Raw genomic sequence first — 54597 nt, 5'->3', positions numbered from 1 at the left:
TTATCATAGCCAAAAAAAAAAAAAAGGATGTTTTAAAATATTGCTTTACCTCTCAGACCACATTGAAACCTTCCTATAAACAGCTTATTGTAAAAAATAAACAAGAGAATGGTGCTATTAAAGTGTAAATTCACTCATGCACTCTGCCATAGGCCCTAAGACTTGCTCTCTCCTTGCTAGGGTTAAGGGTCACAAAAGACAGCCTAGCACCAAACTACAACTTTCTCCTCGATGTAATGGAAAGTATTAGAAGAGATTTGCAAGGGAAACAGCTTTCTCTTTTCACGTGGCATATCCTGGGGCCTCTTTACATGCATCACACTGCAAAGTTGGCCTGAGAGAGGTGGGTGCCAGGCGTGTGTTCAGTGAGAAGCTACAGAGGCAAGAAGGGGCCCCGAGTGCCAACAGTTAACACACTTAGGTGTGACCCTGTGTTTCTGCAGACCACCAGGTAGGTGCCTACAAGCACTGCTCATCTTTCTAACTGCCTCTCTCCTACCCCTCTGCCCCTCAATCACATCACATGCCTCCAAGCATGACCCGTCTGCCATGCTGCTCCTCCTATAAGTTGTGCAGATTCCAGCCTCCCAGCCTCCACCTCAAGCCCCGGCTGGCCTCCCCTGGCTCTTCCAGTGTGGGACAGAGAGGGCTTTCCTTGTATGGGTGACCCACATACCAGACAGGGATTCATGCACAAAACAAGAGAACAGCCAGACACTGTGCTAGGCCCAGGGATGTGTAACCTCAGGAATTCCCTGATGGTCCAGTGGTTAGGACTCCGAGTTTCCACTGCAGGGGGGTTGGGTTCCATCCCAGGTCGGGGGAACTAAGATCCTGCATGCCGCCCAACCACAATAAATAAATAAATAGTCTTCCCTACTGGCGCAGTGGTTAAGAACCCGCCTGCCAATGCAGGGGGACACAGGATCGAGCCCTGGTCCGGGAAGATCCCACATGCCGCGGAGCAACTAAGCCTGTGCATCACAACTACTGAGCCCGTGTGCTGCAACTACTGAAGCCTGCACGCCTAGAGCCCGTGCTCCAGAAGAGAAGCCACCACAATGAGAAGCCTGTACACCACAATGAAGAGTAGCCCCTGCTCTCCACAACTAGAGAAAGCCTGTGCACAGCAACGAAGACCCAACGCAGCCAAAAATTTAATTAAAAAATAAATAAAAAGACTTGAGAATGCTTAAAGAAGGATTGGAAGGCTCTAGTTGAGAGCTAATGCTTAGATATCCAGAATAGAAAATGAATCATTGAAAGTATGAGGTTTATATGAATGAGAGGAGGAGATAAGGATTGGTTTGGATATGAGAGACACCAGCCACTCCTAAGGCAACTGGAAGAAGATTGGCTCAAATATAGGTAGGTTTAAAAAAACAAACAAAAAAAGAATATGTAACCTTGGGTAAGGGACACCATGGCTCTGAGCTTCAGTTTGCCCATCTGTGAATGGGATTCATAAGGGAACCCCAGAACCCACCTTTCAGGGCTGCTCTGAGTATTAAATGTGGCCCAAAGCAAAGAACCCTTAAGTGTAAAAAGCTCAGGAAGTAGGTGCTTAATATCAGGACAACATTCTGCTTCTTTTCCTGAGTCCTCCTGAAGGGGAGGCACAAAGCTCAGCACTGGGGCCCATGCAGACCCGAGATCAACTCTGACTCTACTTCCTGGAGTTGTGGGTCCTTAGACAAAGGCTTCCCTGCTCTAGGCCTCAGTCTTTTCATCTGTAAAAGGGAGGTAATAGCCATTCCTCCCGCTGAGGATGGTAGGGAGAGTTGGAGGGAAGATGCCTGTTGAGGTTCAAAACTGGGCCCCAGGACTTCCCCTGGCAGTCCAGAGGTTAAGACTCTGTATTTCCAATGCAGGCGGCGAGGGTTCAATTAAGATCCCACATGCCACGCAGTGTGGCCAAAAAAGAACTGGGTCCCTTTCAGGGTGACCCTCAGTCAGTATGGACATTACTTATTAGTGAGTGTAAAGGGCCCGGCGTGGTATCTGACCCACGGGAGATGCACAGGAAGTGGAAACTACTCTTCTTATGTGTATTTATTTTAAATCATTTAACACATAGCCCTGCTACCTGCTCTTCACTTGAAAACTCAGACTTTGCTTCTAGTCCTGTGTTTCACAACAGATCCTTCAAACCAGCCGGGAGCATTTGTTGCTGCTGTTACCTCTGTGTGGTCCCCGACTCCCCTCGGTCCCAGGGCCCTCACTTTGAGGCCACAGAAACGTGACCAACGAGCCCGTTTTGTCCATCAAGGGCTCCTTTTATTCACTGGGGGCAGGGGGTGGGGGTGGGTTTTTGAAACTCGGTGCAACTTTACAAAGTCAAGGGTGCCGGGAATGTGAGCCTGCCAGGTGCAGAAAAGTGCAAGAAGCTTGTGGAACCTCCCAGCCCGATGGGTGCCCGCGACCCGCTCCCGGCCACGGCTGCTGGCCCAGGAGGGGCCAGGTAGACCTCAGAATGAGATCAGGGTGCCCGCTCCATCTGAAGCTCAGGACCACATCCGCCTGTCCTCCTCGTGTACAAGAGTGTGCAAATCTGAGAAGAGCTTCACACGGGAATCACAGAATCGGCTCTGCTTTGGCTTCTTTTGGCCTAAGAAGTGTTCCAGCCGTGCAGGAAGGGTCTAGCAGTGTCTGTCCTTCCAAACGCCAGGGCACCGCCAGCTGCCTCTGGCCCTGCCAGCCAGGCCTTCACACAGGCGTCTCCTCTGCCACCTTCTTCAGGAGTCCAGCCGCCAGCGGGGAGTGCTGGGTGCCCTCGGGGCCATCATTGGCCCGGATCTTCAGGCGCACTTTCTGGTTGGTCCTTCTCCACTCGGAGTACAGCTGGCAATGGTAGCGGAATGAGACCTGCAGGGCAGGGTGGAGATGAGCGGGAGCGCAGGCCTCTGGCCAGCCAGCCTCCAACCCCAAGAGAGGAAAACCGGGCCCCTGAAGCATCTGCCTTGACCCAAAACAGGACCAGGCTCTCGCTTCCAGAAGCAGAAGCAGCATCCCGGCATTTCTCACACACAGACAGCACACACACACCCATTCACTCGCCTGGGGAACCTCCCCACCAGCACTGAGGGCCCTGCAAAGGTGAGAGAGGGTCTGTGTGTGTGTGTGTGTGCGCGCGCGCACGCGCGTGTGTCAGTAGGTGGGTGGGTGGGGTCCCTTTCTGTCTCTCAGAGGGTGGTGGTGAAATGATATAGCCTCTTGGCAGGGACCAAATGTCAAGAGATCACATAACTGCCAAAACATGGAAACAACTAAGATGTCCTTCAGTGAGTGAGTGGATAAATAAACTGTGGGACATCCAGACAATGGAATGCTATTTGGCACCAAAAAGAAATGAGCTCTCAAGTCACGAAAAGACATGGAGACACCTTAAATGCATATGACTAAGTGAAAGAAGCAGATCTGAAAAGGCTACAGGGAATTCCCTGGCAGTCCAGTGGTTAGGACTCGGCGCTTTCACTGAAAAGGCCACAGACTGCATGACTCCAACTACAGGACCTTCTGGAAAAGGCAAAACTATGGAGACTGTAAAAGGATCAGTGGTTACCAGGGGCTGGGGGAGGGAGAGATGAACAGGCAGCTTACAGAGGGGTTTTACGGCAGTGAAAATACTCTGTATGACACTCTAATGGTGAATGCGTGTCATTATACACTTGTCTAAACACACAAATGGTTCAACACCAAGAGTGAACCCCGAACGTAAACTATGGGCTTGGGGTGATGCTGTGTCAGTGTTGGTGCATTGACTGCAATAAACACATGCCTCTGGTGCCATGTTGATCATGAGGGAGGCTGTGCACATGTGGGGGGAGGATTTTGAAGAACTCTGTACTTTCTGCTGCATTTTGCTGTTAAACCTCAAACTGCGCTAATGAATCAAATCTATTTAAAGAAACAATTTTTTTTTCCAATAAACGTCAATGGTTCATACTCTTAGACCAAGCAAGTTCCAAGAAACATGTGCACGGGTGGCACCCAGAGCACAGTTTGTAAAGGCAAAAAAAAAAGAAAGGGAAAAAAAAAAAACAAACACCAAACACTGGAAATGATCCCAGTGTCCATCAAAAGGGATTAGTTACAAAAATACAGCACACCCAGACAATGAAGGATTGTTGGGTGGTTGCCTTTTTTTTTTTTTTTTTTTAAAGACATTAGCAAAGTGAAAACAAGCAGACTCAAAGCAGGACCTATGATTTCATCCTACTTGTATTAAAAAACCTGCATGGTGGAGGCACTGAGAAATAATAATTCCTGAGGAGGGTGCGCCCCCATCGCTGGAGGACAGTGGTTCTATCTGAGGGGCCAGACTTTGGGGACCTGTCCTCTCTCAGCGAAGGTTCTCGTGCCCAGAGACAACACCCCCAGCGTACTCACGCTCTCTCAACCCCAGGCGATTTTTCTCTCAGTCTCTCCCCCATCTCCCGCCCCCCTCCAGTGGCAGGCAGCTATCTTAGTTCTCCGACCAGGGATCAAACCCATGCTCCTTGCAGTGCAAGCATGGAGTCTTAACCACTGGACCACCAGAGAAGTCCCTTCTCTCACTCTTCATGGTCCTCTCTCTCTTTCTCTCTCATTCTCCTGCTCTTCCTCCCCAAGCCTTTTGGTGTCTCTCTGCCTCTCCCCGCCAACACCCGCCCCCCCACCACACCCTCGCCAGTCCAGTCTTGGTGGGGCTCCTGGCTCAGCAGAGGTGATCACGTGCCCTTGTATCCTTGGGGCAGAAGGCGCACGCCTGGCTCCCTGCACCCTGGACCCTGGACGGGCTTGGAATCTGGAGTTCCATGAGATGCTGGGAACCGCTTCCGCCCCAGGGCCAGCCACAGGCCGAGGCAGGCAGGGCACCCCACCTCCAAGCCACTGACCAAACCCCGGGGCTGACTGCTCCCAGACGCCTGCCCTCCGGCTGGCAGCCACTCACCAGCGTCCAGAGGACGTAGATGGTAAAGAGGGCGATGGTGAGGGCGATGAGCCCCACCGCCTCCAGCCGGCTGTGGAGCCGGAGGTGGTCCTGGGCCCCGCGCAGGCACAGCCAGCCCGAGATGGCGGCCAGCGGCGTGATGAACAGGAAGCACACCATGTCGCAGCACAATGTCCTCTTCTCTGTCCGAGGCCCTGGGTCCTTCAGCCACTGCAGGGAAGAAGGGAGGGGGAGCCGCTGAGAGGGACCACCTGCATCACCCTTATGCGAGCCTCCGCGAGGGGTGGGGTGGGGTGGTTAGGGGGATGGGGTGTAGAACCGCCAGGCCCTGCACGCCTTCTGCGGACACCCGTCTTCATCGTCCCTGGGTCTATAGGAGCAGCCTCCTGCCTGGTGCCTCCCTCCATCCTTTCCTTCTTTCAAATACTTATGGGCACAATGACAGGCCAGGCCTGGATAGATGCAGGGCATTTCTGCCCCTGTTTTATTTTTTGGCCACGCAGGGGATCGAACCCTTGCCCCCTGCAGTGGAAGCGTGGAGTCTTAACCACTGGACCGCCAGGGAAGTCCCATGCCTCTGTTTTACAGATGGGGAAAACTGAGGGCACAGAGACCCCGACGCATATGTGCAAACTCACATGGCTAGCTGTCCACAAAACCAGGACTGGAGCCCAGGAAGTCTTGCCCCAGGGCCTGTGTGTCCTTGGCCGCTATGCTACACTGCCTGCCACAGATGATGGCAGGAAAATGTCCCTGCCCATACAGAGCTCCCATGCTAGTTGGGGGAGGCATGAAATGATCAGGGTGAGTGATCAGGGCAGGGAAGTCTATGCTGAGGAGGTGACACCACAGAGGACCGAATGAGCAGAAGGGGCCTGCTCATGGGGGAGACAGTGCTGTAGGCTGCAGAAGCAGCATGTGCAAAGGCACTGGGGTGGGAGCATGTGGTCCAGACAAAGTACAGTCAAGAGGAGGCTGCAGTATGAGGGGGAAAGGAGCAGGGGGCAGGTGCAGGCAGGCTGGCTCTCCCTCCCACTGTTCTCCTAAGAACACAGGTCCCAGATGGGCCAGGGGCCGTTCCAGGAGCCCACATCTCAGCCCAGTGTCATCCCCTGCAGCTCTCAGCTGCCCCATGCCAAGCCAAGCTGGGCAGGGAGGAGCCTAGAGGACACCGAGGCAACCAGCAATGCTCTGGGAAGCCATGTGGTTCCTGCCACACCTGGGAATATCCTGTCTCAACCCCAACCCATCACACTCAGGCTACCATCTAAGCACCCAGGCTTGGCCCATAAAGGCCCCCGGTAAGGCCACTACCCCTCCTTCTGGGCCACTCGCCTGCTCCTTTAATTCGCTCCACTCCAGCCATGTGGGCTTTGTCAAGAGCACCAAGCTCCTCCTGGCCTCAGGGCCTTTGCACTTGCTGTGCTCTCTGCTAGGACTGCCCTTCCCCAGGTTGGGGCTCCTTCTCATTCCTCAGGTCTCAGCTTTAGGGTTGCCTGAAGTGACCAAAACAGGGAGGGGGCAACAAGGTCTGTCAGGTCTGGAACCTCAGGCCCGGTTCCCCATTCCCATCAGCAGAACTGACCCCAGGGAGAGGAGAGAGGTTCCTCCCTATAGAGAAGCGGCTCCCCCAGCCTACCAGGATCCTCCAGGGCAGTTCCCTCCTCCATCCCCAGGCCTGCTTTCTTCTCCTCTGCCCACTCCAACCTCAGGCTCCCAAGTGTACCTCTGTGAGGGGCCGGGGTCGCTTCTCCACTGCAAACTCCGTATGGCACAGCTCGCAGTAGCTGGTGTTGGATGAGGAAAGCCACCTCTCCAGACAGCTCTTGTGCACGGCGCCCAGCGTGCCTGTGCAACCACATGGAGACAGCAAGCTCTCCCCATTCGCTCCCTCATGGCAGATCCGGCAGAAGGGACCATCGCTAGACACAGAGATGGAACACATGAGTAATGACAGAGCTTCCTGCCTATGCCTGCTTCACTATGCACCGGATCACATGCTCAGTATTGCCCCATATGCTGCTACTTGGCAAACTCCTACTCATCCTTCAACACCCAGCCCCAAATATCCACTCCCTTGGGAAGTCTTCCTAGACTCCCACAGGTGGAGTAATGTGCTCCCTCCCCAGGGTTCCTATGGCACCTTTTTAGGCCCAGGGTGAGCATCACTTGTACCTGCCTGCCCAGCGTCCAATCCTCCTTCTCCTACAATACCACCCTGGTTGTGCTGGAGCAACCACCCCACTCTCAACTCTTGGCCCTCGAGACGACACCCCTAATGACCTCAGCCCTGACTAATCAAAACACCACACATGCCTGGTCACAGGAGCCAGCTCAGGGAAGGGCATATGTGATGCAATCAGAACCGCTGGGAATTGATTCCTGAAATTCTTTTTTTATTCTTTTTCCCCTAAACTCCAGAACTACAGGCAGCATGGCTGATGTAACTCTGGAGCTGCTGGCAGCAGCCTGGTCTCCACGTGGAGTCTGCGAAGGATGCCAAAACAGAGGAAAGTGGAGCCAAGAGATAAGGAGAGGCAGATTCTCAAGGACATCATCAGAAGCCCTGGATCCAGCCACATCTGAAGGCCATGCTACCTGAGTAACCTGTGTGTCCCGGAAGAAGAGCTCCCCGGCTCCTCTGCTCTAGTGATACTTGGAAAACAGACATAAAAAGCATCTACAGAAAGCCACTTTAGGGAAGTCTCGGCCCCAGACCGGTCTCTGGGGATGCTGGGTCCTTCCTGGGGCAGCTCAGGAGGCCAGGGGCCTGGCCTTGGTGGGCCCAGCGGCTGTCCAGCACATGAGTCATTGTTTTCCAGACATTTCTGCCCAGAGAGAGGAGTGCGGGAACACACAGAGGAGGCAGAGCAGGAGAGCTGTTTTCCACATAAATGCCAGTTTCCCCTCGGAAACTTTCTATCCTTTTCTCAATGTCTCTTGCTGTGGGGCGGGGCCTGACTGCTTTGAAACCCAAGAGCTGAGCTGACCCCTCACATCTGTTTTCTGGTCCTCAGTTCTGTGAGTGGGCTGCTACTTCCTCCTCCAAGGTCAAAAGCACATGCCAGGCTCCCCTCTGCTTGCACACCCTGGTCCCACGCTCTCCACACACATCAAGTGGACAGGAAAGGGATCCCGGAAACCAAGCCGGGAAGTGGAAGTGACGAGGACCTTGAGGGAGAGCCAAGTCGGTTTTGGGGGTTTGTCCCTGCGGAACCCTACTTCGGAGGTACATGTTCAGAGAAAACAAAACACGCATTGATTTATGACTGAGAGCTGATGAGGTCCCTTGCACCATTCGGAGGGCAACATCTGGGTTACTTTGTCTCGTTCTCACAGGGAGCCTGGGAGAAAGGTGCTCTTTTACGCCCCGTTTTGCAGATGGGGTAGCTGAAACAACGAGGGGTTCACTTGCTAGTGCAAAATCACACAGCCAGTCGTTGGGCACAGCTGGGATTGGAACCCAGGAAGTCGCTCCAGGGCCTGTGCACCCTGAGCTACTAGGCTACCTGCCACTGGTAGTAGGACGAGAGAAATGGGCTTCACTCTTGAAATTCTGGCAGGAAAACCATGTAAATGATACAGGTGAGGAAGAAATGGGAGGGGGGAGTGGGGGAGACATCCACAGACCCCAGTGGGGCTGCCCAGAGCACGCTCTGAGGGCAGAAGAGAGATGGTGAATGAGGAAGGAAACAGCCACGGGGAATCGGGCACGGAGAAGAGGTCAGGTGGAAGGGCTGGGCGTGCGGAAATGCTCAGGGCAGCTTCCGGGAGGGCCTGGCCAGCTGCCAGACTGGAGGGTGGAGAGAACAGAAGCCACACAGAGGCCAAAGGGGCCCCGGATGCTGGCCTCCAAGCCTGAGCCTTTGTGGATTGTGCTGAGCCCTGGGGATGCCTCCCGGGCCTTCCTCTTTGGCCTCTGAAGGTTTCAGGGTCCAAAACGTTCTGCCCCACTTGGAGTGCCACGTGCCCCCAGGAATCGGGGTCTCCTCTGAAGAGAAATGGAGGGCTTGCTTTTATGGTCATGGAACCAGCCAGGCGCTGGGGACGCTATCTTTGAGCCCCACCCCTGCTGCTCCCAGATGGCAGAGTCTGGCTGGGAGGAGGAGTTACGGGGTGAGGGAGGGGAAGGTGGGGGACAGTGACCTGCTTGTGTGGCCCCTGCCAATCCCAGCACCTCCAGCAGTGGCGGTGGAGGATCCTCACATCTTTCTGGGGGGACTGGCCAGGAGGCTGGAAGGAGGGCCCCGTCCCTGGATGATGACAACCCTTTGGGAAAACAGTGGCCTGCTCTCTGGGAAGGGATGTTCTGCCCTGGCCTTCAGCCTGGGCAAGTTGGGACTGACTGCATCAAAAGGCAGAGGGGGGACTTCCCTGGCGGTCCAGTGGTTAAGACGCCGGACTTCCAATGCAGGGGGCGTGGGTTCAATCCCTGGTCAGGGAACTAAGATCCCACGTGCTGCGCGGTGCGGCCAAAAAAACAAAACAAAAAGGCAGAGGAGATAGCCATCAAAAAGAATGATATTTTACCATCTGCAGCAACATGGATGGACTGGGAGGGTGTTGTGCTAAGTGAAATAAGCCAGACAGAGAAAGACAATTACTGTATCATCTCACTTATGTGTGGAATCTAAAAAATACAACAAACTAGTGAATATAGAAAAAAAAGAAAGAAGCAGACTCACAGATACAGAGAACAAACTAGTGGTTATCAGCAGGGAGAGAGGGGGAAGGGCAATGTAGGGGTCAGGGAGCAGGAGGTACAAACTATTGGGTGTAAGATAGGCTACAGGGATGTATCGTACAACACCAGGAATAGAGCCAATATTTTGTAATAACTGTAAAAGGAGTGTAACCTTTACAAATTATATAAAACATTTAAGAATTTAAAAAAAATAGCACTACCATACAATCCAGCAAAAAAAAAAAAAAAAAAAAAAAGGCACAGGGGCAGATCAGGAAGCCCCTGCAGTCAGTTTCAGTGGGCGGAGCTGTCCTGAACACCAGCTGCCCGCAGAGGGGCTGCTCTTCTGCTGCTACTGCTTGCCCGGGTCTCTGAGGCTGCAGGGGAGGCTGATGGGACCGAACAAACTTCTCCCATAGCCCCCCACACCCAAGGGGGAGCCCTAGGTTCAAGCCTCAGCTATGCTCAGTGACACTGGCAGGTGCCCAGCTTCCCCTGGGCCTTGGTCTCCCTAGGTGTAGAAAGGGAGGGTGGGACAAGGTGATGTCAATTCACTCAGTGCTCCTCAGGAGCCCCCCTCCCCAGCAGCTCTGGCTAGGAGGCCAAGGATCTCCTTGCTCCCAGCCCGGCTCAAGAAGCACAGACCCTGTCGTGACTTCAAGGGGTCTGATGGAGATGCAAGACATAAAAACCAAGACCCTGGAGGAAGCCCAGAGGGAGAACTCCAATCTCATCTGGGCTTAGGCAAGGCTTCCTGGAGGAAGTGATGCCGGGCAAAGACTTAGAGGGTGACCCAGCAGTGGGCTCCCTCCAAAGCACTGCGAGGCTTCCATTTGCTTCTTTTTATGTTTGAATGAAAAGCTTACGAATTAATTCTGACACCTGCTACAACATGGATGAACCTTGAGGACGTGATGCTCAGTGAAAGAAGCCGTCACAAAAGGATAAATACTGTCTGATGTCAGTTCTAGGAGGTCCCTAGAGGAGTCAGATCCACAGAGACAGAAAGTAGGAGGATGGGGGCCAGGGGCTGGGGGAGGGGGAGGGGGAGTCAGTGTTTAATGAGGACAGAGTTTCAGTTCTGCAAGATCAATAGAGTTATGGGGTTGCATGGTGGTGATGGCTGCAGAGCACTGTGAATGTACTTAAAGCCCCTGAACTGTATACTTTAAAATGGCCACAAAGCTAAATTGTATGTTATATCTTAACAATAAAAAAAAAATTGGAAGGAAGAGCTTACGAATTTTATCATCTCAAGTAAACATCAAGATAATACATTAAACTTGAAAACCTGGTGGCCAGTTTAAATCTTAATGAGCCAAAGTGGCTTTAAATTTGTGTAGGGCTTCCTTAAATCTCTTTTCCTTGGGATTGATGACAAGTGGATGAAACAGGCGATTCAGCTCATGCGTGGGTCTGGAAGGCTGGCACCAAGGTTTAAATATATTTGTCAAATGCTTATGAGATGGCAAAGCACCTTGTCGGCACTTTATGGGGACCACAGCCACGTACCCTCGGAACAATCCAGCAAGGAAGGTGTCCCGAGTTTAGAGATACGGGGGGTGAAGCAACTTTTCCCAGGTTGTACAGGGAGAGAGGCTCCCACTCAGGACCTGAGCCCAGGCACCCTGAGCCCACAGCCTGCACCTCCAGTCACTTCCTTATGCAGCCTCCCCAAGACATGAGCAACTCACCGACATCAGATCTTAGATTTCACATAGTAATCTGGAGTTTCTGTTTTCCCTGAAGAATCAGACCTGGCTAGCCAGTTTCCACGTGGTGATTACTCATTGGGCCACTTTCTCTGGTTCATTTGCCCACCTGGCCCCTCTATGTGGTTGGATTTCTTTTCTTTACTTTTTTTTTGGCTGCGGCTTCTGGGATCTTAGTTCCCCCACCAGGGATCAAACAGTGGGCCCGGGCGGTGAAAGCTCTGAGTGCTAACAATTGGACCGCCAGGGAGTTCCCACAGTTGGATTTTTGACCCCAGGCTGGGCTGGGAGGAAATCCCTTGGGCTGGAGAGCAAAGTGAGCGAAGGCAAAGATCCCTGCTCGGTCACCACTCACCTCGGCGTGTCCAAGGCCCGGACGACGGTCGAGAGGAGCCGGCCGTCCCTTGAAGTCACCTGTGCCACATACTGGGGTGGCCCGAGGCCCGTGGCCTCCACGACCTTGGAGAAGGCGGGGCTGTCAGAGCAGTCGCACAGGGAGCCAGGGAGGTGACAGCAGTCACCCGTCGTCATGGCCACAGGGAGCCCCGCGTCCTCAGGGCCCAAGGCCCATGGTCCCAGGAGCCTGGGGAGAGGCCGGCAGGAAGATTAAGGGCAAGGTTAGCAAGACACACACAGACCAAATCCAGCTCTCTGAGCCTCGGCTGCCCGATCTGTACAATAGGGCTTTGGAGGGGGCTTGAGGATTCAATAAGGTCACACATGCAGCTCAGCCCAGGGGCTCAGTTATATTATCTCTGACTCTCCTAAGAAAGGCTAGCCCAGCCCAGACCGCAAAACATACAGGTCACCCCCCGACATCACCTTTCCAGACATGATAACAGCACCTAACAGTGAGTGAACACCTTCTGTGTGGCAGGCCCTGTGCTTGGCACTTTCCAGGACCAGAGTCATGCCCGCCAACCATGCAGAGACTGTTCTCCATTGGCTGGATTTGCAGGGCTGGGCTCAGAGTGTACAAGCCCACCTTGGAGTGGGCCAGAACTGAGCTAGAAACTTGGCCCAACAGACCAGGATGGTGAGTCACTTTGACCCTTCTGGTTCATGGCCTCTTGTGGGGCTCTGAGCTCCTTGATAACTCAGGCTATCAAGGAAGGGGCCTCGGCTGGGGAGGACCCTGGCAGTCTCTGTCCCCACCTACCAGAGCAGCTGCTCCGAGCCACACCTCTGTCCCCAAGGAGAGGCCACAGGAGCAGGCTGGAGCCTCAGGCAGCTATCTGAAGTCTGCTCTGGGTGGGTGACTTCAGCACCATTCTGCCCCCCACCCCGGGGTCTGACCTGCCAAAAGGAATCCTTGGCAAGCTCCTCTTCCATCCCAGAACCAGCCAGCAAGGCTTGTGTGTTTCCCTCTGAGAATTTCACGAAAGTGACAGAGGCCTCTTAAAGCCAATGCAGACACCCTGGAGCTAAGGATCTCTGTCCCAAACTTGTCTCATACTCCACCATTTCTCCCCAGGAGCTACAATGCAGAGACCCCAGAAACACGCACTGAGGTACCCCCCACAATCAATTTTTATGATCCCTTGCCAGTCAAACTCTGAGACCCAAAGAGGGGCAGGAGGGAAGCAGTGTCAGTCATTGGCTAACTTTGTGCACCAGGGCAGTTTGCAGCCAGATCAATAGTCTCTGAACAGCTCAGCCAGGAGCCCTCTGGGCTCAACAGGCCTTTCTGAGCCTCCACAGTTGGGCTGCTGTCGGCCAGATAAGCAAGTGTCAGCCCAGAGGCAGGAGGAGCCTGGGAGGAAGGCTGCATGACCAAGATAACATCCGCAGGGCAGTGGCCAGGCCTGCCATGTTGTATACACTGCTGTCCCTCCCGAGTGCCTGCAACCAGAATTTCCAGCTCAGAGGCCAGGAAGGAAGTCGCTGGGCTACCCAAGGGAATGCGTGCAGAGGGGAATCCATTCCTCTTGCCCCTCCAAGGATCGGCCTTGACATTTCTGCAAGTAATTGGGCATCACGAGAAACATCACAGCTCCTGCATGTGAAGTTCTATCATTTCTTTTACCGTCAGGGGAAGAATGGAAACAAAGAACACTGGTAGAATCTGCTAATTTGAGGCCTGCAAATCACCAAAATAGTAATAGTGGCGACTGTTTATTAAACACCTACTGCAAGCTGAGTACTGTGCTAAGCTTACTGAACTCAAACAGTTGTTAGAAGTGTCAAAGGTCACCTCCCCAGAGAGGCTTTCCCTGACCACCCTGGTCAAAGTACCATTGGTGTCCACATCATTGCCCTCATCGAACATACCCCTCTCTGAAATGTTCTTATTTCTTTTTCTTTTTCTTTTTTTCTGGCTGCACCACTTGGCTTATGGGATCTTAGTTCCCCGACCAGGGACTGAACCTGGACCCTCAGTAGTTGAAAGAGCAGAGTCCTAACCACTGGACCGCCAGGGAAGTCCCATGAAATGCTCTTCTTTCTTCATCTACTGGTTTAACCACATCTGTCTTCCACTCATCTCCAGCGCCTGGCCCTGTGTCTAGTACACAGCTCCTGCATTAATTTTTCAGCCACCTTCTCTGTGTAAAAGCAGGACTGGGGCAGCCAGGTCTCCTGACACCCCCAGACCCTGGTCTGTCAGCACCCATGATGAGAATCAGAAATATTTAGAGGCTAGAGATCTGTGCAAAGCACAGAGGCTTGGGCTTAGAAGAGGCCAAACTCAAGGCTGGATGCAAGGATAGGGCGGCTGCGGGCTGGACTCAGCTCTGGGGCTGCTGGGATGGCAGAGTGAGGCAATGCCTCAAGCAAACTTGGCCCAGTGCCCAGGAGATGGATTTCACTGAGTCTTCACAACAAACCTATGACGTAAGTCCAATAATTACCCCCATTTGACAGGTGGGGAGACTGAGGCTCAGAGAGGGGCAGCTACTTGCCTGAGATCACACAGCTAGTCGGGACAGTGCCAGGATTTGAACTTAGTGTGGTGAGTGGGTCTGGGACACAAGAGATCTGGGTTCTTTTAAGTTCTTTTAAGTCCTGACTCTGTTACTGATGCTGTGTGTCCTGGGACAAGTCACTTGGCGTCTCTGGGCCTCATTCGTCTCCTTTGTCAAATAAGATGACGAAGCTAGTGGACTGTGTCTGCTGAGGGACTTCCTGAGAAGGAGCCCCCAGGCTCAATTCCTCCAGCGAAGTTCGCCCTTGGCTAGGCTTGTCTGGGGTAGCACTGGGGCACTACAGCCTTTCTACACCTACCCAGCCTCCTTTTATTCGAGGGCAGGAAACCGATGGAAGAAGAGTCAGAGGGTCCTAACTCCCCACAGTATCATCTCGGTCCAGCTGCTTCACTCTCTGGGCCTCGGTTTTCTCTTCTGTATCATGGGCGTCCCAATGAACCCCAGCTCACACATGCACAAATGTGAATAAGTCGATAAATATTAGCTATTATTATCATCAGCTTACAGAGCTGTTGGTGGGGTTTGATGAGGCAAGGCACAACAGTGCCTGGCACACAGTAAGTGCTCAACAAATGCTCTCTGTTATTATTTTCTAGGATAAATGTGGAGCTGTGAAATGCATTCATTCCTCTTCACCTACCACAGAGAGGCTCCTGTGTGCCCTTCAGTGCTTGCATGGCCCTGCACTGGAGGCCAGGCTCTAATCCCAGCTCTGATCTTTACTGGCTGTGTAGCCATGGGCAAAAGGCTTGACCCCTCTGAGCCTTGATCGCCTCATCTGTATAGCAGGAACGTTTCTAGTACTTCCACCTGGTATTATCGCTAGAGGGCTAAATGAGCCAATCCTATACATTCTGGCTCTCTCATTTTGAGCACCCACAAACAGCCAGGCACTCTGCTAAGCAAGTGCCTGGGTCATTACATTCACTATTTTCCTGGCAAGCCCCTCTGAGAAGGACGTTGGGGAAGGTGACTAGTCACTTATTGATCGCCTACTGTGTGCGGAGCGCTTTCCTCATTTGCCACCTCCTGAATCCTCCCAACAGCCCCATTAGGTTGGTCCTGGCATGACCCAGTTTCACAGACGAGGAAACCGAGGCTCAGAGAGGCACCTACTGTGTGCCGGGACCCGGGGGCCCTCCTGCCATCTACAAAGACGGAAACTGCGATCATCTAGTCCCTGGGAAGGCCGAGGCCGACTGTCCGAGCCCGGCCGTCCCGCCTGGGGGCCGGGCTCGGGCCTCGAACTCGGGGCCGCCCCGCGGATCGGCAACCCCGCCGACCCCATCCTCCCGCCCGTGCCTACCTGATCCGCGGCCGGGCCGGGCGGCCGCGCAGGCTCCTCCGCTCGCCCCGGCCCTGGTCCCGGCCCGGCCGGTCCCGTCAGCGCCGCTAGCTCCGCTCTGGCCGGCACCTGCGTCCGGACACCGCCCGCCGAGCCGACGGTGCCACGGGCCAATGGCGACCGCCTCTCGCCCACACTGGCCAATCGCCGTGGACGTCCCGCCCTGGGAGGCGGGGCCAGAGGCGACTGGGACATCCTGGGCCGCACAGGCCCAGTGGCGCCGCAGCTGCTGGCCCCGCCCCTGCCGCGTCCTGGCTCCACCCTAGCCTCGGCCCCGCCCCATCCCTACCCTGGGCACGAGCGGAGCTGGTGGCGCCACCTGCCGACGACTAGTTAATAGATGAAACCGTTCCAGAATGCAACGTGACACCGGCAGAGGGATTTATAAGTGTACTTCACCTCCCTTAGGCTTCTGGTGAATCCTGGGGAAGGGAGGAACCGTCCGATCACAGTTTACAGAGAGGAAACAGAAGCCTAGAGAGGTTTGGGGGCTGTGGAAGAGCCTAAAGCCAACATCATCTATTCATCATTCACGTCCCTTCTTACAGACAACAAATTCATTCATTAAATGTAATAAACATCAACAAGAAGACCTATTATGACCCAGGCACTGTGCTAAGCACTGTGGACACAATGTTGAGTAAGGCAAATATCATTGTCCTCATGGACCTCAATCTAGAGAGTGAGATAGACATCAAAAAGCCGATTGTGTAATTATTCATTACAAAGGTGATGACTTGCAGCCAGTGAGGGAAGCATATCATGGGATATTTGGAAAGTCCAAAAATATTTCTCTAGAGAAATTAAGCTGACAATGGCACATGAAAAGAGCTTGAGGTGGGATGGAGAAATGCCTCACTAATCCTTTCTTCCACTTCCCCTGCCTTTATTGAATATGTAGATCAGCTCAATTACCTTAGTCAAATTTTTTCATGTTGTACCAGCTTACATTTTTCAAAAACGGAAAGATAAATCATAACATTTTTTAAATAGGTGACGTACAGGGACTTCCTTGGCTGTCCAGTGACTAAGACTCTGTGCTTCCAATGCGGGGGGCCTGGGTTTGATCCCTGGTCCAGGAACTAAGATCCCACATGCCCCATGTGTGGCCAAAACAAACAAACAAACAAACAAAACCCAATAGGTAACCTATAGAGGGAAGGGGTAGAATAGAAAGAACAAAGATAGAAGCTAGACTTTTAAAACTGTACTTTCTTTTATATATCTGACTTTATGACCATTTAAATATTTTATATAATTTTAAAACAAAATTTAAAATGTAAGATATCCATAAAAACAAAAATGAAACAAATTAACCAGTGATATCCAGTTGGTGACAAAACAGCACAGAGATGAACTCCTAGTGACTTTAAAACACCACAATTTGATTGTATATTGGTGGTGGTGGTGTTAAAATTGTTATTCTTGTTGCACATTTAGTCTGGGATAAAACAAAGGAGTGATTATGTTGGTGTCAAGAGCTGGGCTTTTAAGAGGGTGTGAAAGAGGTATAGATGTAAGATTGATCACATTAAGGAAAAACCCTGTGGTCTTGAATTTGAATTGGGAGTGTCATGGTATGTTTTATCTTTATAAAAAGTAAACATTTCCTACCTCTGTCCACTGAAAAAAGTCTGAAACAAAGACCAATCTTGTTGTAATAAACACCCCATAAGCCCAGATCATGGTCTCTAAATACCATTTCCAGTTGAAAGAAACCAGGAACATTGAGGAAAAACCTGATTCTGAGTCAGAGGCAGGAAATGTACAGACAAAAATAGCACATCTTGATATACCAGAAAGGGAGTTATCAAAGACATTACCTGGTAAGATAATGTCGATGGCTGCCAATTAGAAGCTTCCATTGGCCACAAGTTGGGCCATTTGACCCTCAGTAAGGATAATGATTGCAGATGAAAATGCATCAAGTGTTCAACTTTGCGCATTTGGGTTTTTAATTTTTTATATTAAAATAATGTCAAATTGACATAAAAGTTGCAGAAATAAGGCATAGCATTCCTATAAACCCTTTGCCCAGATTCCCCAATTGTTGACACCTCTGAATCCTTTAAGTATAAGATACACATGGCATCTCATTGACCCTTAATTCTTCAATGTTTATTTCTTTTTTTTTAATAAATGTATTTATTTGTTTCTATTTTTTGGCTGCATTGGGTCTTCGTTGCTGCACCCGGGCTTTCTCTAGTTGTGGCAAATGGGGGCTACACTCCATTGCAGTGCAGCCTTCATTGCAGGCTTCTCAGTGTGGTAGCTTCGCTTGTTGTGGAGCATGGGCTCTAGGCGTGCAGGCTTCAGTAGTTGTGGCACAAGGGCTTAGTTGCTCCGCAGCATGTGGAATCTTCCCAGACCAGGGATTGAACCCATGTCCCCTGCATCGGTAGGCAGATTCTTAAGCATTGCGCTACCTGGGAAGTCCCAGTGTTTATTTCTTAAGTAAAGCACATTCTTCCACATAATCACAGTACGATCTTCAAAATCAGGAAATTAATATTGATCCAATATCACCAGGTAATGACCAAATCCCATTCAAAGTTTCAATAAAGTTCTTTAAATCTCCAGAATCCATCCCAGGATCACGTGTTCTATTTTGCTGTCTAATTCAGTCTCCTCTAGTCTGGAACAATTCCTCATTCTTTCCTTTTCTTTCATGACCTTGATATTTTTGAAGATTACTGGCTAGTTATTTTGTAGAAAGCCTTTCAATTTGCTTTTCTCTAATATTTCCTCATGACATGCATTTGGGACAGAAACCACAGAAGTGATATTGTATTCTCAGTGCATGTATCAGGAGGCAAAGAATGTTGATTTCTTCCATTACTTATTATGTTAACCTAATTATATTAATCAAATTATGTTATAATTGTGTCTTCCAGGTTTCTCCAGCATGAGTTAGTGTGTTACGCTTGTCAATAAGTGCCATATTGGAAAATAACATGAAACTGATTAAATATGCTGCTCCTCAACAAACCTTCACCCACCAGATTTAATATTCATTGATGACTGTTGCCTGAATCAAATTTTGTTGTTAGCAAAAAGGATTTTATTTTTATTTACAAGAAGTCTTGAGGAGGATGGCTGCTGGCATTGATTTGGTCAAATGATGATAGGGTTAATGATGAGATTCTCTTGGCATTTTGCTCATGGTAGCAAGATGGTTGCTGTGGCTCCAGGCATCACATCCTCAATGAAGACAGGAAAAAGGGAGTGGCACAGAGGCATCCACCATGCCTGTTTCTTCTGTCAGATAATGGTTGCTAAATGATGATTTTTTTCTAATTCCATCTTTGAGCATTTCTTTCCTTATTGGCTCAACAAGATGTTCCACAGTGGCTTTTTGTTCAAATTTTACCTGCCTCAGCTCTGGACTCAAGCATTTCTCCAAGGAGCTTTCCTTCTGTTTAGTGGGGAATGATATTTAGAAACCAAGATCTGGGTGCCAGCTGGACTCATAACTACCACAGTATCATTATTTCTTGCTTCTTTCATTGTAATATGTTACAATATGTTCCTATATGATCTTATCTCTTTAAATCCATGAGTGTACACAAGTATCTCTAGTTCTAATCCAACAATAAGCTTTATCCCAGCCCCTTTACATGCTTCTAAAGTCCTTCTGTGACTTGAAAAACCTGATTCCCTGAGCCTCAGTGCTCATTCCCCAGCACCCTACCCCACCCCTACCCAGTGTGTAGCCAAACTCCTAGATACACTGGCCAAGACTCAGTCTCAGATATCAACTTCCTGTTTAATTCCACCCCCTTTGGGCACACTGGTCGAAGGCTTGGCCCCAACAGAGGAGCTAAATCTATGCATTTTAACTAAAAAATAACGAACCAGTAACTTTTTTTCATTTTTTTCTAGAAATTTATTTTTACTTTATTTTATAAACATGCAGGTTTGAAAACCTATTTTTTTCTTTCGTTTTGTTTTGGTTAATTTTTTATGGCATTATATAAAATCAATAACACTGGTTATCATATATCAATCAAAAACTCTGATTGGCAGTTATCCCTAGCTTATCTTTTAAAAAATTTTCCACTTACTTTACTCTTTTCCATGTATTTTTGTTAATTGAAGTATAGCTGATTTACAATGTCATGTTAGTTTCAGGTGTTCAGCACAGTGATTCAGATTATATATAAAATATTTTTAATTAAAATTTTTTTTAATTTTATTTTCGGTATGCTTCTTCTTTTATCTGGGCATCTTCTCCATTCATTAGGGCTTTCTGGCTCATGGTAGGCACTCAATAAACATTGGGTAAGGCCCCATAGCTTAATGTTTAGAAACCCACTTCTGGAGTTGAAACCTGCTTGCTTCTTATTAATCGTGGGTCCCTCCCTGGGTGAGACACTCACTTCTGTTCCCCATCTCTAAACTGGGGCTAAATTATGCCTACCTCCTAGGGCTGTTGTAAATAGCAAATAAATGATGATATGCAAAAGACTTTTTTTTTTTTTTTTTGGCACACGGGCTTAGTTGCTCCGCGGCATGTGGGACCTTCCTGGAGCTGGGTTCGAACCTGTGACCTCTGAATTGGCAGGCGGATTCTTAACCACTGCGCCACCTAGGAAGCCCTGCAAAAGACTTTTTTTTTTCACTTTTTTTTTTTTTAATATTTATTATTCATTTGGTTTCTCTGGGTCTTAGTGCGGCTTGCCATCTCCTTAGTTGCAGCATGCTGGCTCCTTAGTTGTGGCATTTGAACTCTTAGTTGTGCCTTGCATGTGGGATCTAGTTTCCTGACCATGGATTGAACCTGGGCCCCCTGCATTGAGAGCACAGAGTCTTATCCACTGCACCACCAGGGTAGTCCCCAAAGACTTATTTTTTTGTGGAATCATATTCTTATCTTTTACATATAATTTATTTAGGTGAACACAGTTCCTCAAAAAATTAAACACAGAATTGCCATGTGATTCAGCAATTCCACTTCTGGGTATGTACTCAAAAGAAGTGAAAGCAGGAACTCAAACAGATATTTTCACACTCACGTTCATAGCAGCATGACTCAAAATAACCAAAAGATGGAAGCAACCCAAGTGCCCATCAACAGATGAATGGATACAGGGGAAATGGAATACCCATAGAATGGAATATTATTCAGCCTTAAACAGGAAGGAGATTCTGACACCTTCTACAACATGGATGCAACTTGAGGACGTGATGCCCAGTGAAAGCTGCCAGTCACAAATACTGTCTGATTCCACTTATAGGAGGTTCCTAGAGGAGTCAATTTCATAGAGATAGAAAGTTGAATGGTAGCTGACAGAGGCCAGCAGAGGGAGAATGCGGAGTTAGTGTTTAGCGGGGACAGAGTTTCAGTTTTGCAAGATGAAGGGTTCTGGAGATGGATGGTGGGGATGGTTGTTAACAATATGATACTCAACATCACTGAACTATACACTTAAATGGTTAAGATGGTTAAGTTTTATGCTATGTGTATTTTATGGGAATTATGTGTATTTTACCATTTAAAAAAAAAACACTTAAGAACAGTGCCTGGCACAGAAAGCACATGCTGTGCTTATTAAATCACTGAACTTAGAGTAAGTGAAATAGCATCACTGGACTGTGACCGCCAAGGGCACAGGGTCACATCATTCTTGTTCTCAGGTCTGTGCCCAGGCCTGGCCAATAACAGAGGCTACAGAGAGATTTGATTTTTTATCTTTTTTTATTTTTTTGCCATGCTGTGCAGCATACAGGGTCTTAGCACCCCAGCCAGGAATCGAACCCACATCCACTGCAGTGGAAGCATGGAGTCCTAACCACTGGACCACCAGGGAATTCACAGATATCATCTTCGGACTGCTTGAAACTCTTCAGGGTGCCTGACCACTTTACCTTGCCATGCTGGCTCCTCCTTCCACCATCTGCCCTCTCCATGCCCTGGTCCGTCCAAACCCAGGAAAGTCAGTGCCCCGAAAGGCTGTGTGAACAGCCCGAGTGTACAGCCCCCGCCAGACCCCCAGCTCTCCCACCACTGGCCGTGGCCCAGGATACCCTGCAGCGCTCACCCTGACTTACTCCACCTCCCCGTCAGAACAGCCCCTGCGACTCTGCGCTCTTGGGGGGGGGGGGGAGGGTTCGGGTTTGCACATCCCTCCAGGTAGGGCAGCCAGAGCCTGAAGAGCATGGATCCCCCTCTCTGGTGGCTCTCCTAGGGGTCAAGGGCACAGGTGGCTTCAGCCAGAGGCTGGAGCTTCTAGAACAGCTGCTTGCACTCAGGTGAAAGTGGACACACACTGGGTCATGTGATCCGTGCAGGCTGGGGTGGAGGACCCACCCATACAGGCCTGGGGGGTGCGGGTGGCTATGCCCCCTCCACAGGGGGAAGTGGCTCTCAGGCCAGCCCTGCCCACACGGACCAGGGGGGAGAAGCTGCGTCCTGAGGAGAGGCAGAGGAACCGTCACCCCCCAGTGGGCCCTTCTCAAAGGTCAGCCTGGGATGGAGAGATCTGGGGTGGGGCTGGCATCGCCATCCTCCCTGGGCAAGAGGACAGGTGATGAGGCGGCCACGTGGGCAGTAGATGAAAGCACTGAACCCCAACCGGAGGTCCGAGGACAGGGAGTAGCGGGCACAGTCCACCCCTTCCCAGGGGGCACCCTCAAGTCTTAGGGCTGGCTGTCCTAGGGTCGGGGAGTTTAACTGCCCACCTTCCAGCCTTCCCTGCCACAGGGGTAGCAGGTCTTAAGTGGGTCCACCCTCACCCACCCCAGGACCCCCGTGGTCAGCTCAGGGCGGGGCTTCGTTGTCCTGGGCGGGGCCTGGGGCTGAGCCAGGTCGGTCGGCACCTGCAGCGAGGGACCCTGGCTCAGGAGCGCCGCCTGGTGGAGAGAAAGAAGACAAAGGCGCAGCGGCAGGTTTCTGTACAGGAAGTCGAATGATACATTTTAGTAACTGGGCGAGAGAAATGAGGCATCGGGGCAACACTGCAGGGGCCACAGGGAGAATAAGAGATCGAGAGCTAGGGTTTGGCGTAAATCTTACAAAGTGTATAAAGAATCTGTGTTTCTCTACAATAACAAAAAAACCAAAGGCTACAAGAGCGGTTGTATATACAAAACACGGAGATATTGCTTCACTTGCAAACAGGTTCCTGACCAGACAGGGAGACAAGACAGAAAGAAGGGCACGGGGGTGGGGTGGGGTGGATGGAGACCGCGCCGCGTGCAAAAAAGAGGGTGAGGTGGGGAGAGGGTCTTCTCCCAGCATACATCTACAGGCAGGAGCTGGAGTCGCGCACCCACGGGAGAGGTCGAAGGCCTGTGTGCTGCTGGCTGGCTGTGCGCGAGGGAGCGGGACGCCGAGAGCCAAGAGTGTCCGCCTGCCCGGCCCCTGGCGCCTTGCTCTTCGGGCTTCAGCCCGGAGTGGGGTTCTGGGTGGGGACCGGGGGCCAGCTGGGCCAACTGGCCAGAGAGGGAGGGCGGCGATCGCTCCCCGGAGGCTGCCGTGGAAAACTGGAGAAGCCTGCTCGGTGTGCCCATACTCCTGGCCTCTGGCCGGCCCCGTCCATCCTGCCACCCTCCCCTCCCCGCCGAGATGCCCACTGGGACCCAAGGAGAGCAGGTGCAGCAGCTGGGGCTTCTAGCTTTCCTTGGGCGGGACAGGAGATGCCGCTCAACTCCTGTTCTTTGTGCGGAGCTCGATGGGAGGGCGGGAGCCAGTCACAGGGGGGCGGGGGGGGGGGGAGAGGGGGCAGGGAGGACAGGGCGGTGAGGGGTGGGCGGAGGACGAGGACGTGCACGCACACTCAGACCAGGCGCAGGGCGGTCACAGATTCTGGCAGCACTGCAGCTTGTTGGGCTTCTGTCCGTCGGTGGTGGGCGGCACGCTGATGTCCACCACGTTGTTTCCGGGGGATTCGTCGTGCGCTGCGCGGTCCGCGATCTGCTTCTGTGACACGATGCGGTAGATCTCTGGGGGCGGGGGGGGGGGGGGGGGTTGTACAGGGTACAGGGTGAGTGCGCTGTGTGCCCTTGATCTCTATTACCCCCCTCCCCCCCCACGCCAAAGGACTCATCTAGATGTCACCTCCTCAGGGTAGCACCCTCGATGCTGAGTTGGAACCCCTCCTAAAGGCTCCAACTGTGCCTGTGCGCCCCCATCACATCAAGGGGAGCCATGCCAGGGGCTGGGCTCCTGGAGGCCCCCCACCCCTATCCCCAATGCTGGCTGTGTACTCAGCAAGGGAAGGACCCATATCTGTTTGCAGATGTAACTCCCAGCCCAGGCCTCTGGTTCTTTAAGATCAGAGGCTCTCCTTCCTCTGGAGAAACTCACAGAAGCCCAGAGGCTCTGGGCCCCTGAGGCCACCTGCGTCCCCAGCTGACCCTGCAGGCTGTTCTCTAGTGGAGCCATGGCAGGGCCCACCTACGGGAGCTGGGCGGAGAGGGTCTCTGTGCCCCGAGTGCCAGCAGGGGTGGGATCTGGCCTCACGCTGTGGAGGGTGCCCTGTCTGTCCTCGTGTCCAGCCTGAACAGCAGGTTCAAGGAAGGAAGGTTCAGGGGCTACATCCTGGAGCACGTGACCCGTGTGGCTGGTACCCTTCCCACGCCCACCCTCTGTGATCCCAGCTGGGCCCTGTGACCACCTGTGAGGATGTTCTTGAAAGCTTCCTCTACGTTGGTGGAATCCAAGGCTGAGGTTTCAATGAAGGACAAGTTGTTCTTTTCTGGAAGAGAGAATGTTGCCCAGGTGAGTTGGTGAGTTGGTGGGGTGGGGGGGGTCTCCCCTACACCCTCCTCTTGGGGACCTTGCCTGCCTGTCTGCTCACCTGGCCCAGGAAATGAAGGGCTGTGGCCAAAGGGGTAGGACGGAGATGCCCACCCCTGCAGCCACGGGCACAGCCAGGGAAGATGCACCCGGTGTGGGGGAGCTGCCTGCCTTCCCGATGCTTCTCGGACACCTCGGTCAGAGTCCCGCTCTCAGGAGCGTGGCCCCTAGAGGCCCCGGCCGCGCCCTCTGGTCTGGCATGCGCTCACCTGCGAAGGCACGGGCCTCGTCCGTAGGCACGGCCCGCAGGTGGCGCAGGTCGCTCTTGTTGCCAACCAGCATGATGACGATGTTGCTGTCGGCGTGGTCCCGCAGCTCCTTCAGCCAGCGCTCCACGTTCTCGTACGTCAGGTGCTTGGCGATGTCATACACCAGCAGCGCGCCCACCGCGCCACGGTAGTACCTGTGGGGACAGGGGGCGGGACCCAGGTGTGAGCCGAGCCAGCACCCCGGGGGGCCTCCCAGGCACTGTGGGCAGTGGCTCCTTGGCCCGAGGGATGGCTACTGTGGCCTCGGGGGAGGCGTGCATGTCCGCAGGCCCTGGCCCCGCTCCCCAGATTCAGCTCAGGAATGGGGAGGCCTGAGGAGAGAGTCTGGGGTCTGGGGTCAGAAGACACCCACGGGGTCAGCCACCGCAAGGGGAGAAGGAAACAGTGACCCTGCAAGGAAAGGACAGAACCCAAATGCTTGCCGTGGCCCTGCCCACCCAGAGCGCCAAGGAAACAGATGGACACACATCCACTCCAAGGGATCAAGGAGCTGAGAAGGTGACCGGGCCTCGGTGGAGGGATGCCAGAAGACAGCAAGTGACTGACGGGGAATGGCCATGAGTTGGGTGGGTCAGGGAAGAGGCAGCCAAGGGGGTCCTGATGGTGGGGTGGCCAGGGGAAGGCCAGGGGTGCCAGGGCTGCACCTGGAAAAGGAAGGCTGGGAACATGGCCAGGCAGGGCGGGCCGAGCAGGCAGGCTGGGGATTGGGCAGCCTGGTAACAGCCCTCACCATGCAGTTAGCACCCAGTGACACCACAGTGCCTCAGTGGGACCCTACGGGTCAGTGGGATATGCCTAGCTGGGGTCACAGCATGGCCAAGACTGGGTACTGGTCTTCCAGAGGGTCCCACAGCTCCTGGGGGTCTTGTCCCTCCACCCTGGGCCCCCTGCTCTCGGGGCTGTGCTCTCCCCTCCCCCCTCGTGCCCAACCCCTACCCATCTCTTGGGGCCCACCGCCTCCCCGGCCCCGCCCCTCACGCGGAGGTGATGGCGCGGTAGCGCTCCTGGCCGGCGGTGTCCCAGATCTGCGCCTTGATGGTCTTGCCGTCCACCTGGATGCTGCGGGTGGCGAACTCCACGCCGATGGTACTCTTGCTCTCCAGGTTGAACTCGTTGCGGGTGAAGCGCGACAGCAGGTTGCTCTTCCCCACGCCTGAGTCCCCAATGAGCACCACTGTGGGGGGGGGGGGAGGGTACAAGTGAGGCTCCCTGGGCCAGACAGGGGCAGTGCCCTCGAGCCAAGACCTCACATGCCGCCTACGTCCACCCGCAAATCCTTCACAGTGGCGCCCTGGGTGCTGCAGACCCACAACAGCCCGTGAAGAGGCAGTGCTGGAGCTGTCCTGGGGCTCCTCGCCTGAGGCACCACGTTTCCAGGTGCAGAAGCAAAAAAGGGTCCTTCAGAGCAGGGCTGCCCCAGATGGGACACGGGGATCCAGGCATCCCGGCAGAAGGCAGTTTGGGGATCCGTCAACTCCCAAACGTCCACAGCAGCCTGGTGGTCTGGGCAGCCAGGCACGTTTGAGAAAACTCCGGGGCTGGGTGACCTTGGGCAAGTCACTTAACCTCTCTGGGCTGCCCTTTCCACAGGTGTGAAAAATGAAGACAGCAACAAAAGCCACCATGGGAGGGGGACACAGGAATGCCTGGAATCAGAATTCAGCCAGCATCCTGTATGCTAAAACAGGCAGTGGGGGTTAGAGCGTCCCGCAGGGATGGGGGAACAAGAGCCCTCCTGTGCAGCGCAGGGCAGCGCAGGGCAGGCCTGGGCGGGTCTCTCCCTCCATCCCTCCCTTTATCAATCTCCCTGCCCCCACCTGTAGAAGCCCTGCCTCTAGGGGCCCAGCCACTCCAAGCTCTGGGGTGGAGGGTCCAGGAGGGGCCTGGGCCTGGAGGGCTGTGCTCAGACCCAGGACACACTGGGGACTCGTGACACTGTGTGCATAGGTGTGTGTGCAGCGCAGAGAAACAGCTTTTCTTTCCGGACGCCCCAGGTGGAAACCACAGGGACTCCCAAGTGTGGGCCTTAGGCTCTGGCACCCCGGGTGGCTCTGCCTAGTGAGGAGCCACAGGGGCTGCAGACGTGGTCACGGAAGGCCCTGATGAAGTTTTTCCTTGATGAGGAATTTTATGTGTGCATCCAGATTCCTGCCACTTCTTACCACCTTCACTGCTCCCCGACCCCAGGCCATCCTCACTCCCGGCTGCTGTGACAACCTCCTCCCTGGTGCCCCTACCTTCACTCTCAGCTTCAACCAACAGGCTATTTTCGTCTTGGCCACCAGAGGGCGCCCCTGAGCACCCTGAGCAGGTCCCATCCCTCCCCTGCCTACAGCCCTCTAGGGCTCCCACTTCCAAAGTCCTCCCTGCAGCCCACAGGACCGTGCATGACCTGCTCCGTCCCCTCCCTGCCCTCACCTCCTCCCTCTCTCCCCTTTGCTCACTCTGCTCCAGCAGCACGGGCCTCCCTGCAGTGCTACTCCTTGCCTGGAATGTTCTTCTCCCCAGGTACCCACACCAAGTTCCTGCCCTCATCTCCTCTGTGTGGCCCCTCAGATGGCACATGATCTAGGAGGCCACCCCCTCCGCCCCCCCCATCCTCTTAAAACCCCACTTCCGGGACTTCCCTGGTGGTCCAGTGGTTAAGACTCTGCGCTCCAAATGCAGGAGCCCGGGTTCGATCCCTGGTCAGGGAACTAGAACCCGCATGCCACAACAAAGACCGTGCATGCCGCAACTAAAACCCTGTGAAGCCATATAATTAAATAAAAAAATAAATAAATATTAAACCAACCCACTCACTCCCAACACTCCCCATACCCCTCCCTGGCCTCTCCTCCATAGCTCTCCCCACCCTCTCACACTCGCCAGGTTTCACTTATAGCCTTTTTTTTTTGTCATTCTGCCTCGAGGGCAGTCATCTCAGACAGTCTGGTTCCCTGCTGTATCCCCAGGACCTGGCACAGTGCCCAGCGCACAGGACGCACCTGATCAATGCCTGTCAAATGAGCAAACGCCAAGGTGGCTGGCAGGGCTTCCCAGGCCTACCTCCCCTGCACTGGAAGATGCTCAGGTCACCATCCTTGGGCCACAGGTAAGGAGGGGGCAGGCCAGGCAGCCCCCAAGACCCAGCACCCTCCCTGGACTGGCTGCTTGAGAGCCAAGACTAACAAGAACATGAAGAATGTTCTGTGCTCAGAAAGCTCTTGATGTGCCATCACCCCACATACGCATCACGTGACCCATTTTACAGATGAGAAACTGAGGTGCAGACGGGAAGGACCAGCCCAAGGCACACGGTGAGCAGGGGCAGAGCAGGCTTGCTCCCACCTCCACAACCAAGCTCACTAAATAGGGACTTGCCCAGGGCCACCCCGCTGGAGAGTGGGCCAGCAGGACGTGACCCCAGGTTTTCTGGGTCCAGGGCTAAGCTCAAGGGTCTGAGTTCAGCCTCCTCCTCTCCCGCCTTCTGGGTATCCTGACCCCCTAGAGTAGCTGGCAAACTCCTATTCATCCTTCAAAACTCCATGGGTTCAGGCTCCTCCTCTCCTCCCAAACCACCACTTGGCCTAGCCCACAACACCTGTGACAACAGTGCCGATGTCCTCTCCTGACACGGTGCACGCCCAACATAAGAATGCCAAGTTGACTTCAGAGAAAGGTGGAAAGAGGTGAATGGATGTGGGCCTGGGGCCAAGGGCTCCAGCCATGCTAGTGGGGCCATGACTGTGGTTCTACTGTCCACGCCCCCAACCCCTCACCTCCTTCCCACGGCGGCTGCAGGAACCTGGCCAAAGCCAGGGAGGTTTGCACATAGTTCTCACATCCTCAGGATCAGGCCAGGAAATGAGGAGGAGGGTCCTTTTGGGCCCTGTCCGGTAGCCCCCCTACTCTCTCACTCCCTTCCCAGCCCTGTCCAGCTGTCCAGCCTCGGGGTCCCCTTCACCACATCGGTTCTGCCCTGGCCTAGCCAACAATCTCCTCAGCCCCTCGGGCCAGGCCCAGCCCTAAAGGCTTTGTTATGGAGTTCTTGGGGCCACCCCAGGGACAGATGTTCACATTATCGTGTACAGTTGGGGACACTCAATACAGAATGGCCAAGTCCCGCAGCCCAAGGTCACCCAATGAGAACAGCGGGGCCAGAGCAGAACACAGGCCACCAGCCACTGCCTGGACAAATGGCGGGAAGGTGGGGCTGCCCCCGCGGTCCCTGGCACGTGGTGCCCAGTGCAGAAGAGGCTGGCGGGGCAGCAGCCAGGCTGGTCTGTGTGCGGGCTGGGAATGAGAATGGCATTGTCCAAGACACAAGTCATCTGTTGTCTCGGGGAAAGAAAGGGCCCTTGAGGACACAGCCCCCAGCATTTCCACAGAAGCTGGTGGCATCACTGGCCGGGAATCGGTCGCCCTGGGCATACCACTTGGCTGGCAGGGCAGGCAAGCCCGGCTGGCAAAAACAAAGAGCTGGCACCTCTTGGAAGCCCTTGGTTCTCTGGCCTGCCCTATGACAGTGTGGCACATCTGGGGCCCATACTCTGACAGGCCACTAAGTGGCCACTGGGGGCACTGGCTCCCCCACTCCAGGCAGAGCAACGCCCTGCCCCTCCTCCAGGAAGCAGGCCCCGCAGATGCCAGGCCCCAAGTACTGGCAGGGGGAGGCAACCTTGCCACAGCTGTTCCCAGGGGGAATCAGAGAGAAGAGGATAGGTGCCTAAAACTGGGGCACAGGCAGGGCCACCATGCACGATGAGGGAAGCTGGTGTGCTCGGGTCCCAGACCAGCTGGTCAGGTGGGCGCCCTGCCCAGCCTGGAGAGCCAGGAGGCTGCCTTGGGAGCACGCGGCAGGGAGGAGTGAGCACCGGGGCCAGGCTGTTCCCTGGGAGCCGGCTGCCACTCTCTCCTTAAACCCCCTTTCCCCAAAAGACTCCTAGATGGGGCCGGCGGGACACCACCCAGAGGCCAGGGACTTGGGCCACCGCAGCAGCTGCCCACATGAACCATGTCCTCCCAGGCCAGGTGAGTGGCGGGGACTCTGGGAAGGCCTTTGGTGGCCCTTGGGGACATAGCTGTGCCCACTGTGGACCCCGCAGCCCAGTCCATCAGAGCAGAGGTCGGGGCACCCCCGAGGACTGGTCGGCAGGCTAGGAAAATGGCCCTTGGCTGAAAAGGATAAAATGTTAGCAGGATAAAAGTAAGGAGCTATAATTAGGTACAAATAAACAACCTCACTCCTGGGGGAGGGGGGGGACGAGCAGGGAGAAAAACAAGTACAAAGTGGGGAGAACACCCAGGGGGAGCTACTGGCCTCTGCCCAAGGTCAGGGGAGGCAACCTGGGATGTGGCTGCCAAAACAGCAAGTCAGTGGTGGGAGGGCCGGACAGGGGGCAGCCAGTGTCCCAAGTGAGAGGTGTGGCCCCTCTGTGCCCAGGGCAGGGCCAGGGGAAGGCAACTGAAGCCTGGGGGAGGCTGGGCACGGGGTGGCAGATAGGAGGATCACAGCACCCTCCACTCCTGCCAGGAGGGCAGGGGAGCTGTGCGGTGAGAAAGCTGGTCAACCCTTCTGGCTCAGCTGCGTCCTGGACACCTCTCTACTGCCCAGGCCTGACCCTCTAGAGCCCACGGGGTCTCAGGAGGGTCTGTGGGGTGCAGCTTATTCACGTGTCTGTCTACCAGCCGTATTTATGGCCAGTGATGCCATGGTACCAGCTTGCCCACCCGCTGGCTTCCTTCCTTCTTTACTTGAATCAGTCTCCTCTTCCTTTTCAAGGAGAGAAGAACTGAGTGGATTTAAAGACAAATATTAAAAGACAATAGGGGGTCCTCCGACAAGGCGTTAAGCGTGAAGGTGAGGTCTCAGATGACCAGTTTGGGAAATGCTGACCTTCTGGGTTAGACTTTCACTTCCGACCTGGCTTGAGATGGTCAGTAGGGCACCTGCTCAACTCAGAAAAGGAGCCCAGTGGGAGAGGGCAGCGGGGCAGGCGGGCCCTGCCCCCGTGCCAGCTCTCACAGAAGTGTTTCCAGGAAGAATATTCTGGAGATGAATCCTAGGAAGCGCACAGCCTGCCCCATCGCCCCTGACCCAATGACTGTACTTCTGGGAACATACTTCAAGGAAATAACCCAAAGGGCAAAAGATGACTCCTGCACACACTTGGAGCTGGGTTATTTATAACAGCAAACGATTTAAAATAACAAGTGGGGAATGACCACAGAAACACTGGGAGGAACGCCCCCTGCCCTGGGAGGAACACATCCAGGTGGGGGCCAGGACACATCCAGCCTGGACTCAGGGAGCAGCTGCCTCAGGGTAGAGACAGGCACCAGCTGCAGCAGGACTGACATCCACTCCCCCGTCACCTGTCCCCAAAGCCCTGACAGAGATTCCTCCACCTCTAAAGTGAGACCCCAAGGCTTAGTCAGCACCAGGGCCTGGGCCTGACGCCTGCTGACCACACAGCCTCATCTGCCAGCATCGTATCAGCCTGCAGGCAGCTCCCTGAGCCCACGGTGCCGTGTGACAAGTCTGGACCTCTGCATGGGGACTCCCTCTGCCCAGAAACCTTTTACCACGTGGATATCCCAGGTAGGGAGCGCTCCATCCTACCATCTACATTCCCAAGGTCTCCAGAACCCCAGACCCAACAAGGGATGAGACTACAGACACACAGTGATGGACACAGACCACGCTCCCAGGAATGGCCAAGCTCCCCCAACAAGGGGAAGATGCCAACGGCTGGCATGGGAAGCACACCCCCACGCAGCAGGCAGCATGGCAAGGGTGTTCTATGTGGGCCCGGGGTTAGCTCTCAAGGGTGGCCAACGTCAGCCTGGGAGCCCAGCACAGCAGCACAGGACCCGGCCAAAGCCTAGGTTGGCACAAAAGGCTCTGGAAAGTCAGTGACTGCTAAGCCAGCCTGGCAATGGCTGCCTGACCTGCCTAGGCCGTACTTGAGGCTCCTAGAGCCCTCTGCTCCCTAGGCAGGAAGTATGACAACTCCAGTCCCAGATACACTCCTTAAGTGGTCTGGATTCAAACCCTGCTCCAGCACTTAGGTGTCAGTTTCCAGGTCCATAAAGAGAGAGGCTGGATAATATTGACCTCACAGGATTATGGTGAGGATTTCAATGAATTCATGTGTGTAAAGTGCTCAGAACTCTTAAGAGTCCCAAGACTTAAGAGATAATTACTGCTGTTAACCACCAGGCCTAGGTTCAGCACACACGGTTCCTCCCCACCAGCACCACCACCCCAGGTGCCCCTCCACGCAATTCCGACTCGGCTCCCCAATCCAGGGTCCACGCCCACCCAACACACACCTCAACCTCCACCATCCGCCCCTCCTTCCCCGGGCTCCGCCCCCAGACGCACTGCCACCAATCAAGGCTGGCCCCTCCTACTCCACGAGAGCACCGCCCCCACCCGCCCACCCCAGCCCACTAATTGGACACGCCCATCGCACCCTAGCCCCGCCCCTAACAGCCCCACCCCCATCGAGAAGGGAGTTTTCCACCCAGCCCGGCCCGCTAACTGCTGAGGCGGCCCCGCCCCCTCCGAAGGCCCCGCCCCTAACGGCCTGTTCCACGGCCCCGGGCCCCACCCCCTCTGGACCTGGCCCCGCCTCGGAGCATCCCTGGCCCCCAAGCCTCTCTGGGCAGCCTGCCCCGCATGGCCGCGCATCCTGGCCCGAACTTGACCAAGCCCGGCCTGCACTAGCCTTCTCGGCTGCCTGGCCCGCCGGGACCCAAGCTTCGGGCTCCGGCCTGGGCCCAGGGGCCTGTAGCGCAGCCTCGGTACTTGGCCGGCGCCTCGCCGCCGCTCGCTCTCCCGTCTGTGTCCCACCGACCGCACCTTTGAATAGGTAGTCGTACTCGTCGTCCCGGGTCCCCATTGTCCTGGCGCTTCCGGCGGGATCGGCGACTCCGCAGCCCCACCACCAACACCCGACGGGGGCGGAGCCGGCGCCGCGCAGAGCGGCGGCTGGATAGCCAATCAACGATGGGTGGCGAAGCGACCGGCACGCGGAGCAGCCAATAAAAGGCGGGAGCAGAGCCCCCGGGGTGGGCGCCGCCGGGGATCCACCTTCTTCACCCTCGGTCTCCTGGAGAAAGGCGGAAGGAATGCGGACCTTTCTGAAGTGACGGCCTTGCCAGCCTATCAGAGGCGAGCTTTGGAAGGCGGGGCGGAAGACTGGAAGAATGAAACGGATTGACGGAGCGAGTAGCCAATGAGAGGCTTGATTCAGACAGTCCTGGACCACCAGAGGACCTGTCCGGGAAGGGAAATGGGGCTACGTCCAGGTAGTGTTACGCTCTTTAACGTCCCGGTGACATCATAGGTCAATGCGCGCCGCTCTGCGGGACCCCCACCCCCATCCCCGCTGTCCCCAGAAATGACAGTTTCTGGGGGAGCATCTGAGTGGGGACTTTTTCAGCTTAGAACCCTCTCCTCTCTGGGTTGCAGTTTCCATCCCTACATTGGCCTCAGTTTCCTCACTCTGTAAAACGGGAAAAACTCACCTTGTGGAATCTTTGGGGTATAACTAGATCATTGACCTAAACACATACCAAGTCAGCCACCCACCGTCTGCCATTGTCTTTGTGTAACAAATATTTATAAATCCTTACTGGGCGTCAGGCTGTCTCCCCTTCTCTGTCCCCTTATCCTGTTTTAGTCCAGCTCCCCACCCCCCACCCCCCACCCCCAGGATTTATCCCTACTCGACATTCAAGTATGCATTTCTTTCTCGATCCTGTTAAAAAACAAAATTCAGCTAAGTGTGAAGGTCTAATTGCCTTTATTAAAAGATTCAGGAATCAAGCAGCATCTCATCTGTCAAGCAGAGATACTCCCAGAGGTTGTACAAAATGGAAGACTTGTATAGAAAAGAGGGTGGGACAGGGACTTCCCTGGTGGTCCAATGATTCAGAATCCACTTTCCAATGCAGGGGACGCTGTGTGAATCCCTCGTGGGGAAACTAAGATCCCACATGCCACTAGGCAGCTGTGCCGCGAGTACTCAGCCCGCCTGCCACAGCAAGAGAGAAGCCTGAATGCCAGAAGGAAGAGTCCACATGCCACACGAAAGATCCCGCATACGGCAGCTAAGACCCGACACAGTCAAATAAATAAATATTTTTTAAAAAAAGAGAGAGAAAAGAAAAGAGGGTGGGACAAAGAAGTCGTGGACAACAGAAAAATGAAAGTTCATTAGAAGGAAAGCAAGCCTTCAGGTGAGGACAGCTTCTCATTTGCTGAGTTGTGACTGGGCTTGTTGCTGGGCAGGAAGAAAATCTTTTCTCCCACTTTAGTATATGTGCTGCCGAAGCGAGCACCTTTTCTCCCACTTTAGTAGTAGTTGCAGTTACTGTTTGGGAGTGCGAGGTACATCTTTTCTGGTTGGGATCTGTAACTGATGTCTTCCTGTTTGAGGTAATCAAGGCATGGTAGGGCATAAGAACTCCCTCTGCAAGCCTTCTTGACTCCAATTTGGTTTTTTTTTTATAAAGTTTTTTTTTTTTTAATATTTATTTATTTATTTCCATTTGGTTGCACCAGGTCTTAGTTGCAGCAGGCTGGCTTCTTAGCTGTTGCATGTGAACTCTTAGTTGCAGCATGCATGAGGGATCTAGTTCCCTGATCAGGGATTGAACCCAGACCCCCTGCACTGGGAGCGTGGAGTCTTAACCACGGCACCTCCAGGGACGTCCTATGACTCCAATTTTAGCTGAGGTTTCCTTTTCTTAATTTTCAGAATCCTATTTAGTTTCTGTCCCCCTCCAACAGAACATCAGGCCTGTGAGGGCAGGGGCTATGTCTGTGGCAGTCGCTGCTGTGTCTCCAGTGTGCAGTAAATGTTTGATTGGTGATAATGTAAGAATAGCTCATGTGCTAATTCTAATAATAGTTCTTATTGCCTCCTAGACCTCATCCATGGGATGTCCATCAGGCATCCCAAACACAAATCTGGCCTCTTTCCACATAACCTCTCCTCCTCCTGTGACTCCATCCCCCACCCGCATCACCAAAGCCAGAGGTCCTGGGGTCCTCTCTCCTACTCTTCTTTTACTCCCCTGCCCCTCTCTCCCATCCTCTCTCTCAATAGCCTTATTCCATCCCTCTTCCCTCCTAAATTTCTGAGCTCTTCTCACCCCCTCCACGGCCACTACCCCTATACTGGCCCTGTCATGACTCCCTGGACCTGTGTAGTTTCCTGCTCCTGAAGGTCCCTGCTCTGTGCTCATTGCACACAGTCCATTCCTCCCATAGCAGTCATCCAGAGTCTTTTTTTTATCCCCCTTTATTTATTTATTTTTATTTTTAAATTGAATTTAACTGAATTTTTTTTGGCCATGCCACACGGCTTGTGGGATTTTAGTTCCCTGACCAGTGATTGATCCTGGGCCCTTGGCAGTGAAAGCACAGTGTCCTAACCGCTGGACCACCAGGGAATTCCTGTTTATTTATATTTAAATGGATGTATAGTTGATTTACAATGTTGTGTTAGTTTCAGGTGTACAGCAAAGTGATTCAGTGCCATATATATTCTTTTTCAGATTCTTTTCCATTATAGGTTATTACAAGATATTAAGTATAGTTTCCTGCCCTTGTTGGTTATCTGTTTTATTTTATTTTTAAATATTTATTTATTTATTTATTTATTGGGCTGTGCCAGGTCTGAGTTGCAGCACATGAGATCATCCTTGCCATGTATGGGCTCTTTGTTGCGGCAGGCAGGATCTAGTTCTCTGACCAGGGATCAAACCTGGGCCCCCTGCATTGGGAGCAGAGCCTTAGCCACTGGACCACCAGGGAAGTCCCTGCTTATCTATTTTATGTATAGTAATGTGTATATGTTAATCCCAAACTCCTAATTTATTCCCGCCTCCCTGGGAGTCTTTTAAAACATGTCAGGTTATCTTGCTTCCCTGTTTAAAAATCTTTTAGTCCTTCCTTAAGTGAGCATTTACTGAGACACCTACATTGGGCCAGACAGTGCTCTAGGGGCTGGGGATGAAGAGTTGAAGGAGACAAAGTCCCAGCCCTCGAGGAGCTGACAGTCTAGTGGGGGCAGGCAGACAAGAAGCAAGTAAACAACAGCACGCACAAGATAATTTCAGAATGCAATGAGGGGAATAACCTGGGCTATGTGATGGCGGGTCTGCTTAGCTAGGGAGGCAGGGAAGGCATCCCGGAGGAGGTGGCATTTGCACTGAGTCCTGGGGAGGGGGAGAAGGTGGTGGGAACAGCATTTCAGGCAGACAAAACAAGCAAGAGAGAGAGAGAGAGCCCAATGGCTCTGAACAGCCAGGAGGCCATAGGGGCTGGAGAGTTGAGTCCAAGGGCCCAGAGATGGGATTAGAGGAAAAGGTGGGGCTGGCTGGAAGCCAGACCAGGGAGGACCCTGCTGGCCTTTGTCCGCACACTCCTGGACCTTTGGCTTGAAGCCCAGCACGTTCCCGCCCAAACCCTCTCCCCACCCCACTCATATTCACCACCCCAGCTTCTTGCCCCAGAGCTGCAGCCAGGTGAGGCTATGCACTGGCTCCCCAGACAGGAGCTGCACTTCCTGCCAAGGCCACCAGGCTTTTGCTGTCCCAGTGCCATTCCCCACTCCCATCTTTGTTGAATTTTCATCCTTTGAAAACTGACATGGGGGAGGGATGGCTTGGGAGTTTGGGATTAGTAGATGCCAACTATTATGTATAGAATGGATAAACCACAAGGTCCTACTTGTGTAGCACAGGGAACTAGATTCAATACCCTGTGATCAACCATAATGGAAAAGAATATGAAAAAGAATACATATATATATGTAGACATGTATAACTGAATCACTGTGCTGTGCAGCAGAAAGTAACACGACATCGTAGAGAATTCCCTGGCAGTCTAGTGGTTAGGACTTCATGCTTTCACTGCCAAGGAAGTGGGTCTGATCCCTGGTCAAATAACTAGGATCCCGCAAGCCACGCGGCCAAGAAAACAAAACAAAACCCCCACAACATTGTAAATCAAGTGCACTTCAGTAAAATAAACTCTTTTTAAAAAGTAAGCCTTCTTAATAAACACGCTTTTATTTATTTTTTATAAGAGTTTTTAATATGTCTTTATTGGAGTAGAATTGCTTTACAATGTTGTGTTAGTTTCCGCTGTACCACAAAGGCAATCAGCTATAGTTATATAATATCCCCATACCCCCTCCCTCTTGAGCCTCACTCCCGCCCTCCCCATCCCACCCCTCTAGGTCATCACAAAGCACCAAGCTGATCTCCCTGTGCTAGGCAGCAGCTTCCCACTGAACATGCTTTTAAATAAAAAAAAAACAAAAACAAAAAACTGACTCCAAAGTGCCCTCCACCGTGCAGGCATTTCTCCTGTCTGGGTCGTGTGTGCCCCGCCCGCCCAGCGCGGCTCACAGTAACGGCAGTGGTAGTGATGATGATTCCTGTTTATGTTGCGTGCTCACCCTGAGTCAGAGGGGTGGTGCCAGGGATGGGAGGGTGGGGTACCAGACCGTCCCTATTTTCCAGATGCAGGAACTGAGGCCACAGAGCTCGAGTGTCCTGTCCCGGGCCCCCCCGGGAGAGTGATATGGTTAAGAGCTCCAGCTCTGACGTTAGATGGGTCAGGATTCACATCCCAGCTCTTGTTTGGTTCCCAGCCACGGTGGTTACTCTTTTCTGCCCTTCCAAGGGATGGAGGGGCAGGCAATGCTGTGTTGGAGGAGGAGGTGATAGGCGGAGAAGAGGTAGGATTGGAGCGATCAGACCTCTTTGGCAGAACCTGCAAATTTTTGTTAATTAATTCATTTATTTTTAGGCTGCACTGGGTCTTTGTTGCTGCTCTTCGTTGTGGTGCGTGGGCTTCTCATTGCAGTGGCTCCTCTTGTTGCAGAGCACAGGCTGTAGGCGCGTGGGCTTCATTAGTTGTGGCACCTGGGCTCAGCAGTTGTGGCTCACGGGCTCTACAGAGCAGTCTCAGTAGTTGTGGCGCACGGGCTTAGTTGCTTCTCAGCATGTGGGATCTTCCTGGACCAGGGATTGGACCCGTGTCCCCTGCATTGACAGGCAGATTCTTTAACCACTGGGCCACCAGGAAAGTCCCAGAACCTGAGAATTAAGAGGGCATAACTGGGGGGCTCCATCCCCACCTCCACAGGCTGGACTCCCCACCAGTTCAGCCACAGTGGTCTCAAGGGAGACTCTCCGAGCCTGCCCGATACAGGATACCCCCCAACAAGGATCCTGGAGAGGGCCTGGCCTCCAAGTGTGGAGGAGTTTATCACCCACGCTCAGCCAGGTCCCCAGGGAAGCTAGTGTGTCCCCAACACAGAGGTTCTCCTCTAGTGAAAGAGGAACCCCCCTACCTACCCAAAGAACCCCTAGGAATATTGGAAAAATAGGTTCTCCTATTACAACAGCAGCTGGGGCTCAGGGCATGGGCACATGCTGTTTTTCTCAAACGTGTTCTATGATATTTGTCATATGATACGGGTGATAATCTTAGGCAGTGCATGAAATAACATTGAACTACATACTGAGAAAGTCCTACCTTTTCTCAATGCTTTTTTTTAAATGAATTAAATATTTTATTGAAGTATGGTTGATTTACAATGGTGTGTTAGTGCCAGGTGTACGGCAAAGTAATCAGTTATACACACACACACATCTATGCTTTTTCAGATTCTTTTCCTTTATAGGTTATTACAAAATGTTGAGTAGAGTTCTCTGTGCTATACAGTAGATCCTTGTTGGTTATCTATTTTATATATAGTTGTGTGTATATGTTAATCCCAAACTCCAAATTTATCCTTCTCCCTTTTTTTTTTTCAATTCTTGAAGACCTTCATTACCCATCAAGGAGAGAGGCTCACTCTCTCCTGTTCGTATGTCTTCAGCAATCCTCATCTTCCGTTTCAGAGCTCAGATGAAGGCTGAGAGTCTTTAGAAGGCAACAGGATCTGATTAGGATTTTCTTCCCTATGTACATTTCATTGTGAAAATTTTTAAACATTTAGAAAAACGGAAAGAACTGTACTGAGAATACCCATATTCCCCAGACCTAGATTCCACTCTGAACATTTTGCTTTATCGCATATCCATCTCTCTCCATCCATCATCGAATCTTTTGATGCATTTCAAAGGAAGTTGAAGATTTAGGGGATCTAATGTACAGCATGGTGATTATGGTACTGTATTGTGTACTTGAAATTTGCTAAGAGAGTAGGTCTTCAGTGTTCTCTCCACTGAAGAGGGAAAGGTAATTGTGTGATGTGATGGAGGCGTTGGCTAATGCTAGGGTGGTTATCATTTCGAAGTATATAAGTGTATCAAGTCAATTACATTTCAATAAAGCTGGAAAATTTTTTAAATAAAACAAACTTGAGGAACTTCCTAGGTGGTGCAATGGTTAAGAACCCATCTGTCGGGACTTCCTAGGTGGCGCAGTGGTAAAGAATCTGCCTGCCAAGGCAGGAGACATGGGTTCGAGCCCTGCTCTGGGAAGATTCCACATGCCACAGAGCAACTAAGCCCGTGCGCCATAAAAAAAAAAAAAAAAAAAAAAGAACCCATCTGCCAATGGAGGAGACAAGGGTTTGAGCCCTGCTCCAGGAAGATCCCACATGCTGAGGAGCAACTAAGCCCCTGCGCCACAACTACTGAGCCTGTGCTCTAGAGCCCGTGAGCCACAACTGTTGAGCCCACGTGCCGCAACTACTGAAGCCCACACGCCTAGAGCCTGTGCTCTGCTCCTCCACCACAATGAGGAGCCTGTGCACTGCAATGAAGAGTGGCCCCTGCTTGCCGCAACTAGGGAAAGCCCGTGTGCAGCAACGAAGACTCAATGTAGCCAAAAATAAAAATAATAAATAAATAATAAAATAAATCTTTAAAAAAAACAAACTTGAAGACATCTGTTCACTGCACCTCTAAAACTTTTCAGCGTGCATACCATTAACTAGAATTCCATGTTTGTTTGTGACTGTTTTCGTAGCTTTTTTTCTAAGTGACTTTTAAAAAATATATTTCTTTGGCTGTGCTGGGTCTTAGTTGCAGCATGGGGGATCTAGTTCCCTGACCAGGGATCGACCCCGGACCCCCTGCATTGGGAGCGCAGAGTCTTAACCGCTGGACCACCAGGGAAGTCCCATAGCTTTTTTTTTCTTCCCTTCCTTCCTTCTTTCCTTCCTTTCTTTCTTCCGTGCTGTGAGGCTTGTGGGATCTTAGTTCCTCGACCAGGGATTGAACCCACACTGTCATCAGTGAAAGCACAGAGTCCTAACCACTGGACGGCCAGGGAATTCCCTCTAGCTAGAATTTGAAAGCATTGGCATTTTTTGTTTTCACCGAGTTTAGTTTTACTAACCTGTTTATGGCAGGGTTTTCCACATGCTGTAGATATGTGACTACATTTTTAAAAACTGGGTCAGTAAGTCCCTGTATGCCTGGGAGTAAGCTGATTTACGTCTGTCTTCTGGTTTATTTATTAACACCTCCCTCCCCCCAACAGTGTCTCAGTTTGGACCATCAATTACAGGTCACTTTATCTGTAATGGGAGGGGCTTTGAAGGCAAGCTTGGTGCACGCAGGGATTTTTCTGTTCACTAGAGTATCCCAAGCACTTGGGACAGGGCTTGGCCTGTAGTAAGCGCTCAAGAAATATTAGTTGAATTTAGATACATACATATATCTATATATAATATTCACTTATTTATTTATTTTTGGCTGCATCGGGTCTTAGCTGCAGCACGCGGGATCTTTCGTTGCAGCTTGCAAGCTTCTCTCTAGTTGTGGTGTGGGGGCTCCAGAGCACGCGGGCTCAGTAGTTGCAGTGCACAGGCTCTCTAGTTGCAGCCTGAGGGTTTAGTTGCCCCACGGCATGCGGGATCTTAGTTCACCGACCAGGGATCGAACCTGTGTCCCCTGCATTGGAAGGCAGCTTCTTAACCACTGGACCAACAGGGAAGTCCCAAGATAGATAGATGATAGATAGATAGATAGATAGATAGATAGATAGATAGATAGATAGATAGACACTTTTTTTTTAAGCCAATTTAAAGGAAAACTTCTGCAAACATGGCCAGAAATGGGAAGAATTTACCCAAAGCAGTGCATTAATGTAACATAGTAGAGCTGGGCTGTCTGAGATGGTAGCCATTGGCCACTGTGGCTACTGAGCCCTTAAATACGGCTGGTCCAAATTGAGATGCTAAGTATAAAATCCATACCAGATTCGGAAGACTTAGTACAAAAAGCCACGTCAAATAGCTCATCAATAACTTTTATATTGACCACATGTTGCAATGGTAACATTCTAGATATATTGTGTTCAATAAAGTATATTCCTAACAATTTTTTTTAACTTTCTTTTTAAACTTTTTATTTTCTTTTTCTTTTTTGCTTTTATTTTTTGTTTTTATTGTTTTAAAGTATTTATTATTTATTTATTATTATTATTTTTGGCTGCATTGGGCCTTCACTGCTGTGTTTTTTGCTTTTTTAAAAATACATCTACTAAAAAACTAAAATTAAACAACACAACTCACATCATATTTCTATCAGATGGCAGGACACTAAAAAGTTAATCGTGATTCATATGAGTAAGTATGGTCTAGAAGAGCTTCTAATTTTCTTTATTACCTGCTTCCAGAAGAACTGAATGGGGGTTTTGTTTTGTAATAAAAATGAGGGACTCCCCTGGTGGTCCAATGCAGGGGACACAGGTTCAACCCCTGGTTGGGGGACTAAGATCCCGCAGGCTGCAAGGCAACTCAGCCTGAGCTGCAACGTGCTGCAACTACTGGGCATGTGGACCACAGCTAGAAAGAAGCCAGCTCGCCACACTGAGGAGCCCATGTGCCACAGGGGAGGATCCCACGTGCCGCAAGGAAGATCCTGTGTGCCACAACTAAGACCTGATGCAGCCAGAAACAAAAAAAAATAAAAATTTTAAAAAAGAGGAAGAAAAAAGGAAAACGAGATACGCATCATGAAATCCTAAGTGAAGGAAACTGAAGCCAGGTGTCAGAAGTGGTAGGGATAACCAGTGTTGTCCTCAAGAGCCCCGGGAGCATTCACCCTCCACCCTGGGAACGTGTTTATGTGGACTTTGAAAACTGTCCACGTTTTAAAACAAACCAAAGGATGAGAGAGAACGAAATGTTCTGAGGTTGCTTTTATTCTAAGAATTCTGTGGGCTCCACCCAGATGCCGCTGGCAACGGCTCACCCACAGCACCCACACACAATAGCACTGAGAGGACACCCAGGGCCTCCGGGAGCCCTGGACCCCCCGCCAGTCAATGTGACTGAATCCGCCATCGAGGGCCGGCCTGGCTGCCCCGAGTGGTCCCTCTGCGTCCCCCACTCCTCGGGCGGGTGAGGAGCGGGCTTCAATGCCCGTGTCCCACGCTTTTGGGTTGTGTGCCCTACAGCCCTACAGCTCTGTCCTCAGAGGGCGTTTCCTGCAGCCCTCTACTCATCCCGGGGGCCTCTCCAGGCGTGGGCATCTTCTCTGTCCAGGAGGCTCCAGATGGCCCCTGCTCGGAGCCCCTGCCCAGGCAGGGAGTGGCCACATGCTGGGCCAGAGTCACAGTCACTGTCCTCCGGGAGCCTGGGACCAGGCCCCAGTGAGGAGGCTAGGAGGCTGCTTCGGCTGCTGTGGGCTGGATCAGCATGGTGGTGGCCTGCAGGGGGTAGTAGCGGCCCCGCCAGGTCTTCCAGAAGATCCCCTTCTTACGCTGCTGCCGCTGCCGTGGGATGGAGCGGAAGTACTGGCCATTGAGGTTGGAGTGGCCGCAGGTGCCAAACCACCAGCCGCCTGTCAGGGTCAGAGAAGAGGGGACATGGTCAGGCCCATGGGTCCTCAGGCTTCCACTGGGGCTGGGATGGGGACGGGGCTGGGTGTTGGATGTCACACACTTTAGACAAGACCACTTTGGCAGTGGTTGTCAAACTGTGTTCCGAGGAACCCCAGGTTGTGACAAAGGCACCTCAGGGGTTCTGCACACCCCTCTTCCTGGTAACCGCGGCTTTTACGTCCGTGACCCTGGTGAGTTACTCCTCCATGCTTGGCACGTGGCGAACGTTTATTAAAGCCTTTCTATGACTGTCATGCATTTCAGCCTATGTTGGGTTGAACCATATGAAATTAGCCACCACTCCATCCTTCTTTGACCCAGGAAGAGGCAGTTTCACGTGTTTTACTTCACAGGGCCTGGGTTCTGTCTCTGATTTCATTACAACAAGATGGGGTTTGTCTTGGAGGCTCAGCCACACGCCAGCCACCATCCCACAAGTGTCATCTCATTGTATTTTCAAAATAACCCTATGGTGTGGACGGTGTGCTTGTACCCATCTTAAAGATGGGGGAAGTGAAAGGGGGGAGTGTTAAGTCAGTTGCCCAAGGGTACGGTGCAGCAAGTAAGGAGAAAAGTAGGGAGGGAATAGATGGGGTTGAAGGTAGGGCATGGATGCAGAAAGGCAGGGAGGGGAGGTCCCGGCTGTGTGGCAAAGGGCAAGACAGCTCGCTCACCAGAGAGGCTTTTCGCACAATTCTTGTCCCTGCGGAGATCGTGGTCCTGGTCCCAAGTGGAGAAAGGCAGGGAGAGGCCGCTGGGTGAGAAGGTGGTGGCACCCAGTTTGCTGGCAACGGGCGCCGTGAGCTGCAGGCTGTAGGCTGTGTCTTCACCACCCAGGTGGACGGGGAACTGCAGTGATTCAGCGTTGCCCTCCCAGTCCTCCAGCTGCACAGCCAGGCGGCTGCCACGGTCCCCCATGATGCGGTGCACCTTCTCCAGGCCCAGCCAGAACTCACCTGCAGTGGGCAAGGCCCATCTGTGAGAGAAGACCCACCTCCGTGGCCCCCTCATCCCCCATGCCTCTGGCCTGCAGGAAACACCCACCTTGGGGGTCTCCGAAGCCATCCTTGTAGGCTTCCCAGGGCTGGTTAAAGTCCACTGAGCCATCCTGACGCCTCTGAATTATGGTCCAGCCTCCATCTACCCAGAAAGGGACAAGGTCACCAGGAGCATTCTTCTTAGAAGGGACCCTGACTCCTCCATCTGGCTCCCAGACCCCAAACCACCTCTAAACCAAAGGAGAGCAATGTTCTTCTCATCCATCCCGGCAGGACTAGAGGAAGATGGTCAAAGGAAGAAGATGGGCTGGCCAGCAGGTGGGGAGGAGAGGGAGGGCTCTGCCTAGATGTTTATCCCCAGGAGGAAGCAGGGAGAAAGGGAGAGAGGGGGTGAGTGGCATTTGACAGAAAGACAACTGGGCCCATGATATTTGGGGTTCCTGGGGGGCCAGTGCATCCTTACCTGAGGTCATCTTGCAGTTAACCAGGAATGGCAGGGACCCCTGGGGCTGGATCTGGAACAATCCACTTTGCCGCTCTCCCTCTTTGAACAGCTCCTGGCAATCCCTGGGCAGTCCTGCAGGGCAGACAAGGGTGGGGGGATTGAAGCAGAGAGCAGTCCTAGGGGTCCCAGGAAACAGACGTATCTGGGAGCTGGGTAGCAGGAGACAGGGACAGGAAGGGGACAATCCAAAGTTCATGACACACCCCCCACTTCCCCTAAGGTCTTCCATAGCTCCCCACGCCTTTCCTCAACACAACCTCCAAGGCACCCCAGGACCAGCCGCTATACCTATCCTCCCTCCTCCCACATTGCACAACCACCCTCTGGCCACACAGCCTCTTCCTGGTACCACACACCTTCCTGCCACAGGGACTTTGCACATGCTAGTGTTCTGTCTGAGACTCACTTCCCTCATGCCTTTCTCTCTGCCTCATATTAAAGGTCCCAGCTTCTAGAAGGGATGACTTCCCTGACCCCTCTCCCCTAGACCAGGCTACAGGCACTGCGGACTTCCTACTCCCAAACACAGGGGTCATCTGGTGGTCCCTCCCCAACTCCCCACACTGAATGAGGTCCATGAGGCCAGGGACAAGGCATGGCTCTTTGCCCACCATCCAGCACTGGTGCCCAAGCTGATCCCAGCCCAAAGCAGGTGTTTAATAAAGATGCCATGAAGGAATGATTGAAGGAACTGGACCAGAGTGGGGGGGGTGGGGCAAGAACTGAGATAAAGAGGAGGGGGCTCCACTTTGTCCAGTGGTGGGTGGGGAATCAGGCCAGAATGGGGCTTGGGAGCACCACAGATGCCCTGCAGGGGTCCCAGGTATCAGAGAGGAAGGGAGGGAGGAAAGAAAGGAGAGATGGCCAGGGCCCATCTGCAGACTTGGGAAGTCCCCGCCCCCAGCCCAGCCTGGAAAGTAGGGGAAAGGTTGCAGGGGGAGGGGAAGGCTCAGGTCCAGGAAGGGTGAATGTGTCCACACTGTGGGGGCGGGGGGCGGGCCCAGATGACTGGAGACATTTTGCGGCCCCTGAAGCCGCTCCCCTTTCCCCTACTTTCCTCTCTTCCACTCACATCAGGCAGCCCGCCAAACCACCAATGTGGCTTCCATTAACACCAGCTGTCTGTCTCCCCACCTCTGAACTTTCCCATACTTGGCAGGGCTGAGCCTGGAGTCCCCAAACCTACACATGACCCCCCCCCTCCCCCATCACATTCCGCAGCCTGGATCTATGCCTGCTGGCCACCGCCCAGGAGCCCCTCCTCCCAGGGCTACGGTTTGGGAGGGTGTAATGGACCCTTCCTGGTGGGGGAAGGAAGGGAGAGTGGTGGGAGCGGGAGCTGGGGGAGGAGCCCTCAAGACTAGAGAGCTGGAAGCCAGCAACCAGCCCAAGGGTGGGAAGAGGGTTATCCAAACTTTCACCCAGTTGGGGGCAGACTGCCAGGGATGCCAGGCCAGGTGATGGGGTAGGAGGACCACAAGGCAGCCAGGCAGGTCTGGAGCAGTAAACTTGGGGTGGGACAGAGACGGGGGAGCTGGGAGCCTGTGTCAGCACCTATAGACATGCTAGGCTGGAGATCTGGGGTGTTATGGGGCATACACAGTAAAGGACCCAAAGCTTGTAGGAGTTGGGGGGATGGGGAGGGGTGATCAGGGACTCCCGGGCCAACAGAAGGATGAGGGACCAGGTGTGTGGGTAAGGAGCCCCGGATTTGTAAGAGATGCAAGAGTAGGTGGTGTGTCTGGCCAGGGAGATGGGGGTTCTCTGCCCTAGCCTCCCCTACTACATCCACACTCTAAGAGACTGTCATCGTGGGCCACGGGGGGACACACAAACGTCAGATCTCCTCTCCCAGGCAGCCATTCTCTCTTCACCCAAGGAGGGGTCCAGCCTCCCTAGCTGGCACCCTTTTGTCCCCCATGCCACCCTCCTAGAAGGTTCCAACCTCCAGGAAGGTGTCCCTGATCGGTACCACCCCTTTCCCCACACCCCTGCAGCTCAAGTCCCTTTTGGACCCTCTGTCCCAACCCCTGCTCCAGTTCATGGCCAGTGAGGCTTTGGGGAAATACCACTGGCTTGCTGGGAAGAAGGGTGGGGTGGCCCAGTGGTGCAGGTTCAGGGCTGAGGGGGTGCCCCAGTCACCCCCTCACCGGAGACCCGTCAGTCCACAGGGACCCAGGGCTGGGGCCTCTCTCCTTCTCAGTAAGGTGTACCTGACAAGGAGTGGGGAAAGAATGGTAAGTGGGGGGAGGGGCTGCCAAAGAACAGCAAAAGGCTGGACACTCACTGTGCAGGCGGCTGATATTGTGAGCTGGGCCAGCAAGCTGGGCCATCTTGGGTAGCCTCTTCCTCCTGGCAGGCTTGTCTACCCCGTGGCCCAGGTGCACGGGGGCCAGGTGGCCCATCTGGGACAGGATGGGAAGAGGGTGTCAGGTCTGGCTGGCTCAGGCTGCTCGACCTGCCTAGCTCCACGTCCAGACCCACAGGTCCAACTTCAACCTCCCTCCCCATCTGGGGCAAGCATCAGGCACCTGGCTCTGCAGATTCTGGATTCTCAGGTGCTGCTTCTCCAGGTGCCGCTGCTGCTGGGCCACCTTCTGGAAGAGTTGCTGGATCCTGCTGTTTTGAGCCTTGAGCTGACTCTGGGGAGAGTGTAAAACCCTGGTGAAGCTCCGGCCTTCTGCCGCCAACTTCTCCATTCATCCGCCGGTCCTACTCACAACTCTCCATCCTTTGAGGCCCAGGCAGGAGAGCCCAGGGAGTCCGGGATGCGTCCCCCCCTTCCAGTCCACACCCTTTCAGGGCATCAGGAGAGGACGTACCTGCAAGCTGCGGAGGGTCTCCGCGGCGGCGTCGCCGCTGGGAGGGACCAGACTCGCCGGGGCGAGTGGAGGCGCGGTGGACCCCTCAGGATCCTTGCAGGCGGTCCCACACGCGTCCAGACGCCGCTCCAGCTCGACCAGCTGCTCACGGGTGCGCTCCACGTGCTCGCGCAGCCCGTGGCCGAGCTGCAGGAGCCCGTGCGCCAGCACATTCACCTCGTCCCAGGAGGCGAAGCGCGGCGTCTCGGGCGGCTCCGGGTGGCCCTGCGCGCTCAGCAGTCCGGCGGTGGCGGCGCACAGCACCAGGGCTGCTCCGGCTGTCGGCGCACAGCGCATTCTTGCGGGTGGTCTGGGCGCCGAGACGCGAGGATTCGGGCGGGCAAGGGTGAGAGGACGCAAGGGGGGGACTCGGGAGTCGAGATGCGAGGGCTGGAGACGCCGGGGCCCTGGCGGAGACGCGCTTGGATGCAGAAGCCAGAAGAAAGGCTTGGATCACAGGCACCCGCCCGGGGCTTGGTGTATCCCCGCGACGCCCTCTGTTATAAGCACAGTTCTGGAGTAGAAGGAGGAGCCTGGGAGGGGGGGTGCGTGGAGTTTCGGGGGCGGGGCATGGAGCCGGGGATGGGATAATGTGTGCTGGAGGCCGGGTAGTTTTGGGGGTGAGGGGCGCCCTGGGAGCTGCAAAACTCTGGCTCCTCCCACCAGGCCCTGAAGCGCGTGATCCGCCGTGTCTTCTCTGCTGACCATGGGAGACGTGACTTCCTCTCCCCGCGGTCCCCTTCCAAGAGCTGGAATTCCGAGACCCCCCCCCACCCCCCCCCCCCGCGCTCAGTGGGGAAAGGGCGCTGCCGTCAGCGGAGACCGGGCATGCGGGCGGCATTCCTGACCCCCTCACCAAGTCAAAAGCGGGGGAAGAGGGTCTTGTTACGCTGAGTCCAGCAGGGCCGGGCGGGAAGGGCCAGGACCCCTCAAACATCCCCGCCTCCGGGACGCCTCCCGGAGAGCATCCCAAGATCAGGCTGGACCCCGGAGGAGACATCTCGGGCTCCTGCGCTCCTTCCCGCTCAAGGCTTGGTCATCGCAGATGTGTGTGTAGGATTCTTTAATGAATGCCCCTCATCCCACTCCACACAAATTTAGTGCCCTGGTGGCGGGGCCAGGACCTGTCTTTTTCATGTCCATCTGAGGCCCCTTTCCCCACTGCCCACTCTCTGCCCTCAGGGTCTTCAGAGTCTTTGCCTGAATCTAAGCAGGAAACCTGGAACAGAAAGAGGGGATACGTGAAAGGAAGGTCTCCTCCTCCTCATTCATTCATTCAGCAAAACAGTCCTCTGCTCTCCTACGAGGAGTTCGCAGGCAGGTGGAGAGACTCCCAACACTCTGAGCCTGGGGTAAGGACAGAGTTGGGACAGAGGAAGAACTGAGTGAGACTGTGAGGTGGTGGCCACGTTCATTTCACAAGGCTAAGCATTTAGTCAACAAACTCTTACCAAAGTTCTCCCCCTCCATCCCCACCAACTTCCCTGTACCTAGTCTGAAAATTGAGGCTGGCATAGAAAACCTGCCTGCCAGGAAACACCCGGGGCGCGTTGGCTCAGAGCACAGGCAAGAAGAACAGAGTTGACTCAGCGGGGCTTCGAGCCAACTCAGCCTTTGGAATCCGAAACTGCGTGCCCCAGGGCTGACGTGCAGGTCACCACTCATACACTTGCCTGGGCCAGATGCCAGGATGGCAGATCCTGGCAGCAGTGACAGGCAGATGGGAAGGGCAGGGAGGAAAACCTTGGCAGGGAGTAGATCCAGACAACCACCATCTCACCTGGCTGCTGGCCTGTCCAGCCCCCAGACCCTGGCCGCCTTCTGAGTGGGGGACGTAGCTATCCCCGAGTGTGCTCTCCTCTTCCTTGGCTTCTTGCACTGAGAAAAAAAATGATCAACTACTTTCCCAACCCGATGGCCTTTTCCTGACCTACTTTTCAAGGGCTTCTACCTCTGTGCTGTGTATCAGAGGGCACAAAATACAGCCAAGGCTCTTAGAGGCACCTGCAGTGAACAAGTTACAAAAGAATTTGTCCAGGGACCTGGAGCTGGCCCTGCATTATATCCTAAAAACTGCTCTGTGGAATATGCCTTTGACACAGTAGTAGCATATAACTGTGATCAGCTGTTTCTTTGGCATCTGCTGTGTGCTGGTTACTATGCTGGGTCCATCATGGTGGGCAAGACGCCCCCCCTCCCCCCACGTAGGCTACTCTGATCAAAGTAAATGGCCTTAGAAAGGTGACATGTGGGCTGGAGTCTCTCATCAGAAAGCAAAGCAGTGACATTGACTTCTTGTTGCCTGTCTTTGAGCAGCGGAACGAAATCCCTGCCTTTGGGAGATTTCAGTCTGGAGCAGGACACAGTCTCATGAACAGTGTCTTTCCATCTGCATCTCTAGGACCTAGATTACTGGGGGACCCTTAGTCCCTCTCTGCTAGCCTTCAATCACTGGGGCTTCTGGTGAGTCGTATGGGAGGAGCTGATATGCCAGTGGAGGGGCTGTTTATTAAAAAATAACAGCAAACACCTATTGTGCACTTGTTACATGCCAGGAATTATTCCAAAGTGATTATATATTCCCTTAATCCCCATAACAACTCCAAGTGAAGTAGGTATTGTTACTCTATCTTATAAATGAGGACACAATGAAAGACAGGTTAAGTACATGTCCAAGTTCTCACAGTTATCTAGACAGAGCTAGGATTTGAAACCAGGCTGCCTGACTCACAGCTGTGTTCTTAGCAGCCATGCTGCCTTTATTCCTAATAGTGCGGTGATCCTTTCCTCCTGATATCCACACCCTTGTGTACTTCCTCTCCATCACATAACCAAGAGGATATTATTGAAATGATGATGTATGTGACTTCTGAGGTTAGGTCATAAAAAACAGGTAGCTTCTGCCTTTTTTTTAAATTAATTAATTAATTTGGTTGCACCGGGTCTTAGTTGCTGCTCCAGGGCTCCTTAGTTGTGGCATGGAACTCTTAGCTGTGGCATGCATGTGGGATCTAGTTCCCTGATCAGGGGTCAAACCTGGGTCCCTTGCATTGGGAGCACGGAGTCATATTCTTTTCACCACCACCAAAGTCCCTTCCACCTTGTTCTTTTTTTTTTAATTAATTAATTAATTTATGTATTTTTCTTTGGCTGCATTGCCTCTTTGTTGCTGCGCACAGGCTTTCTCTAGTTGCTGCAGACAAGGGCTACTCTTTGTTGCAGTGCATTGGCTTCTTAGAGCTGTGGCTTCTCTTGTTGTGGAGCATGGGCTCTAGGCACATGGGCTTCAGTAGTTGTGGCTCATGGGCTCTAGAGCGCAGGCTCAGTAGTTGTGGTGCCTGGGCTTAGTTGCTCTGTGGCGTGTGGGCACTTCCTGGAACAGGGTTCAAACTCATGTCCCCTGCATTGGCAGGCGCATTCTTAACCACTGCGCCACCAGGGAAGTCCCCGGGCTGGTGTTTTTCTCTTGCCAGTGTCAGCCTCAGACCAAGGTGAGAGAGACCTCTATCATGGCACTGCACTTTAGACGGTGAACACCACTACCAGGCAACGAGTTGTGGGAGCAAGGAGTATATTTACTTGTCCCATAGACTTGCTTTTAGACCAGTGAGTTTCCATGTGGTGTGATGAAAAAGTTCTGGATCTAGGTAGAAGTTGTACAACACTCTATGTGTACTGAATGCCACTGAATTGTATACATTAAAATGGTTAAAATTTTTCTATTATATGTATTTTACCACAATTAAAAAAAAACACTTGGTAAAACAAAAAAGCAATAATAAATTTGAACCTGGCCTTTCATATTGTTTTGAAGGGATATTTAATAAAGTGAGAAGATAGAACATATTTTATTACTTAACAGCATTAGTGCATCAGTTTTCTCTTGCTGTGTAACAAACATTCTCCAAACTTAGTGGCTCAAAACCACATCCCTTGGACTCAGCTGAGCAGTTCTTTCCCCTGGGGATCCTCCCTCACATACAGAAAGAGAGGCATATATTTATTACACACAAATATATATGTATATATATATATTCTTTACATATTTCTCTCCTCTGTCTCTACCTTGTCTCTCTGTCTCTGTCTCTGTCTCCTCTGTCTCTCTCTATATATATATATGCAAGATTTAATTATAAGGTAGTACTACCTAGTTTGTTCAGTGTATAATATTCTCAGGATTTATAACACTTAAATGATCAGACAGAAAATTATTTTCTAGTTATTATTTGTAAAGATGAGTTGCTATTTTTCTGATGCCCGTTCTGATACAAATATTTACCGTGCCCAAATGTACTCAATTAAAATCATTACTTAGTGAAATAAATAAAACAGAGATGATTATTGTACAAAAGAAAGAGGGGGAGAGAGAGAGAGAAAGAGAGAGAGAGAGATTTCTATACAGAGAGACATGTGCACACACACATACCTGTTATACACGTGCACAGAATGCACACATATGTATGTAGACATAAAATACACATAAAAAAAGACACGCTTTTTTTTCTGAACCATTTGAGGGTATGTTGCAGACATGATTAATGCTTCTACTAAGAACAAGGACATTCACTTATGTAATTGCAGCACAGATAGCAACTTGAGGAAGTTTGACCCTGACATAAGGTTGTTATCTAATCTACAGTCCAGATTCCAGTTTCATCATGTCCTTTACAGCTATGTTTTTCCTCTGGGGTCCCATCCAGGATCACATGGTGCATTTCCTTGTGTCTCCTTAGTCCCCCTTAATCTGGAGCAGTTCCTCGATCCTTCTTTGTCCTTTGCGACATTGGCCTTTCTTTTTAAATTAATTTTTATTGGAGTATAGTTGATTTACAGTATTGTGTCAGTTTCCAGTGTACTGCAAAATGAATCAGTTATACATATACATATATCCACTCTTTTTTAGATTCTTTCCCCATACGTCATTACAGAGCATTGAGTAGAGTTCCCTGTGCTATACAGTAGGTGCTTACTAGTTATCTATTTTATACATAGTAGTGTGTATATGTCAATTCCAATCTCCCAATTCATCCCTCTCCCCTTCCCCCTTGGTAACCATAAACTTGTTTTCTACATCTGTGACTCTGTTTCTGTTTTGTAAATATGTTCATTTATACCTTTTTTTGTTTGTTTTATTTTTGGCCACACCTTGCAGCATGGGGAACTTCTGGAGTCTTAACCACTGCACCACCAGGGAAGTCCTGTACCATTTTTTTTGACATTGACCTTTTTGAAACACACACACTACTTATTGGTGGAATGTTCCTCACTTTGCATTTGTCTGATGCTTCCTCCCAATTACTATTCATTTCTCGGCAGTAATATTGTGACCTCCCTGCATAGTATCAGGAGGTACATGACGTTTGTTTGCCCATATTAGCATTGTTAATTGTGATTTTTTAAAATTTGTCTTTGGGACTTCCCTGGTGGCACGGTGGTTAAGAATCTGCCTGCCGGCACTATTCGCAATAGCCAGGACATGGAAGCAACCTAAATGCCCATCAACAAATGAATGGATACAGAAGATGTGGCATATATATACAATGGAATATTACTCAGCTATAAAAAGGGATGAGATGGAGCTATATGTAATGAGGTGGATAGACCTAGAGTCTGTCATACAGAGTGAAGTAAGTCAGAAAGAGAAAGACAAATATTGTATGCTAACTCACATATACGGAATCTAAAAATGGTACTGATGAACTCAGTGACAAGAACAAGGATGCAGATACAGAGAATGGACTGGAGAACTCGAGGTATGGGAGGGGGCGGGGGGTGAAGGGGAAACTGAGACGAAGCGAGAGAGTAGCACAGACATATATATACTACCAACTGTAAAATAGTCAGTGGGAAGTTGTTGTATAACAAAGGGAGCCCAACTCGAGGATGGAAGATGCCTTAGAGGACTGGGGCGGGGAGGGTGGGGGAGAGTCGAGGGGGGGGGGAATCAAGGAAGGGAGGGAATATGGGGATATGTGTATAAAAACAGATGATTGAACCTGGTGTACCCCCCAAAAAAATAAAATAAAATAAATAAAAAATAAAAAGAATCTGCCTGCCGAAGACCTAAATGGGCATTTCTCCAAAGAAGACATACAGATGGCCAAGAGGCACATGAAAAGCTGCTCAACATCACTAATTATTAGAGAAATACAAATCAAAACTACAATGAGGTATCACCTCACACCGGTTAGAATGGGCATCATCAGAAAATCTACAAACAGTAAATGCTGGAGAGGGTATGGAGAAAAGGGAACACTCTTGCACTGCTGGTAGGAATGTAAATTGATACAGCCACTCTGGAGAACAGTATGGAGGTTCCTTGCAAAACTAAAAATAGAACTGCCATATGACCCAGCAATCCCACTGCTGGGCATATACCCAGAGAACACCATAATTCAAAAAGACACATGCACTCCAATGTTCATTGCAGCGCTATTTACAATAGTCAGGACATGGAAGCAACCTAAATGTCCATCAACAGATGAATGGATAAAGAAGATGTGGTACATACATACAATGGAATATTACTAAGCTGTAAAAAGCAATGAAACTGGGACATTTTTAGAGACGTGGATGGACCTAGAGACTGTCATACAGAGTGAAGTGAGTCAGAAAGAGAAAAACAAATATTGTATATTAACACATATATGTGGACTACAGAAAAATGGTACAAATCAACCAGTTTGCAAGGCAGAAATAGAGACACAGATGTAGAGGACAAACATATGGACACCAAATGGGGAAAGCGGGGAGGGTTGGGGGGGAATGAATTGGGAGATTGGGATATCAAATTGTACACTCTAAATATATGCAGTTTGTTGTAAAAAAAAAAAATCTAACATAAAAAAAAAGAATCTGCCTGCCAATGCAGGGGACGAGGTTTCCATCCCTGGTCCGGGAAGATCCCACATGCCGAAGAGCAACTAAGCCTGTGTGCCATAACTACTGAGCCTGCACTCTAGAGCCTGGCCGAAACTACTGAGCCTGTGTGCTGCAACTACTGAAGCCTGTGCGCCTAGAGCCCGTGCTCGCAACAAGAGAAGCCCACGCACTGCAATGAAGAGTAGCCCCGGCTCACTGCAACTAGAGAAAGCCCGTGCGCGGCAACAAAGACCCAATGTAGCCAAAAAAAAAAAAAATTATGCTTTCATTGAGACAGCATTGACATATAACATTATATTAGTTTCAGGTGTACAACATAATGAATTGATATTTATATATGTTGCCAAGTAATCACTGCAATAAGTCTAGATAACATTCATCACCATACAGAGTTACAAAATTTCTTTTCTTGGGAATTCTCTGGTGGTCCAGTGGTTAGGACTCCATGCTTTCGCTGCCAAGGAGCTGAATTCAATCCCTGGTTGGGGAACTAAGAAGCCACAAGCTGCACGGAGAGGCCAAAAAAGAAAATTTTTTCATTTTTTCTTATAATGAGAGCTTTTAAGATTTACTCTTAGCCACTTTTGGATATGTAATAGTATTATTAACTATGATCTCCATGCTGTACGTTACATCCTGAGGACTTATTTTATAACTGGAAGTTTGTATCTTTTGACATAATTGTGCTTATTTTAACCACTTTATTTTTAAATGCATTTTGTTGACGTATAGTTGATTTACAATGTTGTGTTAATTTCCGCTGTACAGCAAAGTGACTCAGTTATATGTATATATACATTCTTTTTCATATTCTTTTCTATTCTGGT

General features: G+C 52.1%; 3 protein-coding genes and 1 non-coding gene across 4 annotated transcripts; 1 reads left to right on the top strand and 3 right to left on the bottom strand.

Moving 5' to 3' along the window:
* Nucleotides 1–2252: 2252 nt before the first annotated feature.
* MARCHF2 (membrane associated ring-CH-type finger 2) lies at nucleotides 2253–15697 on the bottom strand. Its single transcript, XM_057708094.1, has 5 exons — nucleotides 15560–15697; nucleotides 11685–11912; nucleotides 6660–6855; nucleotides 4934–5143; nucleotides 2253–2865 (listed from the first exon to the last, which is right to left on the bottom strand). The coding sequence occupies exons 2-5, from the start codon at nucleotides 11858–11860 to the stop codon at nucleotides 2707–2709; spliced, it is 741 nt and encodes a 246-aa protein (XP_057564077.1). The 5' UTR covers nucleotides 11861–11912; nucleotides 15560–15697; the 3' UTR covers nucleotides 2253–2706.
* Nucleotides 15698–22487: 6790 nt separating this feature from the next.
* RAB11B (RAB11B, member RAS oncogene family) lies at nucleotides 22488–32945 on the bottom strand. The gene is made up of 5 exons (XM_057709778.1): nucleotides 32517–32945; nucleotides 25646–25841; nucleotides 24608–24801; nucleotides 24217–24297; nucleotides 22488–23542 (listed from the first exon to the last, which is right to left on the bottom strand). The coding sequence occupies exons 1-5, from the start codon at nucleotides 32554–32556 to the stop codon at nucleotides 23397–23399; spliced, it is 657 nt and encodes a 218-aa protein (XP_057565761.1). The 5' UTR covers nucleotides 32557–32945; the 3' UTR covers nucleotides 22488–23396.
* TRNAW-CCA (transfer RNA tryptophan (anticodon CCA)) lies at nucleotides 27292–27363 on the top strand. Its single transcript has one exon. It is a non-coding gene; the product is annotated as a tRNA-Trp (tRNA).
* An 8880-nt stretch (nucleotides 32946–41825) lies between the features above and the next one.
* Nucleotides 41826–47400, bottom strand: ANGPTL4 (angiopoietin like 4). The gene is made up of 7 exons (XM_057710397.1): nucleotides 46850–47400; nucleotides 46559–46669; nucleotides 46315–46432; nucleotides 43986–44099; nucleotides 43569–43664; nucleotides 43199–43480; nucleotides 41826–42484 (listed from the first exon to the last, which is right to left on the bottom strand). The coding sequence occupies exons 1-7, from the start codon at nucleotides 47183–47185 to the stop codon at nucleotides 42303–42305; spliced, it is 1239 nt and encodes a 412-aa protein (XP_057566380.1). The 5' UTR covers nucleotides 47186–47400; the 3' UTR covers nucleotides 41826–42302.
* Nucleotides 47401–54597: the final 7197 nt, after the last annotated feature.

This window comes from Hippopotamus amphibius, chromosome 15 (assembly GCF_030028045.1).
Source record: "Hippopotamus amphibius kiboko isolate mHipAmp2 chromosome 15, mHipAmp2.hap2, whole genome shotgun sequence".
NCBI lineage: Eukaryota > Metazoa > Chordata > Mammalia > Artiodactyla > Hippopotamidae > Hippopotamus > Hippopotamus amphibius.
Note: the sequence above shows the minus strand (reverse complement) of the source record. Positions and strands in the feature narration are given on the sequence as shown.

What these genes read in the sequence shown, in the direction of transcription:
- MARCHF2 (XM_057708094.1), bottom strand. Translation starts at nt 11,860, where the DNA reads ATGACGACGGGTGACTGCTGTCACCTCCCTGGCTCCCTGTGCGACTGC. An exon ending in CGGGCCTTGGACACGCCGAG is followed by an intron (nt 6,856 to 11,684) that starts GTGAGTGGTGAC and finishes CTCTGTGTCTAG; the next exon opens with CGATGGTCCCTTCTGCCGGA. An exon ending in TCTACGTCCTCTGGACGCTG is followed by an intron (nt 2,866 to 4,933) that starts GTGAGTGGCTGC and finishes CCTGCCCTGCAG; the next exon opens with GTCTCATTCCGCTACCATTG.
- RAB11B (XM_057709778.1), bottom strand. Translation starts at nt 32,556, where the DNA reads ATGGGGACCCGGGACGACGAGTACGACTACCTATTCAAAG. An exon ending in TACCGCGCCATCACCTCCGC is followed by an intron (nt 24,802 to 25,645) that starts GTGAGGGGCGGG and finishes CTGTCCCCACAG; the next exon opens with GTACTACCGTGGCGCGGTGG. An exon ending in CGAGGCCCGTGCCTTCGCAG is followed by an intron (nt 24,298 to 24,607) that starts GTGAGCGCATGC and finishes TCTCTCTTCCAG; the next exon opens with AAAAGAACAACTTGTCCTTC.
- ANGPTL4 (XM_057710397.1), bottom strand. Translation starts at nt 47,185, where the DNA reads ATGCGCTGTGCGCCGACAGCCGGAGCAGCCCTGGTGCTGTGCGCCGCC. An exon ending in TCCAGAATCTGCAGAGCCAG is followed by an intron (nt 46,433 to 46,558) that starts GTGCCTGATGCT and finishes ATCCTGTCCCAG; the next exon opens with ATGGGCCACCTGGCCCCCGT. An exon ending in TTGTGCGAAAAGCCTCTCTG is followed by an intron (nt 42,485 to 43,198) that starts GTGAGCGAGCTG and finishes TGACCCTGACAG; the next exon opens with GCGGCTGGTGGTTTGGCACC.